The following is a 72089-nucleotide window of genomic DNA, read 5'->3' as shown; positions in this document are numbered from 1 at the left end:
CTTTGTGACCATTTTTTGCTTTTTTTTATTTGTATTATTAATCTTTTGTTTAAAAAATGTCTGTGAATATTGCTGCTTTATTGTGTACTGTTTTGCATTTGTATGATTGCTGTTTCTGTAAATGAGGGACACTTCAGAAATGTACGATTTTAAATAAAGGTTGAAATGGACAAAACAACATAGAGTTTATTAAATTAAAAACACTACAGAGAGCAATCAAACTTCTAACATGGTGGTAACGGTGCTGGACTGATCTTTGAGGGCCGTGATGGTGCTGAACTGATCTTTGAGGGTTCAGGTCAGACGATAATTTCCTATACATTATAGGTGTCTTGGTCGTGTTGAAAGCACCAGAGGAATCATTCTGCTTTGCGATGCTTATGGGCTCCAGATGGGATTGGAGACAGTTGTACCATAATATGGACCATCACAGTTGGTCAGTTGATAAACTAGTAGTGGTTAACCACTAGATGGCGCCAGAGTGCAATTACAACTACACTTTGAAAAGGTGCACCATGTCATTTTGGAAGGTCAAAAAGTGAGAAGAGATATAGTGTTGGAAGAAGTACTACATTCCCACTGCAGGAGGAAAGTGGCCCAAATTACCAAAATATTTGTTTCTTTTTGTTTTACTTATATGTGACTCAGATCTGTTTTATTTTCAGATCTGACAGTGAACAGCAAAAATCACATGGAATCTGATCTTTTCTATTCTGATTTGGGTCACTTTTATATGTGGTCCTAAATCAGATACTAAGTCCAATTTTCTTTTTATTCAACCTAAGTCTGAACAATCATGTGGGAATTCATGCAATGTCACTCTAGATTAACATTCGTAAAAATTCTGTGGTGGGAGTCACTCTAAATACATGGAAGACAGCTGTGATGGAGGTGGTCAGTGGAGGCACAGTGAGGTGTTTATAATTATTTGGGGTGATAATTCTGTACAAGTCAAACTTGGAGGGACATACTGTATCATAACCAGTCTGTGTTTGAAAGCATTATTGAAAGAAGAAATGGCTCTTTCACCTCCTCCTCGCCCCCAATATCATCTGCTTTCAGATTAGCTGGCCTCCACTGAAACTTGTAAATTAAACCATAAACTGTGACTTCAGTGTCCTCCATGTTTACATTAATCTTCGTTGTTGTTAATTTGTGCATGCGGGTCAGTTGTTTGTCAGTTTTCTGGGTAAAATTTTACCCATGTTTTACCTCATAACTAATTTATAATCCATTTTATGGTTTTCAGTCAAAGAAAATTGTAAATAAAAATCCAAATTATTACTTCTCTGGTTGAAAAGCATAACTATGATTGGTATTTGTTTATTTTTAAAGCCCTTATTGGTATACTCCCACCTTACATCACAACACTGTTGGAATAGAATCTTGGAACCTATTCTACACGTTCAAATGAATGGTTGGAATGGCTGGTTCTTAGGGTTCCTGGAGTTTGCTCTGAACTAGGAAAAACTGCTTTTTCCTTTGATGCTTCCAACATCTGGAATGCCCTCCAAGTCTTCAACTGACTCTGAAGCTGCAGGTTCTTCCTTCTCTTGCTGCATTTAAAAGTGTGATTTCTGACCACTGTGTGTCGACTTGTAACTGTCTTAGCTGATTTTTATTGTTTATTCTTATTTGTTGTGTCTCGCCGTTGTTGTAAATGAGAATGAAAATAAAGGTTTGAAATGAAAATATATAATTATTATATTCCTATAGTGAAGATAACTATGTTATCTGACTATAATAGACTAATAATAGAACACATCTAGAATGAATTGCTTGTGTTTTTCTTTCTTTTTTAATGTCACTTTACATTATTAACCAGTGACATATGTGGTGTTATGGATCAAAATTGAGACCGTAAATATATAAATAGATCTATTTAAGGAGAAAAAAGGTTTGGGCTAAAATCAAACTTTATTTTGTTCAAAGTAACACATTCTAACAGCTCAAAGTCTTTATGTCTTGGACATGTGCCACTGCAGATCTAGTGGTCCTGGGGTCATTCTGATTACGGACTGAAACAAGCCTTATTTATACTGCAGACCAATGTTGTGAGAAATCAATGTATCGCAATCCGAACCTTTTTACATGCTTTACGCCCTCTTTAAAACTTTACCCAGGATGCTGAAGTTTACAGTGCGTAGTGTGGTCGGTGAAATAGTTCTGTTTCAAATGGAACTGTTGTCTCAACATTCGCATTGCGATACATTTCACAGGAGGGCAAACTGAGACGGGCAAGAATACATCCTGAACTTCCCGTCTCTGAAAAACATGTTTATCGTTGTTTTTGCAAAGGATTTATCATTGCCCATTGACTGATATTGTAGCCCAGTGAGAGCCTGCAGGGAAATTGTAGCTAGTTCAATACTGGACCGATCAGTGAAATGATGGCAAATTATGACAGACTCTATGTGTCAGGTACATGGTAGACAGACTCTGTATGTCAGGTACATGGTAGACAGACTATGTGTCAGGTACATGGTAGACAGAATCTATGTGTCAGGTACATGGTAGACAATGTGTGTCAGGTACATGGTAGACAGACTATGTGTCAGGTACATGGTAGACAGAATCTATGCGTCAGGTACATGGTAGACAGACTATGTGTGTCAGGTACATGGTAGACAGACTCTATGTGTCAGGTACATGGTAGACAGACTCTGTGTGTCAGGTACATGGTAGACAGACTCTATGTGTCAGGTACATGGTAGACAGACTCTATGTTTCAGGTACATGGTAGACAGACTATGTGTGTCAGGTACATGGTAACTGCCAATAGGGTCTAAGGTCCAAAATAGCAAAGTTATCCTTTAAGTATCAATAGTAAAAGTATGCATTCTACATGATGTTTGTGTATGTACGCTTGGGAGCGTTCATACCTCAAACCACTAACTCTAAAGGTTATGTTATGTATGTGATGTGGTTCAGTTCTGCTGCTTTGATTAAAGGTTATGTTAACGTGGTATGTGGTCCAGTTATGCTGCTCTGATTAGCCCATTGAAACTGGGAAACACATTTGTGTGTATATGCAGTCTAAATGGGTTAAAGGTTATGTTAAAGTGGTATGTGGTCCAGTTATGCTGTTCTGATCAAAGGTTATGTTAAAGTGGTATGTGGTCCAGTTATGCTTCTCTGATTAAAGGTTATGTTAAAGTGGTATGTGGTCCAGTTATGCTGCTCTGACTAAGTCATCTTGAAGTTGACAGGCTTCAATATTTAAAGCATCTCATCTTCATCAATTTCTCTCATGTTTTCTAAGCAATATATTTTCCTTAAAAGTAACTAGTAACTTATAAGTGTTAGGGCAGCGGTGGCGGAGCCCAATAGCAGAACACAGGGAGAGAGAGAATGGAGCGTTTTAGGTCGGTTTTAATTCCTTTGGGTACCAAGCAGACAAGGCAGTAGAGAATATACAAGAATGTGCGACTTTGGACGAGTAGTGACTCTTGCTTGAGGTTCTCAGGAACGTCCGGGCAGGTGGTACGTCAGGAGACAGTGTCGGCCGAGAGTGGTGGTCCTGGGCGCGTGAACATTAAAGGCAACCAACTTGTGTTCAGCCTTTCGTTCAGCGTTTCTCTGATTGGCCACGTGACCGCGCTGCCGCTCTGTGTGTTGTTGCGCCGCCTGCGGCAGCGGCCGTCTTCCGTTGTAGAAGCCCTTTCAATGACAGAGCTCTCATATTTTGCGAATGCATAAATTATATCTTAAATTATGGCTATGTGTCTAATATGGCCGTCGCAATGACTTGTTTTGTTTACATCAGGGTGAACGCTGTTGTATTCGCAAATATGAGAGCCAGCAATACGCAGCTCCAGTTAACCTAATTTATACCGTAATGAATCATTAAAAAAATATACCGTTAACTGGAATATGTTGTTTCTTTACACATATGTTGGATTATGTAATTGGTTTGTCATGACAAAACAATAAAAATCGCTACTTTACATCAGGGTGAAGTGAACGCTGTTACGCTGCCACCACCCACTTCAATGACAGAGCTCTCATATTTGCGAATGCATAAACTATATCTTAAATTATGGCTAATATGGCTGTCGCTAAGTCATTGATAAGCGACAGCCATATTAGACACATAGCCATAATTTAAGATATAGTTTATGCATTCGCAAAATATGAGAGCTCTGTCATTGAAAGGGCTTCTACAACGGAAGACGGCCGCTGCTGCTGGACCGAGTCAAGCCGGCGGCGGCGCACGGAAGCCGGGGAGAAACCACCGCATCGCCCCGCTGGCGCTTCACAATGTGCAGTTTCTAGTTAATCAGTCAGCAGCCTCGCGAAATAACAGTATACATTATATAACGTTACAATGTACAGTTTCTAGTTAATCAGTCAGCAGCCTCCACAGCCTCCAGCCTCGCGAAATAACATTATACATTATATAACGTTACAATGTACAGTTTCTAGTTAATCAGTCAGCAGCCTCCACAGCCTCCACTGACGAGTGAAGCGTGTAGTTGTTTTGATAAATGCGTTGTGTATTCGCGCGATTCGATTCGGACAAAGATTACAGCTCCGCGCTTCATTCATTTCATTTGGGACCTCTGCCGCTCGTCTGCCGCGCTCGCGGCAAAAGGGGGCGGGGGGTCGTGGCCAATCAGAGAAAAGCTGAACACAAGTTGGTTGCCTTTAATGTTCACGCGTCCTGGGCACAGGGAGAACAGAGGTTAGGACATGGCAGGCAGTACAGACAGAGCAGGCAAGGCTGGGTACGTCCTCGTACCTATAGGTTAGATAGGATAACACTGAGACGATCAGGAGCAGGATCCGCAGGGTTGATATCCGGGCCGGTGATGAGCTGACGACTCTCAGCTGGGCTGATAATTGCCAGATCACAGCGTGGGGAAGATGGCGTCGGAAGCTGCCCATATAAGGGCGTGGAAGCAGGTAGAGAGATGGAGGCTCTCGCTGTGATTGTGACAATAAGGATAAGAAGTAAAAAAGTACAATATTTCCTTTGAAAGGTAGGGGAGTAAAAGTACAAAGTTTCTGTTACTGTTACTGTTTCACTGCTGCTGTTGTTGTCATTGTTGTTTACAAAGGCAGGGCCTGAGATTTAGTTGACAGGTTTGGTTAGGTTTTGGTTCAGTGCCTCAAAATGTATTGTGTATGTATTGTATTGGCTGTAAATATGTTTTATAAAGTACGGTAATTGCAGGCTTGGCAAATGTAAAAAAGAAAGTAATGTGACGACCCCCACTCTACCTGCAAATGGGGAGTCTTCTGACTCAGAGAGCAGGTTGGAGAGTGGGTAGGTCGTTACCCCAATTTGAATCACCTGTGCAGTGCAGAGAGCTGCCTGCACACACAGTATATATGTTTCCCTTGTCTAACCCTTCTGTCTGCTTCTCCCATCTGCTTTCCCACTTCAGACACCACAGGTTGTATCAGCCACCAAGTGAATCATCTTGGGATCCTTGTCCATTCTGTTACATACCTCTGTTGTTTAATTCGATTATTATTTGTTTAGATAGGATTAAATAAATTCTTTGTTAACTTTGTATCACGTGTGTTGACTCCCTTTATATGATAACCTCTGGTTCGTCATATATGGGGGCTCGTCCGGAGTTGCCTGTGGATGGTGTGGACATCAAACTGGGTGACAGTCTTGCCGGGGTGCGGGTGTGGGCCGAGGGGCCTCTCCCAAGTGTAGTCACACATGACTCTCCTAGTCCAGCCTCACATTACTCTCCTAGTCCAGACTCACATGACTCTCCTAGTCCAGACTCACAAGACTCTCCTAGTCCAGACTCACAAGACTCTCCTAGTCCAGACTCACAAGACTCTCCTAGTCCTATGTTTGACGATGTTGACAATGACAACATATCAGATGTTGTCATTGAGCATCCAGCCTGTGCAGTGACACAGGCAATGACAGCAACGTGTGATGCGCAGGGGGCTTCCCAGGGCGCGGATGTTGAGACGGTTCATATTAGTTTGGTTCTGCCTGACCCATTTCAGTCCATGTCGCAGACTACGTTAGTTAGGAAGCAGGACAGTGATCCGGCTTTAGACGGGCTGTTAGATACGGCCGTGCCGTTTGGAAGAAATGATAAGACAAATGTTGTTGGCAAAAATGCAATAACGTATGAACATGTGGACCTCCTAAAGCCCACCTACTTTTGCCCATCTAAAGGGGGGGGGGGGAATTATGGGGACTGCAATAATGTTTCTCTCTGTTCCACTTCTCCAGTACCCGTTCCTGAGCAGGGACTGCCATGGCTCCTACTGGCTTCCAGAGAGGTCGCCCAGGAGATCACAGGGTTTAGCCCTAATTACCTGAGGTTTGGTCAGAAAGTTGGTGGTCCCATGACTATTCAGAGTGAGATGGTTGGGAAGGAGAAAATGAAAACGGGAAAAAAGAGAAAGGAAAAGAGAATTGGAAAGAGAAAGAGAAAGAGAAAAAAAAAGATGAAATCTCGTTATGGTCATTGTGCTGAGTTAAATAAGGTGGTTGTGCCCGCAACTTTTCCCATGACTATTCAGAGTGAGATGGTTGGGAAGGAGAAAATGAAAACGGGAAAAAAGAGAAAGGAAAGGAGAATTGGAAAGAGAAAGAGAAAGAGAAAAAAAAATATGAAATCTCGTTATGGTCATTGTGCTGAGTTAAATAAGGTGGTTGTGCCCGCAACTTTTCAGCACCTGATGACATGCGTCTGGGCATGGTTGACCATTTAAGTTTAAATGGTAGATTTAAATTATAGGGTTGACTCCATTGTTTTGAAGTGCATCATCTTTTAACATTCTGTTTTTCTCGTCTCGTTTGTTCCCCCAATCTCTTCTGTCTCTTAATTTGCTTCTTATGATCCTATGTTGCAGAGAGCGGAGGCAGGAGGGTGAGGGAAAGGGTGACCGGTCAGCAGGGGTGTTGGAGATGATGTGTGCCTAAAATTGTGCTGTTTGTTTAAATTGATGTTGTTTATTTGTATATACCAGTGTTTTTACATTGTAGAGTTCTGGCTATGATGTTTTTGAACCGATGACTCTTGCTTTAATTAGCTCTGTAAAAATATATTGTTGGCAAATGTGTTGGATTGTGGACATTTGTATTGGTATGTGCTGTTATCTAATCAGAGAGCAGGTTGGAGTGGGTAGGTCGTTACCCCAATTTGAATCACCTGTGCAGTGCAGAGAGCTGCCTGCACACACAGTATATATGTTTCCCTTGTCTAACCCTTCTGTCTGCTTCTCCCATCTGCTTTCCCACTTCAGACACCACAGGTTGTATCAGCCACCAAGTGAATCATCTTGGGATCCTTGTCCATTCTGTTACATACCTCTGTTGTTTAATTCGATTATTATTTGTTTAGATAGGATTAAATAAATTCTTTGTTAACTTTGTATCACGTGTGTTGACTCCCTTTATATGATAACCTCTGGTTCGTCATAGTAACAACGCCCCACCCCCGTAACTGCATAGTGCAGCTTTAAAATATTTTAAATTAAACGTATTAAGGCAACAATGTGTCGTTTACATGTTTTTTTTTGTAAATAATGAATCAAGTTCTGGAGCGTGCATAGAGCAAATTGAGACCACCAGCGTTTCAACATGACACTCACCTTCGCTGCTTAACACTATAGGGACCGTCCACGAGTTAACTTGTGATTCGATTCCATGCGTTGTGGACCAGAGCCACGAGTTAACTTGTGGCGAGTTGTTATTGTTTTATTCCATATTTATAACGCTATTAACGTCCGCGATCGACATGCATGACCTACCCACATATTTGATTTTCGAAACATGCAATACCGGCCAGATCCGCTTAGGGGCGCCATCGCTCCAGTGCAGTATCATTGAGGGCATTTGAAAAAAAAAACTTTTCACTGTCTGTGGGCGGATCATATGAGCCTCGGTTCCAAACGAACACCCTCCATCTTTGATCACGTTACTGATCGCATATTTCAGCCTGGAATAATGGGATTTATGATTAGCCAATGGACATATCGATCTACCAGATTCCGATGACTAATGACGAAATGCTGCCGGCGATCACATGGCCTGACGGTAGGATACTATTCCCCCAAATTACAGCTGGATTGGACATTGTTTTAAAACCTAACGTGATCGAACACTGACATTGGCTACCTGAACGCACACTGTATTGCTAATCAATAATACTAATCGGCGTTCCCCGCCGCCCCCATTTCATCCATAGATGCTCTGTAATAGTCCGGATGCTACGCAGTTTGTTTTATTTCATTCGTATATATACAGCAGAAATGGCATTGATATAACGGCGCCAACGTTTAGCCTATTATCTAGCTTCCTGGAAAAAAGACGAGACGAAAAGTGCGATAAACCTTATATTCACGACGCTATAAAATGACAACCAACCGATGGATTTTTATTTTCTTTAAGCCATTATGAAGGCACGGTTTATGCACTCAAGTGACAATGAGAATGGACAGATAGCAATACTATAAATTATATATATAGCTCTTAGAAAGTACATCGGTTTGTAAACAAACCTCTGTCCTCTGAGGCATAAATCGCCGCAAGACTGTGGTCGCCAAAGTGTTAAGCCTCAGGTACTTAGTGTTGTGTCTCACCAGACCATCTTTTTAAGAAGTATTTATTTGGCATGCAGATGAACACACACATGCAAGATGGACGACACACAGGAACACACACCTGCATTGGGTCGCGTAAGAAATCCCTCTCTGCGCTTGACCCATCCCGTCGTCCTTCCCCCCAAGGGCACCCGAGAGCAGATGTGGGCTGCGGCGTGGACCGTGCTTCGGGGACCAATCCAAGTGCTCCTGTCCGTCTTCGTCAGGGACGGGACAGTGTTAGCGATCTGTTCTGCATGTTTTTCCATTGGGTTTATCTCTTTTTCTTTCTGCGAGCATGGGGAAAACATGCAAACTCCACACAGAAAGGCCCGGGAGATACCCCACCAACCCAGCAACCTGGTCCCCAAGCGTGAATCGAACCCAGGACCTTCTTGCTGTGAGGCGACAATGTTAACCACTTCACCACCGTGCCGCTGCCATCTGAGGCTAGAGCAGCGAAGGTGGTCTCAATTTGCTCTAGACGCGATTAAATATTTTGAAAATATATATATATTTTAAACACATTTCTTCCTTCATTATAAGTGTAGGGGGAATATCTACTTTCATACACAACAGCACATTATCTGCCGATCCTGATTTTGTGGTACAATGTATGCATTGTATAATGTATCAAATTATTGTGTGCAAGTTGAGGATGATCCATAATCAACAGCATTTAACCATCAGTCAAAAAGAGAAACAAAACCACTTTATAAAAATAAAACACGAAAACTGGCAAGGGAGCTGTGTATTTATTCATAGTATGTACAGTATACCATCATAAAGTTGACAAAATATATTGACAAAGTCAAAGTATGAATATTGCCCCTTGCTTAAGTTGTCTCTTGATAATCATTTTCTCAACTCACCTTACGAAGCTCTCATCTCATTGAATTAATTAATTAAAATTTCATCATTACTCTCCATGAATTATCCTTAAAATGTATCTGAGGCACACAGGGAAAAAACATGAAAAAAAAGAGTAAAAAATTAATACAACAACAGAAAAAAAAACTATTATAGACTATATTTACTTATAATATGTGTGTGTGTGTGTGTGTGTGTGTGTGTGTGTGTGTGTGTGTGTGTGTCTGTCTGTTTGTGTACGTGCGTGTGTGTGTGTGTGCGTGTACATATCTATAAAAACAGTAACTACATTATGGTGTTTTGTTTTGAACTAGAAGAAACTTAATAAAATTTTTCCTTTTGACTGTGTCATCATTGGTCCATCCTGCCTCTTCCAAAATAAGAGCATGTACATGCACATTGTGGACATTCTGTGCCCATATTTACAAAGATTCCCAGAGTCGGAGTGCTGATCTGGGGTCAGTGACCAGGAACACTTTGTCTTCATGAATTTATTCAAACAGACTGAAGCTGTCGCTAGATCAGCACTCCCACTTAGTTCGGCTTTGTGAATATGGCTAGCTACTATCCCGGTCAAGGCATTAAAGGTGGGGTAGGCAATTTTTATTAAGACCATTTTGGTCATATTTGGGCAAATTCTCTTTACATCCTGATAACTACCAATAAATCAAATGCTCTGAGAAGGAAAACATCTGGTCTCTGTGACTATCTGATCCTGTCATCAGCCACTGCAAAATATCAGGGTGCCCCAAATCTTAACAACCAATCGAATTGTTTTGGCCAGCATTGTGTTATTCCTTGTCAAAAAGTACCAACAGTGTGGGAAACCACTTGGTGATCAGAGGCTGGGAATTATTATATATTTATTTATACATTTTAGCTTGAAGCTGCCTCATCCGGGAGTCTGTGGGATGCGCACGGTGCCAGGTTTGAAAAGCTGAGCTCACTCTCTTTCTGCTGGACAGGTAAGCTCACTCTCAATCATTTCTCTGAAATTGCCCGCGCCACCTTTACCGGTAATTCTGATAATTTATCTGAAATTGCCGGCCCCACCTTTAATTCAGGATAAAGTGCATCTTTACATGCATCTTCATAACCCGATCATTAATATACCTGTATACTTGAGTAAACAGAATATTGGAAATATTACCATATATATGGAACTCACACAGACCACATAAACCCAAGCAGCAGTAAACGGGATGAGGTGTCTACATGCCTCAGTTTCCGCCCGGTAACGTCGGAAATTACGCTAGCAACCGTATTCAATGATCTCATAGTTGGAACGTGAGCTTGTCCTGGCTTGTTGTGAATGGGAAATGTCGTTTATACATGTGCCAACTAAATAAAAACAGGGTACTTGAGTATCCCGGATAATATTTAAATATTAATGTACAGGTAAACACACTCAATATCTCCCCGTCAGTAATAATTTCAATGTTAATGGTTTCACACATCTTTCCTTCCACAAGGTGTAGCTTTCGGTAACACTTTAGCAACAGGGAATATGTGCTAAGCAGGGGTGTAAAGTACTTGAGGAATTGTACTTCGTTACAATACTTAAGTACTGTTTTTGGGGATTTGTACTTTACTCTAGTATTATTAGGTTTGTATACTTGTACTTTTACTCAATTACATTTCAGAGACAATTTTAAATGCAGACCTACAAAGTACAAAGTACAAATCTCGCAGGTCCAACCATTTTAATTAGTATATTTGTTTCTCTGGCCGAACTAACTTTAACGTTATTAATCCTGCGACCGCATTTTATTTAAAAACAGCCAATCAAATACCCATCAATGGAAAATGAACCCGCCCATACCCATGCTGATTGGTCCTTGTACAAGACTAGAAAGCTGGGATCTTTGATTAAACACCTGCTATCAGAAGTTTTTACTTTAACTTTTTAGTACTTAAGTACATTTAAAAGTAGAAACTTTTGACTTTTACTCAAGTGTGTTTTTAACCAGATACTTGAGCAAGATTTTGAGACAGTACCCATACTTTCACTTAAGTATAATTTCTTGGTACTTTTTACACCCCTGGCTAAGTCACTAATGCATGGCTTATAAATATGTGGATTAGTAGTTTACAAGGTCTTTATCAGGTATTAGGTGAAGAGGTTATTTAGGGGGAAAGTCGTTAATTATAGATTATGATGCGAGAACAGAAGGGAAAGAAACCTGAATACAAACCCAGTAAGGGGTTTATAACGCTGTATAAAGATCTTATCAACTATGTATTCATAGCTATAAGCCGTAATGAATCCTTCAGATAAAGAATCATATCAGTAAATTATTTAGTTTTGTTTTCCAATGTTTTCCGTTTATCTAAAGACTGCATGTTCCATACAACTAGGAGGTTGGGTACTCAGGTGATGCATAATATTCACACTCATAATTTAGATGAATTCTTTTTAAAATAAAATAAAAGGATGCTTCTTCATCTGGAGGCTTCAATCGACCATATTCACACGGCGGCCATTTTCCTCTTATGTCGTGGCTCAGGTTGGGATTCCTTTCCACCCCTCCGGGCATGACATACTAACAAAATGGACGACTGTGTGACTACGGTCAATCAGTGCCTTATATGAGAACCTTCAAGTGTTACCGAGCTTTTTTGTATCTTTTGTTTTTTTTGGTCTTTTGTTTTTTTTGTCATTCCTTCAAATGTCACCGTCACTGAGACAAAGAAAAAGTGTAGTTTTACAGAAAATCAGTTTGAAGTGCATTTCGGACTTTTTTTTTCTTCTTTTTTATTTAATTTTTTTAGAGTAAACAAAGACAGAATATCGTCCAATCACATCCTCTCCCCTGGTTTAGCTCGAGGAGTGAGTGGTTCTCAGAAAAAAAAGTGTATGTGCGTTGTGTGCATTTGGTGTGTACATGTGTACGTGTGTGTGTGTGTGTGTGTGTGTGTGTGTGTGTGTGTGTGTGTGTGTGTGTGTGTGTGTGTGTGTGTGTGTGTGTGTGTAGGTGTGTATGTGTGAGGGAAACTATGTGTTTTGGTCTGAGTTAAAGATTGTTTTGAGTCTGTGTTTGTGTTTTTATTTGAGCAGATATAAATATTTTATTGTATATTACGGGGCACATTTTAAACTGAAGCAAATTTGACATGTGAATGGTACTGTAGCCTTGCTGTTGATTACACAAAATCAGTTGTGGGCTAGTGTGGGCATGTGTTTCAATTTGCTGCCTTTCTGCACTCAATGTGTGTGTGTGTGTCTGTGTGTGTCTGTGTGTGTGTGTGTGTGTGTGTATGTGTGTGGTGCGTGTGTGTGTGTGTGTGTGCATGCGTGTGTGTGTGTGTGTGTGTGTGTGCGTGCGTGTGTGAAAACTCATACCTAATTCTTGTTGTATATATTATGTACAGTTTCAGTTGGTATGTGTATGTGTATGTGTATATCTTACGTACAGTGTAAATACAGTGTGCAAACTGTGTCCCAAAATGTGAATTGTGCGTGCGTGCAAGTCTGTCTGTCTTGTCTGTGTGTGTGTGTGTCTGTGTGTGTTGTGTCATGTGTATTTTGCTTATATGCACGGCTCATCTGATGCGTCAGTTCCAGATCTTCAGGAAGCTGTCCCAGGACCCGGTGGACACAGCCATGCCGTCGTCTGTCACGCCTAGACAGCTCACACGATTGTCGTGACCCGCCAGCACTCCTACCAAAGTAGAGCAACACATCTCAGCATCATTATGAGGTCATTATGAGGTCATTATGAGTCATGAGTCGATTTTAAAGATCCCATGAAATTAATTCATGAAATGGGATATGAATCCATTTTTACCCCTTTTGTCTGCACCTAGTTCTCCTCTAGTTATCACTATGTCTGCACCTGGTTCTCCTCTAGTTATCACTATGTCTGCACCTGGTTCTCATCTAGTTATCACTATGTCTGTACCTGGTTCTCCTCTAGTTATCACTATGTCTGTACCTGGTTCTCATCTAGTTATCACTATGTCTGTACCTGGTTCTCATCTAGTTATCACTATGTCTGTACCTGGTTCTCCTCTAGTTATCACTATGTCTGCACCTGGTTCTCATCTAGTTATCACTATGTCTGTACCTGGTTCTCCTCTAGTTATCACTATGTCTGTACCTGGTTCTCCTCTAGTTATCACTATGTCTGTACCTGGTTCTCATCTAGTTATCACTATGTCTGTACCTGGTTCTCCTCTAGTTATCACTATGTCTGCACCTGGTTCTCATCTAGTTATCACTATGTCTGCACCTGGTTCTCATCTAGTTATCACTATGTCTGCACCTGGTTCTCCTCTAGTTATCACTATGTCTGCACCTGGTTCTCATCTAGTTATCACTATGTCTGCACCTGGTTCTCATCTAGTTACGTATCACTATGTCTGCACCTGGTTCTAAGAGATAAGATAAGATATTCCTTTATTGATCCCCTTGGGGAAATTCAGGCATCCAGGAATTTCAGGAAATTCTCATCTAGTTATTACTATGTCTAAACCTGGTTCTCATCTAGTTATTACTATGTCTAAACCTGGTTCTCATCTAGTTATCACTCATCTGCACCTTTGTTTACATTGTTATTATTATTATTATAAAAAAATCTTTTTTTACACAAAAGCACTCAAATCTGAATAGGGTGGCCTTAAACCTTCAGATTGGAGATATTTAATAAATAGGAGTAGCTAACATGGAGCTCTCTGGCTGCTCGATAGCACCACCTTGTAGATTTTCTTAGGAAATGCAGACAATTAATGGAAACAGAGGAAATGGCACCGACACTTAACCATGTGACTCCAGTGTTTCAGTGAGACGTCTCCAACACTTTGGCTCAGTACAGAAACCTAATAAGAGCTTCAACTGAAAGATATGTATCAGATATAATCCCTGATTCCTGAACTCAGTGTCAGGGTCAGGAGATGATCATGGACTACAGGAGGAAGAAGACCGACATACAGCCCCTGTACATCGACGGGGGATGCGTGGAGAGAGTCTCAGTCATCAAATTCCTGGGCGTCCACCTGGAGGATGACCTGACCTGGAGAACCAACACCAAGGCGATCGTGAAGAAGGCACAACAGAGACTCTACTTCCTGAGAATACTCAGGAAATACCACCTCAGACAAGACCTGCTTGTGTCCTTTTACTGCTGCTCTGTGGAAAGCATCCTCACCTGCATCAATGTGTGGTTCCTCAGCTGAACAGCCGCAGAGAGGAAGGCGCTCCAGAGGGTCGTCAACTCGGCCCAAAAAATCATTGGATGCCCTCTCCCCTCACTGGAAGAACTATATAACTCCCGCTGTCATTCGGGGCCATCCACGTAATATTACGTGTTTGCCCGACAACCGTTGGGTGCCAGCCACGTAATATTACGTTTTTGGTTTGTTTTTCTTTTTTTTCTGATATTAATATCCTATTCACTGTCACAGAGCTGTATTTTGGTTGGAAAAGGCATATTGGGAGTCCGAAGGTGCAGTACTGGCCAGATCCTGGTAGTGGCGCTGTCTCGAGAATGCAGTAACCCCTGTTGCAGACCAGGTGTCAAATCTCGAAATCTCTCCGGGCGGACTTTTTTGTTAGTCTGAAGCGAGGGCTTCACTCGATCGCATGGAATACTCTTTGGGATGCCGAATTCATTATGCAGTAAAGGATTATGGAATGGGCCAATGGACATATGATCTACCAGATGGCGATCAAATAATTGGAAAATTATTTTTGGAATCCAACCGGCCAAAGGTAAGAGCAATTTGACGTCAATTTCAGCTTGATCGTGCAAGGATTTAATAGCCATCCCCCAGATCAGCCTATGTTGTGGTAATAATGAATGGCGTTATTGGCAATCAATTAATCAGAAACTACTTCCCCGCCCCCCCACCCCCTTTTATGCATTCATGATGGAACATAGTACGGATCATATGCATTTGGATTTTTAACTGTGTCGTGTGTAGGGACGAAACGCCAATGGATTTAACGTTATTAGCTTAGCGCCTTATAAATAGCCTTGCAGGAATTATTCCAGATCATTCCGATATAACACTCATATTCACCACGGTATAAAACGGGAACGTATTGATGAAAAAAAAAATTATTTTATGCATCTTGAACGGAAGGTTCTTACTGTCAATTGACAATGATATATATAAAATATAGGTTCAGCTCTACAAACAACGTGACGCACAGTGAAAAGTTGTAATGGAAAGCTGGCCTAACTACAGCGGGCCCAGTCTAATAGCTGGCACTGATTGAGTTAAGAAAGCAGTGAAAATACTTAAGGACCCACACCACCCTGGCAACAAACACCTCATACAGCTGCGCTCGGGCAGGCGTTTCAGCGTCATGCCCACCCGGACTAACAGACTTAAGTTCAGTTTTTATCCCCGGGCCATAAGTGCACTAAACTCAGCAAAAACTTTAAACAACAATCTCCCTACCCCCCCCCCCCCCACGCACATGCACACACACACAACACCAAGGGAATAGTGCAATTTTCTTTTATACCCCCCGTTATGTCTATTATGTCTCACACTATATATTTTTTTTTAATATCTAGGATTGTGCGATTGTTAGCATCTAGGGCTGCATTTTAAATTTCATTGTACCATTGTGACAATGACAATAAAGATTATTCATTCATTCATAATCTTTTTTTTTTATTTATTTTTAATTTTTTATGTATATCCGAAAACAGGAAAAGACAAAAAAAAACTGATTTCATAGTAGTTAAGGTGAGTTAATAAATTCACTCTGAAAATCTGCTCCGCTCTGATAAACTGACTCTTCGGTCAGAGCATCCAGTGTGCACTCTGAGCCCTCAGAATTTCCGAACAACTTGAGTGCGCTTGCTCTGACACTGGTTGTAAATAGTTTAGTGTTGTATGTGCCTCCCTGTATTGTAAATAGTTCATGTGTGTTGTCACTACTGTATGTACAATTGTAAATAAGTAAATGTATGTGTTGTATATATTTTTCATATTTATTTACCTAATTTATGTGCAATCGTTTAATTTCAGCTCAGTGTAGAGAAATGCACGGATAATAACAACCGCCTTACTGCGCGCGTCTATGACGACACTGTTGACACCACGTATCGACGACACATGCACCCCGTGACAACACTAGTAGTTTCGGGGGGCCTACCACCCCCCTGAAAAAAATCCTAGGGGAAACACTGGAACGTGTTGCTGTTGCTGATGGTATCAAATCAAGCTCTCCCACAAGGTGTCCCACAAGGGTCCCTTTTTTATTTACATACATATACTATATAAATAATATGGTATTCTCTTCTCTGCATTGTGATGTACATTTTTATGCAGATGATACAATATTGTATGGCTCCACTTTAAACTGGCCACTACAAACGTCTGCTTTTGATGCCTTTCAGATACCTCTCATTAATCACAAGCGTATCTTATTCCGATAAAACAAAGTGTATTTTATTTTCAAGGTGTGATCAATACTCATAATATTAGCATTCATACACGTCAGGGATCTCAAATTTAAATCATAGAATCTTATAAATATTTAGATATTTGGTTTGATAACAGGCTCTGTTTTAAAGGATAACTCCACTATTTTGGGAAATTAGCTTATTTAACATCTTCCCTGGAGTTAGACAAGAAGATGCATACCTTTTTTGTCTCTGTGCGTGCATTTTAGCTTTGGGAATAGATGCTCCGTTAGCATAGCTTAGCTTCATCACTGGAAGTGAGGCAGGACAGTAGCCTTACAGTGCCTTACAGTGTATTGCAAGGTCTGACATTGAACAGACTTGATATGCATGACCTTGGTGGGCTCTAGGTCAACTCCTGAAAAGGGGGTCAATGTCAGACTTTGCAATCAAAAGTTAGGGGGCTAATAACCCTTGCCATAATTTCAGTGCGCCCCTAACTTTTGATTGCAAGGTCTGACATTGACCCCCTTTTCAGGAGTTGACCTAGAGCCCACCAAGGTCATGCATATCAAGTTTGGTCAATGTCAGACCTTGCAATACACTGTAAGGCACTGTAAGGCTACTGTCCTGCCTCACTTCCAGTGATGAAGCTAAGCTATGCTAACGGAGCATCTATTCCCAAAGCTAAAATGCACGCACAGAGACAAAAAAGGTATGCATCTTCTTGTCTAACTCCAGGGAAGATGTTAAATAAGCTAATTTCCCAAAATAGTGGAGTTATCCTTTAACACCCATGTGGAACACCTATTAGATTAGATTTAGATTTTTGTATAGAAACAAATCATGTTTTTTTACTGCCAGTAGAAAGACCATACAATCACCAATTATGTCTGTATTTGATTATGGTGACAGTCTGTACATGCATGCCTCTCCCTCCACCTCAAAACCCCTAGAGCTGCTATGTATCATAGCACACTGTGTTTTATCACTAGAGATACATTTCTCATTCACCATTGTGTTTTATATGAAAAAGTGGAATTATTTAACTAAGAGAAGGGACTTGCATTGTATTTTATTCATCCATAAAGCTCCGCTTATGAAATATCCCTATTGTCTCTCCTCTTTGATTTCTAATCTACGTGTTTGTCTGTTGTTCAACTACTGTATGGTAATCTCTGTCTGAACTGTACTTGTTTGTCCAATGTGGTTGTATAATGTCTATTGTATGTATACAGGTCTCAATGAGACAACCTGTTCAAATAAAATACCAAAAAACAAAAGATCAGAGAGATTGTGCATTTTTGGGTCTTGCCAAGCGCACACACACCACTGACCTGCTCGGTCTCCCTTCATGGCATCCCAGATGTTGCAGTTGAAGTCGTCGTAGCCGGCCAGCAGCAGGCGTCCGGAGCTGGAGAACGCCACGGAGGTGATGCCACAGATGATGTTGTCATGAGAGTAGAGGCTGAGCTCCTGGTCGGCACGCAGGTCAAACAGCCTGCAGGTGGCGTCGTCTGAGCCTGTGGCGAAAGCGCTGCCGTTGGGGAAGAACTGTGGAGCAAGAAGGAGAGAGAGAGGGGGGGGGGGGGGGTTGGTAAGCACGCTATTCTCCTCCCACCAGTCAAGACAGCCGAAACCCACCCAATTTTCTGCCGTCGACTAAAAACACACTTCTTCAATCAAAAATCTAAAATAAACGACTAACCTAAGAAATCTACTGTGCCTATACTACTACCTACTATGCTAATATGTCTATACTACTATGCACTCAGAGTGTAACAGTCAAGTTCGAACTTGTTTGATGAATAATGTCACTTAATAATAATAATAATAATAATAATAATAATAATAATAATAATAATAATAATAATAATAATAATACCACAGTTAGCCACCACAGTTAACAACCACTTCCTGCTGACTTGTGGTACAGAACTTGTAAGTTGCTTTGGATAAAAGCATCAGCTAAATTATTAAATGTAAATGTCTAGATCCCATTGTCCAGAAGGACGTTGGTTGTGATGTGGAAGTCTTGGGCCCCGTTCCCCGTACCTGGTTCAACTAAGTCGATCAAGATGTCATTATCCAGATTCAGTTAACCCGATGTTTGAAGCCGGGATTTTCCTGTTCCTCGAAGGTGGATTCAGTCTCGTTAACTCGATTCAGACTTGAGACCCAGGATAAATGCGCTTCAGTTGAAAAGCCAGCACGTATCGATGGCAGAGATCCTGATTCTCTAACGGCATTGATTGATTAATTGATTTAAAACTTTATTGACAGATTGCAATACGGCTCAATCGCCTCGCCGACAAGTTAAATGCGTTATCTAGGCTAACTTTAAGTCCCTCATTACCTCAATCAATCAGATTATATTTCTTTAAACTTGCCTGCTGGATTGAATAATCAAATGAGATCTTGCTAGCAAAAATAATTAGTTAAACTGTTTTTTTACGATACGGCTCTCTTACCCATTGATTGATGTGTGGTCGATCTTTTACTTATCTCCACTGTGGTCTAACGGGTTGTTCTTTTGACTTTCACGCAGACGACCGGGGTTCGAAACCCTAGTCTTTTCCTTCTTTTTGCAATATAGGAATAATTCAATTTGGTGCACGTTGAGAGCTATATAAAGAATGACATCCTCAATGCATGTAGATTTATAATATTTTAACTTAAAACCAGGCTACTTTGGCGTATAATCATTAATATTATATTCAAAAAAATTATATTGGAAACACGGGGTTTCGAACACCGGTCGCTGGGTTGGCAGGGTTGAGCACTACCGCTGCGCCACTGTGCCAGATGGGATAAATTCATTGTTTATACATTAATGAACGAGAGACCCGTGTTTAGAATATTCTTTATTTTGAATGAAGTTTTATTTCTTTATCCTCATTCATTAATGTGACGTCAACGGCTCATTCAATTTCTCAAATCCGTCAAACAGCGCATCTCATCAGACATCTTAATCCCAGTTACAATTAAAATAACCACAAAGTCATAATGTGTACATCGCACCGAGCGAGCGCCACGGTATATATAACGTGCATTATTTAGGACAAAGTGAATTTAGTATCAGCATTTTGGGTCTATTTTACATTTCAAAAGCCCCCTCTGGAAGAATGGAGCACAAAAACGTAATTCAGAATGGTATAATGCAGATCGTAGACTGTGGGAATAATTTCAGGAAACGGGCTGTCACTTCTTTGCGGGGGCGTGGCGATGGTTGATCCGGCTAACTTGAACTTAAACCCTGCTTTCGACCAGGCTCAAACTTTTGGATCTGTTGTCATGGTGATTTGGACAATCCAGGTACGGGGAGCCGGAAAGTCCGGCTTAAGTCAGACTTCACCGAAGGTTATCCGGCTAACTCAGTTATCCAGGTACGGGGAACGGGGCCTTGGTCTCTGATGGGCCTAATAACTCAAACTCTGAAACAAGACAAGCCAGTCAGATTTTGCACCCAAACGTGTATTCAGAAACGGTGCCTTTAAACGACTCGTTTGGAATTCCGTCTTTATGTGATGTCAAATGAAAAAGCTCATTGCAATGCGCTTCCTTGAAACGTTCTCTTTTCCATCTAAAGTTGAACCTAAAATATGTTTCTGACAACATTTTGAATGATATTGCTGGATCTTGAATCATATTTTATCTGCAACGCCTAATTTGACAGTTGGATCTGAATTTTGTTCGACAGTACAGGCTTGAACAGCATTGGTAGATGTACGATAATTATAATTTTTGTACAATCAGGGAGGCTCGCTTCTTACAGACATAGAAACAGCCTGTTGAGAACAGGACTGAAATCTTTGATCACTATCCCCCTGCATATCAACAGAATCAAACCATTTCAGATAACCAATCTGCTTTTCTGAAGAGATTGCCTAATCTACTCTGGTAACCCTGATTGGCCCATTAGTCAGTTTTAGTAGTACGGTATATCAGCTAGTTAGTCCAGTTAATCTTAGTGGCTCAAAAACATCCACTGCAACTGTGAGGTATGGGGTAACACATACAAAACAACCATAAATACATGGCTATCCTACAAAAAAGAGCAATAAGAGTAATAAACAATGAAGGGTATCAAGACCACACACACTGTTTCTACAATCACACATTTTGAAGTTCATTGATATGGTAAACTTTAAAACTCTGCAAGTTATGTACAAAGCAAAAAATAATCAATTACCGGTAAATGTAAGAAGCAAATTTCTGGATAAAGAGGGGGGATACAACCTCAGAGGACCATTGAACTTCAAAAAACCTGTGATGAAAACCAACCTGAAAATAATGTGTATCTCCTCTTACGGACTGTGGAATGGGCTAGACAGAGGATGAACTAAAATATTGTGAAAACATAAATCAATTCAAATCTAGACTAAAAAAATCTATTTTCGATAGGTACAGAAGGGAAGAAGAGCTTTAATTGCATATTAATAAAAAATATATACATATGATACTGTATTGTACGTTATATCATATTACATTATATAATCATATTATAATTAATTTGTATATTATATTAAACTATATTTACTCTACATACTATTATATTATGGTGCTATATTATATTGTATATATCATGTACTATATATCTCATATCACATTATGTGTTGTATACACTATTATGTACTATATACTATTATATATACCAGTGGTTCTCAACCTGTGGTATGCGTACCACCGGTGGTACTTGGGCCCCCTGCTGGTGGTACAAAAAAAGGGTTATTATAATTATATATATTTTTTTTTAATAATTTTGTTTTTGTCTGCAGTCATGCCACTGAACTTAGAAGCAGGCCTGGTCAGTGTTTCTAGTTGCGGCGGCGTGATAGTTAGATAGATAACCTAAGTGGGGAACAATCAGGAGATCACTGTGACATAGAGTAATGCAGTCTAAACAGTCATAAATCTTTTATTCAACTTCAGCCCCTGATTTCTATTTTTTTTGTAATATCAGGTAAAAAAAATATCTGAAAAAAGTAGTTGTTAAATCTGACATTACAAAAAACTAAAAATCCATCAAAATCAGTGTTGTTGCTAATCATTGACACATGCTAGCCTGTAATAACCCCCCCCCCCCAGAAAAATCTACTTTGCATTTGATATATTGAAAATATTTCACTTTTTGTGTGTGTTTTTTTCTTTTACAATAATTTGTGATGCCCATCACAAACACTCGCATTTAAAGGGACCCCCAGACCCCCTGCTTAAAAAGGGGGCCTGACTGGGGCTATATTTCACACTATATTTCCCAGCCTGAATTATTTCCCCAGTCCGGCCCTGCTTATGTGAGTTGTCAATGGACAACAACATGCTGTGTGTGTGAGAGAGAGTGTGAGAGTGATAGAGAGTGTGAGAGTGAGAGTGAGAGAGAGAGAGAGAGAGAGAGAGAGAGAGAAAGAGAGAGAGAGAGAGAGAGAGAGAGAGAGAGAGAATGAAGTACAAATGCTTGCTGTGTGTGAGAGAGAGAGAGAGTTTGGATGAAATACTGTACAGTTGTTCTGTATCGTATAGCTCTCGCTCGGCGTCACTCTCTGCACTGTCCTCGCACACGTGCACGCGCACTGAATAAAGACCACAATGTACCTTTAATCCCAATATTTGTCTGACCACACCCCTATCAGCTTAACCCATATAAGCAGGGGTGGGGCCACCCACTCGCCTCCTTCTCGCTTTCACCACAAGGAAGTGCCTCGGTAGATCCCCACTTGAAGTGATGTGATGGTAGGAGAAGAGTTGGAAAACAAGGATACGTTGACATCATATCTTTATTTTCTCTCTCACTATTTTCGAGAAAATACGGCGATATTGTCTTCGTACTGGAGTGTCTGGAAGATGATGATCATTCTAAAAATCCTCCACCGGTTTTCGTATTGGGAGTTCGCGCCGCTACATGCCTTTCCAACTGCAGTCCTTGCTGTGTGCTGGTTGCGGTAAAGACACAGCTGGGCTGTAGGACGCGCCGCTGAGAAGCGGTGGGTTCCAGGTTTGGTAAGTTATGTTTTGCTGGCAAGCTCCACTTGTCTGTTAGTGCTATGGGGGCTAGTTGAGAATGTTTATGAAAACCGGCCCCAGACTAGGGTCCTTTGTTCAGCCTCCTAGGCGACAGAAGACCTTGGTCTGAAGCCCATTATAGTTTAACTAGTGGGCCACAACCATTAACACTGATGATCCCTGTGTTTTCTGGACGAGTGGATGTCTCTCTGTCACCGTGTTAGGCCCCATCTTTCATATCCAAATGAGAGTATTCCCTCACGAGGAGATATGGGCATAGATGTTCGTTAGCGGAAGATCTGTGTTCAAAGTCAGCTACACAGGCCAGTTGGGTATTGTGCTGGCTCCGTCGGGTGTTGGTAAAATCACTGTTGTAAAACTGTGTTGACATCTTGTTTCTCTTTTCTCTTAAAAAGTGAGGAGGGTTTCAGAACGGCGGCCTGTTTGGGTGAGTGTTATATCATTGTGTACAAGTTCTGGTGATAGCTGCTTAGCTTGCATGCTAGTGGTGGCCTACTGTTAGCCAGTCAGCTGTTAGCTGCGGCGCTAGCTTGCTGTGATCACTGGGTGGCCTACCTGGCTAGGCTAGGAAGCGTTGGCTTCCTGCTGTCGCTGCTTAGCTTACGTGCTAGTGGTGGCCTACTGTTAGCCAGTCAGCTGTTAGCTGCGGCGCTAGCCTGCTGTGATCACTAGGTGGCCTACCTGGCTAGGCTAGGAAACGTTAGCTTGCTGCTATCGGCCGAGGCCCAGCGCGGGGTGGCTCCGGCCCCTCGCGCGCCGCCGCGGTTTCCAACTCCCCTCTCCCTCACGGGGAGAGGCTGGGGGGGATTCGAAGCTCCCCTCTGGTCGCGTGCGCCGTTCGCTCGGCGTCTCGTGGGCAGGGGCGGTAGCGACCGACGGTTGGAGCGGCCGTTAGCTTAATGCTACTCTGTTGAACGTGCTTTGATTATAACATGTTTTAAACACTCTTGACTACGACGTCATCTTTGACAGAGGATGTTCGTCGACCCTGCCCTGAGCCAGGACGGCAATGATGCGTCAACAAAGGGGACCGTAGCGACGGGTTGGAGCGGCGACGCTGGCCGGGTCGGCAACACAGAACGGCTGTGTTTACTACGGTGCCTTGAGACTGCACTTTGTTGATCTACGCTCCGGGTAGGCAAGGTTTGACCAGACCTTATACACTTCTTCTGGCTTTCCCTTCTAAATGTTTTGTAAATAACGATGTTTTCCAAAACGAGTGTTGCTGCACTACATTTAGGATACGACGCAAGTTATGTGTGAATTGTCTTGTCACTGGTATTTAGCTTCTCCATGCAAATCGGGTTGTTGTTACAGATGTGAAAATGATCTGGTTTGTTGTGTTGAGAAACATCATGTGTGTTTATATGTACTGTGTACTCACAACTAAGGGGGTTAACTAACCTATAAAGCTATGCTTAGTGACAAATGAGTAAATAATGATTCTTTTCTCAGCCTGTAATGACAATGAACAGTGTGTTCACATATTAACAGGTTTTCCTGTTTTAACTGGCCGTATTAAGGGTAAAGTAGGAGGATTGTGTTTCCCCCCGGTTCCCTGGGGACTTCTTCATCCTCCTTTCAGACATGTTGTTGCACTACATTGTGTCACTGTGTGGTAGGGATACGATGTAACCCTTAGCTTGATTGCTGAGGTTGTGCTAAAACTGCTGGAGAAACTTTATTTTCCTAAAAGAAAAAATTGTTTGGTCGCTTTCGTGTGTGCTTAGCAAGGCCTGTGGCCGATACTAATCGAGAATTATGTATTCTCTCATTATGAAAAACGGCGTTCCTCTGTAGAGTGTTTTTGCCATTTTTTGTAGGTGATGATGGGTTGTGTGTGTCATGTGACCTACAACTGGGTTGGACTGGCCACAGAAGCACATGTGTAAGTTTGGACCGGGGCTCTTGGAGAGCCCTCTCTATTCTGTGTTTTTTCCTTAGTAAAAATCAGATAGCAGGTTGGCTCATGCGCTGTGTGAAGCTGTCAGACGTTTCATAGAGCTGACTATGACTGTGTCATACTCTCTTTTTGTCATTACATCGTATCATGGGTGTGGGGTCGTAAAGGGGTGAACTAGTAACCTTTCCTCCCCCTTTTTTCTGTTGGTCAGGGGTAAACCCACCTGTCCTTCAAGGTTCCTGTCACGTTGCGGTTTGGCACGTTACAGGGTGAGGGGGGGGAGGGAGTTTCCTGGTCCCACGGCCTGGAATATTGGGCGTGTGCACCGCAGAAATTCCCCCGCCATAGAGTACGTCACCGTGCGCGTCTCTGTTGGTAGGACTTCCGTGTGCTGTTCAGGTCCATGTGATGGATCTGTTTCGGGGGGTGGTCAGGGCTTCTCCTCACCAAGCTCTTATTTGGGCCTTCTGTGAGTTGGGACTCCTCTTTCCATGTGAGGGAGCCTCCTTCAGAGTACAGAGCCTCCTCCTCAGATTGTCAAGGTGAGTGGACCCTCAAGAAGGAGTCCTACTCTATTGTGTATGTATTCGATTCAATTCGATTATTGAGTGTGTATGGGTTGAGTGCCTCCCCCCCGGAGAGCCCTAAAACCAATTTTTTACATGGCTCAAGGTGCAATATATTCTTTTCAATCTGTACAGCTCGCGTGGGAAGTCTCTCTGGGGATTCCCGTCTCCTTCCTATGGGAGGGTGGTGGGATGTAAAAATGTGAAAAATGTTTACCCCCAGCTGTGTAGACTGGGATACATACTGCTGGTGCTTCCTGCTTTTCTATTAAAAAGAGTTGGAGTTAGGAAGTGTCACACCCCTCTTGTCGTTCCCCTGGGTGCCTTGGGGATTCAATGACAGGTCTAAATAGCCTGTTCATTGATGTGGGTGTGTCCCGACGCACGTATAGTGCTAGCTCGGGGTGTTCTGTACACAGGCGACTGATTGGCACACCTTGGTTGCTTGAGGTTAAAATGGCGTTTTTATAAAGCAACTGGGATGGAGGTTTTTCCTCTTCCGACGACCAAATCCGACGACCTGGTTTGGTTATCGACGGATTCTCGTTCATATCTGGGGGATGATGACGGAATGGATCTGAACATATGTAGAGGGGTCTCACACCCTGGGGGTGGGCCACCGGGCGCGGTTCGCCCGAACGTCTGGGTGGCGCCTTCTTTTCATGTTTAAGATCAACACGCATATCTGCCCCTTCTCCTGGAGTAGGCATGTCGGCGTGGTTAGGGCACGGGACTTGTTCTGGTCACGCTGGTCCGGATCAGTTGAACCCGTTGTCCGCCGGGGATGCAGATCTGCTGTTCTGGTACCCTGAGGGACTTGGGCTTTTTTCAGTGGGAAAAATGCCAGGTCGGTCCGGGTGTCACAGGGTTAAGCGCTATGGAGACCCTGGTTGGGTACATTTTTTACTCAGCACTGTCGTAATGGCTTACGGCCAATGCCAACCTGTACACGCTCAATCTCGTCAGATCTCGGCCGCTACACAGGTTGGTCCTGGTTAGTACTTGGTTGGGAGACCGCCTGGGAATACCAAGTACGGTGTGCTTGGGGCTGGTTCTCCATTCTTTTTCGCTCCTCTCTCACGCATGGCGAAGAGGGGCCTGTTGGGGTGGTCTTTGACCTCAAGTTTCAAGTTTCTTTAATAGTTGTCATACAGAAGTACAGAATACTTTCATACAAAATGCTTCTTACTGTTACGCTCCAGAGACTGTGCTAGACAAGATAGTATCAAATAACATAGTATAGCATGTAATTTAGAAGTAGAAAATGAGGTCACAGTGTTCAGTATAGACATATGTACAATGTTCGATGCAGAATAGACGTAACTGAGTTACCATATAATATACAATACTATGCAGTGTACTAATGTACAGTACTATATAGTGCAAAGCAGAAATGGGATGAGGTACAATTTAGGTACAATTTACAGTAAGGTGTACGAGTTGTAGTGCAATCCTTCATCAATAAATATAAAGTGTGGGGAGTGGGTGCTACAGTGTGTTTGTTTAAAGTGAGTGTGTGCTGTAAAGTGTGTGGAGTGGGTGCTACAGTGTGTTTGTTTAAAGTGAGTGTGTGCCTCCTCTGGTGACCCTGTGCTTCCCGTATCGCCGGGCCCGGTCCGAAGTCATGTTTCGTCGACCCGTAGGCCTGGGTTAACCCTTTTTTGAAAACTGAAACACTTGTACTGCGGTATAGCCGGTGGAGTTTTTTCTTGAGGGGTTATAGGAACAACCACCGCATTGGGTAACACCAAGGTGGTTGATTCCCTGGTGTGTTGGAGCAGTGTCAACTCCCGGGTTACCCGGTTGAGGGTGCCCCTGCACGTTCATGACGTCTGCCAATCGTGTCAGCCTTCTCTGCCTCAACCCCTCTGGGTGGGGGTTTTTAAATGGAGGCTTGGTCATGCAACAACGCCAGCATACGCCCCTTCCGCCGGGGCGGCTGTGTTCAGCTGTCCCCTCTGGCGCCTGTCTCGTCCGCAGTCTCCAGGCTAGGGTTAACAGCCTGTTGCCTGGTTTTTCCCCGGTGCGCTGCCTGCTTCCGTTGGTTAACCTTTTTTGTGTGCTTACGGCCATGCTGACTGCCTGTTCTGCAGGGTCAGTGTGCCAGGCGGTGTACTATTGGGGGGACAGGGCCCGCTTGGCTGAGGGGCCTTTGTCCGAATACGCTGGCGATGTGGGGGGCGGGGTCACTAAGTGCCCACCTGGTGGGGTCTTGATGCTGGCATCATGGACTTCTCCGGGCCCCCGTTCCAGGGGGTCCAGTCCCTTTGGTGGGTCTGGGTCTTCCTTCGCGCTCCGCTGCTACGGCCTTGCCACAGGGTTGGGTTTGCCCTTGACCCCGTGATTCTGGGGGCAGTAACGAGGTTGTTCCCTCCGTTCGTTCCCGGGTGGCATGCGGGTTGTGCGTGTGTGTAGTCGTGGGGTCAAGCCACGGTCTGCTCACCCTGTGCGTTGAGTTGCTTGAGTGCCTCTTCGCACGGTCGGGTCCGTCGCCCTCCCGTGAAGCCCCCAATAGGGGGGGTGCCCTCCATTAGGGGGGGTCGGGGGGGCTCGGCCCTCCCTGTTCTGATGGTTGTGGGGGGCTTTCAGCGGGGTGTATTTGTCGGCCGATGGCTCTCGCTCGGCCTCCCTTGTGCAGAGAGTGATGCCGAGCGAGAGCTATACGATACAGAACGTTAGGTTATGACTATAACCAAGTTCTGTTAGTATAGCGACGCTCGGCGTCCGACGCCGCTGCAGCCCTTGATCTCGCCTTGTGGTGAAAGCTTGGGAAGGAGGCGAGTGGGTGGCCCCACCCCTGCTTATATGGGTAAGCTGATAGGGGTGTGGTCAGACAAATATTGGGATTAAAGGTACATTGTGGTCTTTATTCAGTGAGCGTGCACGTGTGCGAGGACAGTGCAGAGAGTGACGCCGAGCGTCGCTATACTAACAGAACTTGGTTATAGTCATAACCTAACGTTATTTTGTTCATAATGGTCTCATTTGCTGTGTGATAATGATGGTTATTATTCTGTTATTAATGTTCTCACTGTGTGTGTGTCACTTACTGTGTGTGTGAGAGAGAGTGTGTATGTGTGAGAGAGAGAGTATGTTTGAATTAAGTACATTTGCTGAAATACAGTTGTTCTTAATTATCTCACTTGCTATGTGAGAATGTTAGTTATTATGTTCTCAATGCCCCTTGCATTGTATGAGAATTCTGTGGAAGAGTTTGCTAGTTCTAGTGCTACCCCTTTGTACATTGTGGCTGTGTCTGACAAAAGTTAACAATAAATAATGTTATTAGGAATACATGCTTCTCCCTAGCCCTTTTCGGACAATTGGACAATGCTGCAATAGCAGCTGGTAAAACTTTGGCGATTTATGGAATGACCATTGTTATGTGGCCAAAAACCCGAAATAAAAAACAACTGAACTGAACTGAACTGCATGTGTATCCCCTGCTGGCAGTTAGCTAATGGTAATCTCCCATAGCAACTGCTCTTAATTAATCTGATTGTCTGATGTTTTTTTTTAACACACTTTGACATAAATGTAACATCTTGACGACACTGTAAATGAGTTTAACTACTCAGCTAAATTAGTTTATCTACCACCAAAACCTGCACATATGAAGTATATCATGCCAGTTAGGGTACCTTGTGTATACTGCACCTTGTGCATACTGTTTACTTTTACTCTTACTCATAGTATATATTCAGATAAAAAAAATGTATTGCCTATATATTTATTGTAACATATTATAACTGGTAGGGCATACAGACCCTCATTTATCTTAATCCTTTCACTACCACAATACCAAAGGGTAAACCCTTTCACTGCGACAATACAGAAGGTTAACCCTTTCACTGCCACATGACAAATGGTTAACCCTTTCACTACCACACTAGAGAAGGTTAACCCTTTCACTACCACACTACAGATTACCGTCTGTAGTATGGTAGTGAAAGGGTTAACCTTCTCTAGTGTGGTAGTGAAAGGGGTAATAAAATAAATTAAAAGGGCACGGTTTCACCCCAGTGACCAGGTGAACCAGTCCATGTCGATGTCACTCACGCAGACGGCGTTGATGTCCGACTCGTGTCCTGTGAAGGTCTGCCGGCACATGCTGTCCCTGATGTCCCACAGCTTGATGGACGCATCGCAGGCTCCGGACACGAAGGTGCGGAAGTCAGGGGACAGGGACAGGCTCATGACGTCTCCACTGTGGCCCGAGAACACGGTGGTCTGCTGACTCGTCTCTATGTCCCACAGTGCACTGGGGTGGAGAGGATCACAGTTAGACAGAGGTCGGCTCAGAGGTCAAATGTTTATATTTTCTTGGCGCTATTATAATATTACCAAAAATAAATGCACTACATACATAAATATTCAAATATAAACAAGGTCAAATGTTTACTTCTTCTACAGGTATATATGGAGAGGAGAGGCTATAGTTGAGAAGAAAGCACTCCCAGACTCTGTATTCCCCTTCAGCCAGCAGACTTAAGCTGAATATTTTGTGTTTTTAATGGCTGTGGTGGTGTTAAGTGTTATCGACTTGTGGTCCAGTGCAGCTCAGTGGGCAGAGTGCCTAGTAGGGGTGGACGGTATAAACGGTATGAATTTGCTCTACGGTATGGATTTTGACTATACCTTGTAACCGGTAGAGCAGCTCTAAAATAGCAATGACGTCATGTAACCACAGCGCGACTATTTCACTCGCATTTGCCCCTAAAAATAGATAGGATTTGTCATAGATAATAGATATGTGCAAACTGGAAAAAGTTATTTAGGAGGCTTCGCGCAGTGGGCGTGTCAACACGCAATTGTCATTTCATAATAAACACATATCACCGCGGCGCACAGCAAGTTTCAATTTCAGTTCCTGGCATTTTTAACCAGTGGAGAAAGGTAAGAGATTTCCCTATCGTTTTTCTTATATGAATTATTCTACGTTAATAAAACATACCTGGTGATCAACTACAGTTTGCTCTGAACATTATGATATGTGTGTAGTGTTCTGATAACGACGGCTGGGCAGCGGGAGCTGGATGCTGGATTTTGCGAGAAGCATGCAGCTGCAGAGCCGCAGAGCTGGACAGCTGTGCCTGCACAGTGCAATACTCCAATTCAGCCATTGGCAATTCAGCCGTTGGGTGGGGGGCGCTGTTGAGCGGGCCTGTGACCGGACCTGAAAGCGCCCCTGCTCTTTGGCTCTGCAGTTGCATACTATTGGGATTCGTTGGGAGCAGCACGGAGTCTCGACTCGGGACTTATTTTATTTGGAATATAATGACTGTATACGCAAAAGTAGCCTAGTTTTAAGTTAAAATATTATAAATCTACATGCCTTGAGGATGTCATTCTTTATATAGCCTGCCTATCAGGCAAAAAAAATTCTAACGGAAACACTGATACCGTGATATATACCGTTACCGTCTATGCTTCAAATTATACCGTGATATAAATTTTAGACCATACCGTCCACCCCGCTAGTGCTCTGAGCATGGCACTAATAGTGCCAGGGTTAGGGGTTTGATTCCCACTGGGATCATCCATGCTGAAACGTGTATGCAGTCGTTCTGTTGTAAATTGTGCCTCTACAGTACTTGAAAGGCTCTACGGAAATGCAGTTGTTAATTCATTAATGTGTCGCTGTTAACATAATTGCCCGTCACCCTTGTCCACAGGATAGTACAATGAACAAGTCCTACCTTTATGATGTCATAGAAGAAAGACAGTTAACAACACTGCCATGTTACAGGTAGCTGTACCCGTCGAGTAGCCTACATTATAGATGTGTTGTGTCTCTCTCTACTGTAACAGTATACTGTACACTTCAAGTTTAGTTAGTTAAGTTAAGTTAGTTATAAACCAACACTATATAAAGCTGATATTTGCATTTCAAAATGGTATTTCAGATCCCAATACATTGTCTATGGAGGGGATTTTACATCCCAGTTTCATCACAGATTAGCAAGGTTCTCCCACTGATTTCTAGCTTTAGGAGAGAGTAGTGTGTGTTCACAAATACTGACTGAACTGTTTGGGGGCACAGGAAGAACATATATACAGTATATGTAAATTATTGAAATGGGTGGCATTCCCCTTAGCTAACAAGCTAACCGCTAGCAAATGTCAGCTGTGGATGTTGTTGTTGTCCCCCCCCCCGTCCCCTTGTCATTCCTTTTTGGTTTTGTTGTATCTGCTGGAGGCGACCCCCCACTACCCCCATCCCCTGATGGCCACAGAGACAGACTATAAGGATCTCAATATCTACATTTAATTTCTATATTTTATTAATACATTTAGACAAATCAGTCTTTGTGCATTGTTAATGAGTAAGGTTTCACCACATGGCCATCTTGCCAATGCTAAGGTAGCATCATATCAAGACAACTTGAAACACTGCAGTGGCACCAGTTGTACATAGGCCTACAGTATGACAATAGACTGAAATGCAAATCTGAACTATCTATAGTGTTAGTTTAGAACCCGGAAGCAGTGCGGAACAAATGTTGTGGCCGGAAAGGGATTTTTTGCACCACGCCGTTTCCAACGTCACTCACCAGGTAGTGTCTCCTGAACTGGTGATGATTTGATTGTCATCAATAAAACGGCAACAGGACAAGTAACCTGGAAGATCAAAGACAAACTCTCTTAGATCTCTTTTGATGTCATGTGTGCAGCATGAGATCTCTCTTGACGTCATGTGCGCAGCATAAGATCTCTCTTGACGTCATGTGGGCAGCATAAGATCTCTCTTGAAGTCATGTGCGCAGCATAAGATCTCTCTTGACATCATGTGGGCAGCATAAGATCTCTCTTGACGTCATGTGCGCAGCATAAGATCTCTCTTAATGTAAAGTTAGCATAAAATAGCAGTCATATTTAAAACGATGATGAGATGATTCAGTTGACTCCCTGTTCTTGATCACTACTCCATCAAAGTCAATAAAATATATTTCTAAAAGATATATATATTATATATATATATATCCTTATAAATAAAATGTTTAGCCGCTGAACAAATTGGTGATTTTCACATTTTCACTCATGCAATTAGGTGTAAACCAACAATATTTCACAGTTGCTGGAGTGATAAATAAGGATGACGAGGGACACGACGACGGCACGGCCGACACATGATCCCTGAGGTCACAACGCTAACAGCTGTCGGCACGAGCCAGACCCTTGTGTCTCCGCTCAGCCATAATGTTATGAAGAGCTTATGTTGAAAACCGCACACATTCAGGTTAACACATACTGTACAAAACACAGACATAATACAGAGTGACTATGCAGAGTTGTTTTACACACACCTGCAACTGTCACCCAGCCTTTTAACTGTCATTTGTCTGTTCTGCTTCATGTATTTACATACCTTGTAATTGTATTTAGTTGTTTGTTTGATGTGTGTTTTAATTATCTCTGTGGTGTATGAATTGTCTGTCTGTCTCTTTTCTATTTTATTTATAACCTGTATATAACCTATAACATGCCTGGTTAAATTAAGGTTAAATACAAATAAAAATATATAAAACAGTGTAAAACGGTGCCTAGGCAGTGTGGTACAGAACCCTCAGTGTGGTACAGAACCCTCAGTGTGCTACAGAACCCTCAGTGTGGTACAGAACCCTCAGTGTGCTACAGAACCCTCAGTGTGCTACAGAACCCTCAGTGTGCTACAGAACCCTCAGTGTGGTACAGAACCCTCAGGGTGGTACAGAACCCTCAGTGTACAGAACCCTCAGTGTGGTACAGAACCATCAGTGTGGTACAGAACCATCAGTGTGGTACAGAACCCTCAGTGTGCTACAGAACCCTCAGTGTGGTACAGAACTCTCAGTGTGCTACAGAACCCTCAGTGTGCCACATAACTCTCAGTGTGGTACAGAACCATCAGTGTGGTACAGAACCATCAGTGTGGTACAGAACCCTCAGTGTGCTACAGAACCCTCAGTGTGGTACAGAACCCTCAGTGTGCTACAGAACCCTCAGTGTGGTACAGAACCCTCAGTGTGCTACAGAACCCTCAGTGTGGTACAGAACCCTCAGTGTGGTACAGAACCCTCAGTGTGCTACAGAACCCTCAGTGTGCCACAGAACTCTCAGTGTGGTACAGAACCCTCAGTGTGGTACAGAACCCTCAGTGTGGTACTGAGGGTTGGTACAGAACCCTCAGTGTGGTACAGAACCCTCAGTGTGCTACAGAACCCTCAGTGTGGTACAGAACCCTCAGTGTGCTACAGAACCCTCAGTGTGGTACAGAACCCTCAGTGTGCTACAGAACCCTCAGTGCTCAGCTCTATACCTGTGTGACCAGGTAACTCCCTGCTGACCCTGACGTTTCCCTCCCGGGTCTTTAAACAGTAGATGGAGCAGATGTTGTCCAGGCCTCCGCACGCCACGTAGTTCCCGGAGGGAGCGTACGCACAGGTCATCACCCAGGAGGAGCGCAGGGGGATGGCGTGCATCTGAGAGACGGGACATGATGTCAACACACTCGTCACTCCACACAACCACTTACCAAGACGGGAGGAAGCAATACCATAGTAACAATAATAACACTGAGTAATGAGTGCTATTACTCTGAGTACTCTGTTGCCTACTCAATTTATACCTCAATACTCGATTTATACCTGCCTACTGCTTTCTACAACTGCCTTACATAATAATCATGGTAATCTTAACTACCTACCTCAAACTATAGTCTTCTAGCAATACAACTCTGTATGCTAGCATGTACAATAGTGCTGTATACTGTATATACATTTATATATTTATACTTACTGCATATATATATATATATTCATATCTGTCTGAATATACCTGCATATAATCCTTCTATATACCTACTATACACCGGCATATAACCCATAACTCTGTATGATAGCATATACAATAATGCTGTATATACCTATTATCATATATTAGCATATATATTTATTCTTACCGTATATTTATCCACATTTGTCTGTACATACCTGCATATAATCCTTGTTACATATCTGTAGATACTACAGATCTATATACTATCTCTATCTGTACATATCCCTTACCTACTCTTACTAGTTACGCTGATGGCTAGTATGACTTACTACCATAGTGTCTTTATACCTGTATCACTGTACATACACAGTAAATTTCGCTGAGTACATTTTACTCAATTGGGCTCAAATGGACTCAGTTTGAGTAAAATTTACTCTGCGAAATTTACTGTGTAATAATACTACAAGTCTGTACATACATCTGATTTGCACTATTACTCAGTAGTACAAATCTATATATTTGATATCCAGTTTAATCACCTGTACATTGTATATTGCTATTGCATTTTACTGTTACATTTGCACTCTGGTTAGATGCCAAATCTTTTTTCGTTGTACTGTACTTACTGTGCTGTATAATATAATACATTTTAATCTAATCTATTCTAATCGAATCGAATAAAATCTATAGTAATGACACTAATAGTGGCGTTCTGTGGTTGACAGAGAGGTCGAGCCTGGGTCCACTCTCTTCCCCCAGTCATACATTCCCAGTGTTTTTAGATCATCTTTGAATGGTGTATTCTTGTTTGGTCTCCACCGTCAACCGACTATAAAATAGTTAGACTTAGCCGACTTAACCCATAGAACCCTAAATCCACTCTCTTTTATTATTATAATTTATTTAAGTATGTATTCATTCATTTCGGCTATACATTAGTAAATATAATTTTGGCTTATCTTAATACATGTTTTATTGTATTTGTACTAGATGTTATTACTTTGATGTCATTACCTTGTTAGTTGTATAGCTGTCCCAGATGATCATGTTATTACATGACTTTGATGTCATTACCTTGTTAGTTGTATAGCTGTCCTAGATGATCATGTTATTACATGACTTTGATGTCATTACCTTGTTAGTTGTATAGCTGTCCCAGATGATCATGTTATTACATTACTTTGATGTCATTACCTTGTTAGTTGTATAGCTGTCCCAGATGATCATGTTATTACATGACTTTGATGTCATTACCTTGTTAGTTGTATAGCTGTCCCAGATGATCATGTTATTACATGACTTTGATGTCATTACCTTGTTAGTTTGTATAGCTGTCCCAGATGATCATGTTATTACATGACTTTGATGTCATTACCTTGTTAGTTGTATAGCTGTCCCAGATGATCATGTTATTACATGACTTTGATGTCATTACCTTGTTAGTTGTATAGCTGTCCCAGATGATCATGTTATTACATTACTTTGATGTCATTACCTTGTTAGTTGTATAGCTGTCCCAGATGATCATGTTATTACATGACTTTGATGTCATTACCTTGTTAGTTGTATAGCTGTCCCAGATGATCATGTTATTACATTACTTTGATGTCATTACCTTGTTAGTTGTATAGCTGTCCCAGATGATCATGTTATTACATGACTTTGATGTCATTACCTTGTTAGTTGTATAGCTGTCCCAGATGATCATGTTATTACATGACTTTGATGTCATTACCTTGTTAGTTGTATAGCTGTCCCAGATGATCATGTTATTACATGACTTTGATGTCATTACCTTGTTAGTTTGTATAGCTGTCCCAGATGATCATGTTATTACATGACTTTGATGTCATTACCTTGTTAGTTGTATAGCTGTCCCAGATGATCATGTTATTACATTACTTTGATGTCATTACCTTGTTAGTTGTATAGCTGTCCCAGATGATCATGTTATTACATGACTTTGATGTCATTACCTTGTTAGTTTGTATAGCTGTCCCAGATGATCATGTTATTACATGACTTTGATGTCATTACCTTGTTAGTTGTACAGTATAGCTGTCCCAGATGATCATGTTATTACATGACTTTGATGTCATTACCTTGTTAGTTGTATAGCTGTCCCAGATGATCATGTTATTACATGACTTTGATGTCATTACCTTGTTAGTTTGTATAGCTGTCCCAGATGATCATGTTATTACATGACTTTGATGTCATTACCTTGTTAGTTGTATAGCTGTCCCAGATGATCATGTTATTACATTACTTTGATGTCATTACCTTGTTAGTTGTATAGCTGTCCCAGATGATCATGTTATTACATGACTTTGATGTCATTACCTTGTTAGTTTGTATAGCTGTCCCAGATGATCATGTTATTACATGACTTTGATGTCATTACCTTGTTAGTTGTATAGCTGTCCCAGATGATCATGTTATTACATGACTTTGATGTCATTACCTTGTTAGTTGTATAGCTGTCCCAGATGATCATGTTATTACATGACTTTGATGTCATTACCTTGTTAGTTTGTATAGCTGTCCCAGATGATCATGTTATTACATGACTTTGATGTCATTACCTTGTTAGTTGTATAGCTGTCCCAGATGATCATGTTATTACATGACTTTGATGTCATTACCTTGTTAGTTGTATAGCTGTCCCAGATGATCATGTTATTACATTACTTTGATGTCATTACCTTGTTAGTTGTATAGCTGTCCCAGATGATCATGTTATTACATGACTTTGATGTCATTACCTTGTTAGTTGTATAGCTGTCCCAGATGATCATGTTATTACATGACTTTGATGTCATTACCTTGTTAGTTGTATAGCTGTCCCAGATGATCATGTTATTACATTACTTTGATGTCATTACCTTGTTAGTTGTATAGCTGTCCCAGATGATCATGTTATTACATTACTTTGATGTCATTACCTTGTTAGTTGTATAGCTGTCCCAGATGATCATGTTATTACATTACTTTGATGTCATTACCTTGTTAGTTTGTATAGCTGTCCCAGATGATCATGTTATTACATGACTTTGATGTCATTACCTTGTTAGTTGTATAGCTGTCCCAGATGATCAGTTTTCCATCCTGGGAGGCGCTGACCAGGAGCCTGAGAGAGACATGTTTGTTCAGTATTTTCATACATCAACCTGCTGGACATACAGTATATCAAGTAAATCTTCTGTCTAAGTACACACCAGCACACCTTGTTTATACACCTATGTGTTCCATAGTGACTGGTCTGACAGGCAAACGGGCAGGCTCTACAGATGATCGCAGACAAAATCGCCGGTCTGTGCCGTGGTTTTCCTACAGGGATGGCGGTGGCGCCCGACTAGGCAGCAGCGTGACCTTCGGCATGGTGCACCACAGTCAGTCAAACTACACCTCAAGTGAGAAATAGTTCCTTTACTAATGATTTGAAAATGTAAAAAGTCCCCTTTGGCTCAGAAAAATACATTACACAAAATAATATTGCTGTATAGTTTGTTTATACTTTAGACTAGGGGTGTAACGGTACACAAAAACCACGGTACGGTACGTACCTCGGTTTTGAAGTCAAGGTTCGGTACGGGTTTTCGGTACATTGGGGGAAAGTTTGGCTTTTCATGTTCCACTCAGGGGTGATGTAGTGTGCAGTAACTAATTGTACTTGTAGGGCTGTCAACGAATATTCTATATTGAAATTAATAATCGACTTGTAAACACATTTAAAAATTATAATAATTATATTAGATTGTGAAAAAAAACATCCCCCGGTGGGCGGTGGGCGTTAGTGGTTAACATACTGTTTAACTGTTGTATTCGTTCAGTACACTACACAGCCGTTCGGTACGGTACACACTGAAACGGTTCGGTTCGGTACGGATACGTGTACCTTTACACCCCTATACTTTAGACGTATTATATTTAGACGTGGTCCTCAAAGTGAATGGTAGTGAAAGGAGCCTGACACCTGGGAGGAATGGTGGTGTTGACAGCAGACAACAGGGGCAGCAGTGGTCACTAGTTTACTAGTAGATGACTTTAGATAAGACGTAAGACTGCTGATTTTTGACAAGTTCTACTAAAGTGAAATATCCTCTTCACCCAACGGGTCCTGTGTCAACCTGAAACACAGTGAACTCTGTGTCGACCAGAAACACAGTGAACTCCAGCAGTAGTTCGCCAGCAATTACCTTGTTTGATGTTTTGACCCCATAGTCTTATTACTCTGAATGTAAAAAAAAAGTCATTACTGTACGGTTCATGGGTAGATTTAATGGAACACTCCACCATCACAGCCTTAATGTTTTTGTGTTTAATTTTTTTATAATTTTTTAAACAAACATATAGACAAACATGACAACACACGATAAGATATACAAGCATTATTAACAGTGCACATCCAATGAAATCACCTTATAGTTAAATGTCTTATACAGGATATACCCCCAATACCTGCTATCTAATACCCTACACACATATGCTCTAGCTCGTACCCCCCCCCCTCCCGGACCCCCCATTGGCCTTAATGTTTTTATCATTTCACTGAGCTGTATTTAATACTCTCTGGGATATATGACATCACACATTCCAACTCCTTTAACTAAATAACTCTTAAAGTGCAGCTGAAGCAGCATGTTGTCTCGCTTCCATATTGAGACATATTTCATGAAGGCAGGACATAGCGTTAGGAGGAATTATCTATAGCAACTTTAAGTTCAGGTCCTACTTTAATTATACAAACACTGCACAAACCACATTTCAGTGGCATACAACTAAAATGTTTTAAATAGGTCATACTACTATTAGTAAGATTTGATTATAGCTTCTATCCCCAGGCCATCAGGATGCTCAATGACAATGACACTATGTAACAACCCATCATCTACACTCACTGCACACACATCCACATGTACACACTCACTTTAAACAAACACTCACCTTACCACTCACTTTAGACACTTTAACACTTTATATTTATCTATTAGATTTGCACTACATTCATACCTCATTTGCACCCTACCCTAAGTTTTGTATCTCATCTCATTTCTGCATTGTACCTCACTGTTACTTATTTTACTCTGTATTGTATATTGTATATAATGTATATTGACTGAACATTCATTTACTTACTTCTTAATAACTTATTTTTGTACTTACTTTTTTTTACTGTATGTAGCACACTCTCAGGGGCTCATACAGAAACAAGCATTTCATCATAAAGTATTGTGTATTTTATTATGACAAAAAATAAACAAACTTGAAACTTGAACTAAGCCTGAACAGGGGTTGTCAGATACCCACCTGGAGTCTGTGCCCCAGTGCATGGCATAGATCTTAGCCAGGTGACCGCGGAGGGTTCGCCTTGTTCTCATCTGAATCCGCCCCACAGGATCCAGGCCTGCAGTTATCTAGTTCATACAAAGAAAGAACAAGATTAAGACGACATTCATTGTTTATTGTTTAAAATGATCCCCATTAGCTGCCACCTAAGTGGCGAGCTAGTCTTCCTGGGGTCCACACAGAAAGACAACAGAAAACACAAAACATAACAACATGAGATCACAATTAACAATCACAATTAACAATGATAATCTAAAAACAGTAAAACATTGTAGACATCATTATCAACATCAGAATATTTTGCTCACATATTTAAGTAGTGCATTCTCAGGTGGTATTTGAAAGACACTTTGCTATTCAATTTACTTATGTTCAGTACTGGGCAGTTATTCCAATGATTGATGGCACGATAAACAACAGTCATTCATTCCACTGGATGTCATTCTTTGTATCATAACATAACATGCATGGCAGACCGTCCTAAATTCCTGACCATGGACCCCAAGTCTAAAATGGGATAGCTAATGTAACAACTTCGTTTTTCCACAAACAAGGGTCATAGCACTGTTTGAGTAATATAGAATATTATATTTGAGAATTGCCTATACTGGTCAAATAAAGATGTTTTGTTTGAGTTATTTAAAAATATTTTGTAAACCCTTTCAGCTCAACTTAACACCAGGCCAAGCCAGAGGATCTTCCATATCCAAAGGTTTGTGGTTTCTACCTGTATGATGAAGGGTAGTTGTGTGATGAAGAGCAGTTGTAGTTGTGTGACGAAGGGTATTATTAGGTAGCTAATAAAACAAGGGATCTGACGTTGTGTAGCTAAACTCTCACCCAGTCTCTTCTAACTGCTGTATATAGTAATGATACAACATTGTGATCCAGAAGAAGCTGGGAGTATAAATCCTCAGGGTTATTTACCATGTATGCACCTCATGTCAAGTACTGTAGGCCTTGTTTGGCTTTGAAAGTCACAGAGATGATTTAATACATAATACTCTTCCCCCAAAATTATCTGCAATAGCCTCTATCCTGGCTCTTTAACTCTAGAATGCATGAATAAAAAATAAAAATAAACGTAAAAGACACATATCATAGTTCAAAGTGACACATCTGTTAAATTACATATGGAAAAACAATCAAGATTGTTAAAAAAAAAACGAATAAAAAAAGACTGGGACATATCTCTGAGAAGTCACTCAACATGCAGCACATAGGTGGCGCTACAGGTTCCAAACATGTCATAATCGTGTAATCATCATCTGGAGGGTTTCGTTCACCATATAACCTGTTAAGCTGTAGCCCTATTTTCAGAAATGTCGCCTAAGTAAGGGTACATGCCTAAGTAAATGGAAGATTGCTCCACTTCTACGAGGTCAATTTGCATGTTCATGGTATCTAGGAACATCTAGGGATCTGGGGGTATGTATTTCCAGTGTCAGAAATATTGTGTCTGTTACTAGGCTTGAGTAAATTGTAATGAAAAAAAGGAGAATATAAATTATGATTTATTTTTGCATCTGTGCCGGTGAATTGCATGGAAACATTGAGGTTAATTTGATTTCGCTCACTGAGCTCATTCACCACCTTCTTGAGATCAAGTGTAAAAAAAATCTAAGCAAATTAATAAAGGGAAGATGATTAAACAGAAGGATTTGTAGATACAGTAATAAATGATAATCCATTTTAATTATAAATTCATATTTGACCTTGAACTTGACCTTGACCTTATTATGGCCAAATCATACATCTATGGATAGGGAAAGGGATCATCTTTCCAATGGCAGGGTTACATCTGGATTTAGTCATTTCCTCATGGTTTTACGATAAAAGAGATATAATTAGAATTTTTTTGATAAATTCTTATTTTCGGTAAATCTTATAAAACATCGGTAAAAATTAAAATATACACTTTGACTGTTGTTTTGATAGGGTTATGGTCTTTAATCATTTTTTTTAAACATTAAAACCTCTTAACCCTTTAATCGCCAAGGACAACTTTAGACGTCATTCCTCGCCATGCGTAATCTGCCAATGACGTCGTACATCGTCTTTGAGATCAATATTTAAAAAATCTGTCATGGCAATCATATTTCACCCACGGAGACTTGAGATCTCCTGTAGATCTCCTCTCAACTCTCCAACGGTTCAAGACCGCCATCTGGTGGCCGATCGGCGAATCGCCAAAACCGGAAGTGAGTGGCCGGAAGTGGTGCTCACCCATATTTCGTCCGGACTCCAGCTTGATACACTGGATAGTGATCCGTTGCCAATAACTCGATAAACAACGTTATTTGGACGTATATAGTATTATACAACCTGGAAATAGATCGTATATATCAACATCCCATAATAGCGATCTTTCTGCTCCACGCTGATCACCCAACGGTCAGAGGAAGCTGCGGTGAGTTTCAGCGTGTTTGATTATTATTATCCATATAAACTGCTCTGATCTATATATCGCCCATACTACATAAATGATTTAACGTCGGCCACGGACTTATAAACCCCCCCCTCCGGTCACCAGCAGATGATGAGGCATGACGTTTAGGACCTTGTACAATTGAAATTTGTAATCTGACGTCAATCGGTATCAAACTACATTTGATGATCTAATATATGTATTTATGGCTATAACTCACGTTCTGCAGAATGCTGCAGAAAACTATAAAAACATATTTATACGTATTTTAGTATGAATATGTGAATGAAAAAGTAGAACGTTGCTACATCCTAAACGATAGATACATGACGTTGAATGGGCCATAGTAATGTCAATTTAGCAATACAATTTAAAAAGTTATAGCCCTGCAAAGAAGGGGAACATCTCCATAGACTTACAGTGGTGGCAGAGAGGTGATTAAGATCAGAATAATCCCTGGCAGATAAAGGGTTAACATCCAAGGGCCCACATGTGGGCCCACATGTGGGCCCTCATGAGGACGATTCGCGACGTGCCACTTTGCCGACCTCTAGCGGCTCGGGTGTGCATTTCTTTTAATACAATATATTATCCTATATATAATATAGAATTAAAGCCCTATTTGTTGCCTGTCAATTGTCCTTTCAGGTGACAAAATCCGTTCAGCGGTTCTCGAGTTACATGCCGATATGTGAGGTGTGCGCCAAAGTACACATTACCACCCCCGACCTCCGGGGGCTCTAGCTCCGTCAATCATTTGGCGATCTCGAAAATCTTTGGACAGGGTTGTAGCCAATGAGTGTGGCCAGGGACCGAAACTAGAGAGTTTTTACGTTTGGCGCCTCCCACTTAGAGGACTGACCGCCGTGTGGCGGCCAATCAAATGGTCATGTGAAAACCGAAAATCATGATCCAATTCTGAGCGGAGTTCTCACTCGCTGTCTGAGCACAGACACGCAGCGGCGGCGCATTGCTGCTCCTAAACCTCCCCTACCTGTTTCTGTATGCTGCATGTAAACACACAGTCACCGTGACTGATGTTAGTCTAGTCAGAGAGACCTCCGTGAGCTGATGTTAGCTACTGTTACAAAATGACCCAGTCAACTATTCACTTTTAGTTTAATACATGAGGCATTGTGTAACGTTATCCAGCTGGCTAGCTTCTGATAGCTCCCGACATAAACAACTGCAAGTGTCCAGTTACATCGCATGAGGGCTGCAGCGCTGCTGACTAGGGTCCAGGTGCAGGGCAGGTGAATCCTTTCATGCTGAATGTAAGAGTTTAGGGTCCAGCTGTAGTGCCGGAGAATCCTTGCTGGAGCTGGAGGCCACTAGAGTATACACACAGACAGTGGAGCTGTTTGCAGACAGCGAGGTGGCGATATCTCGCAGATAATACAACTACAAGTATGATTATATAATATATATATTTTATTAAAAAAAAATTATATAAAATAAGTGTGGCTTTCCAGTGATACCCCATGATATGATAATTGGGGATCTAATACGGTCTCTATTGATCGATTTATGACAAAGAAAACCTTACAGCTTAAGAGGAAGAATATGCTTTCTCAGGTTTCTAAATCTTCAGACAAAGGTTATATTATGGTCCATAGGTGGAAATACAGCTGCTTCTAAAGTGTCTGCCTGTTATCATCCTGTAGGGGTTTTTGTTCTGGCAGTGTGTCGTAGTGTCCTTGAGCAAAGACACTTAACCCCTAACTGCTCCCGATGAGCAGATTGGCACCTTGGATGTTTGCCTCTGCCGTCGGTGCGTGAATGTGTGAGTGAATGGGTGAATGTGAGGCTGAAGTTGTAAAGCTCTTTGGATAAGAGCACTATATAAATGCAGTCCATTTACCATTGTTCAGTGTACAAAAAATATGCAAGTGTGCCCATTTTCATGTCTCCAAAGTTTCAACTAACTATTGTAAGGTGGACATACTATACATGTGGCCTATGGGTGGCGCTAGAGGCTCCAACATATTTTAGAGGTATCGTGTTGAGATATGTTCAGCACGTGAAACAATGTAAGTGTGTCTATTTTTAGGTTTCTACTGAAAAGTCATCTACTATACGTTTGCTGTAAGAATAGGTTCTGCTCAAATTCCCAAAGCGAATGAATGTGGGTCATTTTGAGCCATCTTACGGAAACCTGAGGTAACTATGCAACATCATCACTTTATTTGAGAGATAGATTTAGAGCTCTGCGGTAACTCCGCCTCTTCCCCTGATTGGTCTTGGTGTAGGTACAGGATATAGTCGGTTGCAGATCAAGATTCGGGGTCCTAGTAGACTGAGGCGCCGGTTACACTAATGGCCAGTTTTCGTTTTGTTGTCAGGGTCAGTTTCGCTTTCCAGAACGCAACGTAATGGCAGGCAAGTTAGACACTGGTTTTGCCTCCTGAGCACAGTGATGTAGTACAATGCCAAAGCAGTAGGTGGCGAACATAAAGGCAATTTTCAACCAATCAGAAGTTGAATGTGCCAATACACTTCCTGCAAAAAAAACAACAAACCACCACCTTTAAATGCCTCGCGTGAGCCATTTAGCCGACGTAGCATTTATTTTTCAGCAAAGAAAGTGCAATAAAAGTGCAATAAACAAAACGGATACATTCACTGTGTGTTATGCCTCATTTGTTGATGAAACAAAACTAACATCAACACAATTGACCACCAAGAGCGGATAGTTTAGTCTCACAAAAAGATCTCCGATGGGCGGCTAGGTGGTGCAGTTGGCAAGGCGCTCACCACCAATGCAGGAGACGCTGGGTTCGATCCCAGCTCTCCGCATTGCTATCAGCTTGGCTAGTCGTTCATACTAATACAATTGGCAGTATTAGGGGGTGGGAAGCTGATGGGTGGGGATCGGACGTTGTGGACAGCGACTCCTACAGGTCGGTTGGTGCGCCTGCGCAGCAGAATCAGGAAGCGACGAGGGTGGCGTGCCCTCCAAATGCAGACCCCCGACGCTGAGAGATCGCGCTGTGCAGGTGAAAAGATGCGACTGCTGCTTCCTCGAGTACCGGAGGGGACACGTGATGTAAGGCTTAGTCCACATTGCAGCCGGCTTGTGGGAGGCATGGCGAACAACGTTCGAGACAGGGAAGGGTAGAATTGGACGATACGAAATTGGGATGGGAGAAAAATAGAAAATGGGAGAAAAAAGTAGATAAAAAAAAAAAAGGTCTCCGATGTTGTTAGCTACATGCTAACGTGATGCCAGTACAACAGTATAGCATTGTGGCTAGCAGCTTGGTAACGTTAATGCTAGCAGAATGAATGGATGTAAACTTTATTTAACAGATTGCAGAATGGGTACAATACAATACGGCTAAATACACACAATTGTTAAGGGTAGGCAGACTGTTGTAGCTTGGACTGGGCTCCTTATAACAACTAACAGGGTTTGGAAGTAACGTTAGCTAGGTAGCTAACGTTAGCTCACGTTAGCCAGCCAGCACCAAACTGATGATATCAGGAGCTATCAGTAGCTAGATAACATTAGACAACGCCTCATGTATTAAACAAAAGTTGTAGCTTGGACTGGGCTCCTTATAACAATAACTTGACAACACGGTAGCCGCAGCTAACAGGGTCTGGAATTAACGTTAGCTAGGTAGCTAACGTTAGCTCACAAGCGACGAGCCAGCCAAACTGATGATATCAGACATTGTTATCAGAGCTATCAGTAGCTAGATAACATTAGACAACGCCTCATGTATTAAACAAAAGTGAATAGATGACTGGGCCATTTTCTTTAATGCTTGTTAAGATTGAAAGAGGAGCTCTGAGCTAACAGGGTCTGGTAGCTAGATAGCTACGGTAGGTAGCTAACGTTAGCTCACGTTAGCCAGCTGCTCATGCAATCGTTAATGCTAGCAGAATGAATGGATGTAAACTTTATTTAACACATTGCAGAATGGGTACAATACAATACGGCTCAATACAAAAAAAATTATTTATTTTTTTTATCTACTTTTTTCTCCCATTTTCTATTTTTCTCCCATCCCAATTTCGTATCGTCCAATTCTACCCTCCCCTGTCTCGAACGCTGTTAGGCCATGCCTCCCACAAGCCGGCTGCAATGTGGACGAAGCCTTACATCACGTGTCCCCTCCGGTACTCGAGGAAGCAGCCGTCGCATCTTTTCACCTGCACAGCGTGATCTCTCAGCGGCGGGGGTCTGCGTGGGAGGGACACGCCGCCCCCGTCGCTTCCTGATTCTGCTGCGCAGGCGCACCAACCGACCTGTAGGAGTCGCTGTCCACAACGTCCGATCCCCACCCATCAACTTTCCCACCCCTAACACTGCCAATTGTGTTAGTATGAACGACCAGCCAAGCTGATAGCAATGCGGAAAGCTGGGCTCGAACCCAGCGTCTCCTGCATTGGTGGCGAGCGCCTTGCGCACTACACCACCTAGCCGCCCAATACAAATTATTGTTAAGGGAATGCAGACTGTTGTAGCTTGGACTGGGCTCCTTATAACAATAACTTGACAACACATGGTAGCCGCAGCTACTCGGGACAGCTCTGCTGTAAACACTGGAAATAACCGTGCGGGTCTCTACTGCGCATGGGCGTTGAGCAACAACGGCTCCGTATCCGGCTCACGCAGATTACATGGCAGCATTGTCTGCGAGTTTTGGCGAGTATCCAAAACGGAAACACAATTTCAGCGTTACACCATTGAATACAGGAATGTTTTTGTTGCTGAATGATTACGTTTGCTGTCCTAGTTAAAAAGAAACGCCGTTTTGGCAGGATAACGTTGTCTAATGAGGCGTTGTCTAATGTTATCCAACTACTGATAGCTCCTGATATCATCAGTTTGGTGCTGGCTGGCTAACGTGAGCTAACGTTAGCTACCTAGCTAACGTTACTTCCAAACCCTGTTAGTTGTTATAAGGAGCCCAGTCCAAGCTACAACAGTCTGCATACCCTTAACAATTGTGTGTATTTAGCCGTATTGTATTGTACCCATTCTGCAATCTGTTAAATAAAGTTTACATCCATTCATTCTGCTAGCATTAACGTTACCAAGCTGCTAGCCACAATGCTATACTGTTGTACTGGCATATTCCATTCACGTTAGCATGTAGCTAACAACATCGGAGATCTTTTTGTGAGACTAAACTAAACTGGTGGTCAATTGTGTTGATGTTAGTTTTGTTTCATCAACAAATGAGGCAGAACACACAGTGAATGTATCCGTTTTGTTTATTGCACTTTCTTTGCTGAAAAATAAATGCTACGTTGGCTAAATGGCGAGGCATTTAAAGATGGTGTTTTTTTTTTTTTTGCAGGAAGTGTATTGGCACATTCAACTTCTGATTGGTTGAAAATTGCCTTCATGTTCGCCACCTACTGCCACCTACTGCTTTGGAATTGTACTACATCACTGTGCTCAGGAGGTAAAACCAATGTCTTTCCTGCCATTACGTTGCGTTCTGGAAAGCGAAACTGACCCCGAAAAATAAACGAAAATAGCCCTGTGTGTAACCGCAGCCTGAGTATGTGTGATTTGAATGGATGGATCCTCCGGGACAGCCAAGTAACCCATAATGCATTTCGCCCCAACAGGCAGATATGCTGACTATTTACAGAGGCCGAACACTGTTATAACTAGGGATGTCTCGATCCGATCACGTGATCGGGATCGGGGCCGATCGCGTGATTTTCCGAAGATCGGGATCGAAAAATTTATCGGATCGAACCATTATACAGTTTAATATTTTTTCAGGTGAGAATGTAACAATTTAGATTACCAATATGTGGTCAGTTTGTCCAAATAACGCATGTTTGGAAATTTGCTCCAACATTTTCGGAGATTGAGTGGCTGCGACAGGACTGGGGTTTGACGCATGCGTAGTTTAACTGAATTTTCATTCAACATGAGGTTTAACTATCATAACCGATCATGCTGCTATATTCCTTTATCTGTAATTTATCAGTCTCCCCAGTTAATAGCTAGATTAATAAACATAGTGGAAGTAGCAATAATCAAATAATCTGGTTAAATCATTGCTTTATTTGTCTGATTCAGATGATGCTAACTGACATTTGAGCCTCTCTTGGTCCATATATGGGCATACAGTATGTGTGTGCGTGATGCGAGGACTTCCCTGATCTGTGGCAATTTTGGCACCAAAAGGATTCCTCCTTTTAACTGGGCATGCGTCAGCCTCAGTCTCCTCCATAGACCAGACCGTCTCATTTAACAACGCTCGGTTCGACCTTCGCTGTCCACAAAGGACACGCCTTTTTAGACTGCGTCCTTTGAAGGATACGGCCCTTGAATTGAGATACAGTGCTAGTTGGGCCATTTTGACTCATGTCATGCCTTCTAGGGTTAAATGCTACAATCTCCTGTCATTGGAATCTGACCATGTTTTCCATAATGTACAAATGTTATAGTGAGTTTAAATATGAATAATGTCTACCAAATGGAGAACTAACAGCTATTAAGAATGTCTGACCACTAAGTGTGTCTGTCTCTTAACCACCAAAACCTGCACAGACCCTAACCTGCACCTTGTGTACAGTTTATTATTCTCATATTTTTATATTCAGAGTTAATTATATAGTTTACTTTACACTGTTTATTCTTCTCATATTTTTATATTCAGAGTTAATTATATAGTTTACTTTACACTGTTTATTCTTCTCATATTTTTATATTCAGAGTTAATTATATAGTTTACTTTACACTGTTTATTCTTCTCATATCTTTATATTAAGATTAAATTGTATTGCCCTATTTATGTCTTTCTTCTATTGCCCTGCCCAAACCTGTACCTCCCCGCTCCCCCCTCCCCCATGCTGCTATGACACCTGAATGTCCCTAAGGGGATCAATAAAGGAATATCTTATCTTATCTTAATTATTAGCCTGGTGAACACCTGGTCCTGTGTTCTTACTTGTGTACTTGTGTAAGTAAGGGCACCACAATGGAAATGAAACTCAAGTACAGTAGGCTAATGGCCCCCCTCAAGTAAGATGACATCTATAATAATATACTGTATAACACATCCATATCATGCAACACAAACATGTATGCTAAAAGACTCAACAACACCTCTAAGCATTAACCCTTTCACTACCACACTACAGAAGGTTAACCCTTTCACTACCACACTACAGACGGTTAACCATCTGTAGTGTGGTAGTGAAAGTGTTAAATTTTTTTAATGTGGTAGTGAAAGGGTTAACCCTTTGCCGTGTGGCAGTGAAATGGTTAACCTTCTGTATTGTCGCAGTGAAAAGGGTTAACCCTTTGGTAGTGTGGTAGTGAAAGGGTTAAGAGACACGTACCTGTGTTAGCGTTGAATCCCCACATGCTTTCCTGGCATCCTAGCAGAGAAATGACACAAAGTGTGAATCTCTTTTTTTCCTCAGGTTGAAGCCGCATCTTTCTTCTGTTCAGTGTTTGTCTCCACTCACATCACCGGAGAGAGGGTCTGAGGATTGTATTCTCACGTCTCGTCAGAGAAAAAGAAAGAGAGGGGTCTATACTGCTGTAGTAACTACGCAAACATTGAAACTGAGAAAAATGGCTTTAAAGTTCTTTGGCTATCCAGTGATTTTGTAGTTACTGTAATTCTTTATACCCATTTTCTCTACTAAAACAGAGCAAAATTTAACAGATATTGAGAAGTAAAATTTCACTTATAACTCAATTTAGAAAATAATCTAGTTACTGCAGTTAGCAGGCTAGTTAACTTCTGCAGATCAGTATAGTGTAGATGTTACCCCTTGAGATGGAGAGCCATATCCAATAAGGCCCTTTGGGCAGCTCTTGTATGTGTGGTGGTTAAATTAATCCAAATTACTTGGATTTGGAGTGTGAATGTGGTACACCTGAAAGTACTCAACCTCTAGGTTAGGGCAGGGATTCCAAATAGGCGGCCTACAGGGCAAATCAGGACAGGCATTTTAATTTGGCCCGGCAAAGTTCTATTAATCACACGCAAATTATTTTTTATAAATATTATATACATTTCTCCTATGACAATAGCGGATGCTTTTATTATAAAATTCGTAGTGCAGAGAACCTTTATTATGAAACAGGATACGAATGAACATCTCCACCAGTGCCTCCGCCTCGCCACAACATCATATCAGAACGAATTTGAGCGGAGATGCCACTTTTCGCATTGACACGCTCTGATTTCCATCCCATTTCTCATTGATCCGAATATTATTATTTTCTTTTTAAAAGAACATTTTGGTTGTTAGACTTGTTTTGACGTTTTCGTAGGTGTTTGAAGTATGCTAATTGTTAGGTTTGAAGCGGTCCTGCATATCTAGTTTCCATTCGGTTAATAGCCTGTTTTTATTTGTGTTAAACAAACAAGTGTTGCGCTTCTCTGCCATGGACAATTAAATGTTTTATTTCATGAAAGTCTAGGCCTACGTTAAAGTGTTTCCAGCAGTAGGCTATAATTGTGCAAATGTGATGCTCCTTCATATAACCAAAAAACTAAAATGGTTATTGAATGTTACATTTGGACTTGCATTTCATGCAACTGAAAGGAATTTCATGCAACTGAAATGACAAGCTGTTGAAAATAAACTCTGTTCTTCTCACGTAGCCTATGTCTGCATTTTGAATGAGGGAGGGGTGAGGGGTGAGGGGTTGGCCCGCCAAATAATTTGAATCCTAGAAAGTGGACTGGGCAGAAAATATATTGGGAACCCCTGGGTTAGGGTATTTAGGGTAGTTAACATTAGGGTAGTTAATGTTAGGGTAGTTTAGGTTAGGGTAGTTATGTTTAGGATAGTTAAGGTTAGGGTAGTTAAGGTTAAAGTAGTTAAGTTTAAAGGTAGTTAAGGTTAGGCTAGTAAGGTAGTTAAGGTTAAGGTAGTTAAGGTTAGGCTAGTAAGGTAGTTAAGGTTAAGGTAGTTAGGGTTAAGGTAGTTAAGGTTAGGCTAGTATGGTAGTTAAGGTAGTTAGGGTTAAGGTAGTTAAGGTTAGGGTAGTTATGGTTAAGGTAGTTAAGGTTAAGGTAGTTAGGACTAAGGTAGTTAAGGTTAGGGTAGTTATGGTTAAGGTAGTTAAGGTTAGGGTAGTTAGGGCTAAGGTAGTTAAGGTTAGGGTAGTTATGGTTAAGGTAGTTAAGGTTAGGGTAGTTAAGGTTAAGGTAGTTAAGGTTAGGCTAGTAAGGTAGTTAAGGTTAAGGTAGTTAGGGTTAAGGTAGTTAAGATTAGGGTAGTTAAGGTTAAGGTAGTTAAGGTTAAGATTAGGGTAGTTAAGGTTAAGGTAGTTAAGGTTAAGGTAGTTAGTCTTACTCTTATTTGGTTCCTAAGTTGCTCGGCCTCCTGACGCAGCTGCTCCAACTCACTCATCGTGGATCTCCTGCTGTCACCTGCTGAGAGAGGGGGAGGGGATATCTTCAGTATGATGTCATAATGATGTCATAATACCACAGTTTTATATCAACAGCACCAACTTGAATCAGGCTCAGGCCGACGGCACAAAGCTACCCACAGCATGTTAACTAGTCTGATGTTAGCCGTCATTAATACTACCGGTATGTATGTGGATAATGGGATGTATCTGATCAATATGGTGATGATATCATTAACACAGGCTTCTGCCCTATATGGACCATGAATTTTAATAATTGTAATACTTCAGAGACTACTTCAATACTTCAATAAGGTTTTTGGTTTGGTATTTTGGTACTTGGCTAATATTTTATGCAACCCTATATCTTAAGACATCAAACTAATTTGCAAACACTTAAATGGTGCTGCTTCCAACCGATAGATGTACAAACACTGTATATACTTTATTACATACACTGTATGTAAAAACAAACCAACAAAAGTCCTATTTGGAGTAACATAGAATTACGTTTGATTGAATGAATGAGCACATGGGTTCACACACACAAAAATGTCAATTAAAGAATTTATCATTTAAAACCTTTTTGCTGGTCCAAAATTAATATTGTTGTTGTTGTTTACATGCATGCATGTATCCCCTCCCTACTTCCCGTTTCTTCACGTGGAATGCACCTGATTGGAAAAATGACATGCTGGTGCTCTAGTGGGACATCTATTGGCTGAATGTTATCTATAGCACCTTTAAAGTGCCCACAACATGGCATTAAGAATTATGCTTCACATGATTTGACATGTTCCTGAAAGAAACTATTGAACATGAACCAAACATAATGGTGAAATGGAGACTGACAGTGATGTCGGCCTTTCACTCCACCGCCAAGGACCAATAGGAAGAAGGTTTACTCTGAGGTGGAAAGAAATGACAATTAAATGCTGTGCATTTGTACACAGCTGTGCTGTTTAGATTGGGACATCGTGTTAACAAGATGAAAATGTAAATTGTTTTATGTTTTGTTTCAGTTTTAAATGTTTTATGATTAAATGTAGCCACTAGGTCAGCAACCTTTTTGACATGGAGTGCCTGTTGTAACTAGTGTGCCTCAACAATATTCCATGCATCGTAATTTTTTTTCTCATAATCAGGTATTTTTTATGATCATTTTTACATTATTACATCATTATTGTTATTGTTATTATATATTGTATCAACCCTAAATCTGAGTTGGGGGGGGGGGGGATGCAATGCAGAAAAAAAGCTGCATACAGTGCGGCCATTTCACTCACATTTGCCCATTCATTTTTGGACACATCACACACCATCGGTGTGTGTACTGTACGTGTGCTGTCATAGCTCCACCTACAGGCCTAATGGAGAACACCAGGATGTGAATGGATGGTGAATGTGAGGTATATCGTGTAAATACGTTTTGATTGATCGCAAGACTACACTGAAAAAAAAAAAAAAGTTACCAGAACTTAAAAAGATTGAGTTCAGTTACTGTGCATTAAGGTTTTCAGTTTTCAATCCATAATAAGTTAACAGAAAAATAAGTACACAACCACATTATTTCAACCTAATAAAACTATGTTTATTGTCATTGTTTTAAGAACACAAGTTGACTTGGTAATACTCACATTTTGAGTAAAAAAAATGGCTTTTAACATGTGCAATGTTCAATGAAATAGACAAATAAATAATACAATTTGTTGATTAATCCCACTGGTCACAATGGTGACCATAATAATGTTTTTGTTATAAGGCTCTGCAAATGTTACTGAATGTATTTCAGCTAAATTGAAATAATAAACAAATAAAGGGTCTCAATTAAATATGTGGTAGTAAAAAGAACCTGTGGGAGGATTTCAACAAGATAAATGCGACAACAGTGCAAAATATTTCACTATAATATTTCAAAGCAAAAAAAATAATAAAAAAAAAATATATATAATTTTTTTTTTTTACTGCTGCCCCCTGTGCCTAGGGTTGCCTACCCCTGCGACTAGCCAATAGTCATTGTGACATCTTCATTCAAATGTTCAGTTCTGAAAATTCTAATCTCATATGGGAGATTGTACACATGAGAGGGTTAATCTATGGGTTTATGGAATCCGTGAAAGGCAGAATAATCTGTTTACAACTGTGTTTAATAAATCCTGTTGGGTTTAAGTAAAAGGACTACGCTAGTGCCATCAAGCATCCGGCTTCATCGCCGTCGGGAACAAGCTGTCGAATTAACACACACATCCTCCTTTAAAGTCAACCCAACCAAGTCCCTGTTTCCTAGCCGAGTGTGCATCAGGTCAAATGTCACGCTAACGCTGCTAAATTCTCTGTGTAGCTTCCCAGTAATCTGCTGTAATCTGAGCGAGGGAACTGTGGTTTATAATCGGCTCGTCTCAATAAACCACTTACTGTATGGAAAGAGGGGATTACATTTATCACTTATTATTACACTTTGACATTCCTCTGCATGTGAGTGTGCGTGTGTGTGTGTGTGTGTGTGTGTGTGTGTGTGTGTGTGACGTGTGTGTGTGTGTGTGTGTGTGTGTGTGTGTGTGTGTGTGTGTGTGTGTGTGTGTGTGTGTGTGTGTGTGTGTGTGTGTGTGTGTGTCTGTGTCATTATATTAGTCAAATGAGCTATGAGACTTGGCATTGTTGGTGACCATAATCACTGATATTAAACAATAACATTTCCAATGGAATTTTGACTTGGGACTCAACTTGCTCCCAATATTTCAGTGTGTGTGTGTGTGTGTGTGTGTGTGCATGCATTAGGGCTGGGCGATTAATTGAGTTTCAATTTCAATTACAATTTTGTCTTCCCACGATCATGAAAACAAGATAATTGAGATAAAACTATTATTGTGCTGCATGCCGTGTTGCTCTCATTTTGTCTTGTGTTGTAAATGCAGCACATCCTTCCTTCACAGCGGTGCGCTCCACCACCCCCCCCCCCCCCCCCCCCCCCCCGTTTTGGAAACATTTGAATCTCGCAGGGTTTCTTTTAACACTTTGAGTGCCGGGACCCGTCTTTAGACGTCTTTGCTGGCCATGCTAAAGTTGCCGGAGGACGCGTTACGTCGTCCTTATATCAATATTTCAAAAATCTGCGATCGGATTCATATGTCCCCTCCGCTGGCCTGAGATCCACCAGCAGGACCCACTGAGCTCTCTGGCGGTTCAGGAGCGCCATCTGGTGGCCGATCGGCGCAATCGCCAAACAGGATGTTGAATAGAGGTTGTCATGACGACCGTAGTACTTCCGGGCGCTCGCTATAGTTCATGGGACTCTGGCTCGTCACGCTACACGGTGATCGATTGGCAATAACTCGATAAACAACATGATTTGGACGTATATACCATTATACAAGCTGGAGATGGACCGGGTAAAAATATATCCCATAATGATAAGATTTCTACTCGACGATGATCGCCCAACGGCGCGCGGAGACTGGGGTGAGTTTCAGCGTGTAACGTTACCGTCTTCGATACTAACTGCTATTATCAACATTTGACCCACATTAGATGATTGGTATAACGCTGCCCACGGAATTATAAACGCCCCCTCGCCCATCCGGTCAACATCAGATGACGTGTAGTAACTTCTAGAAGTACGTCTAGTTGGAATTTTTTATATCGCGCTGATTGCCATCAAACTGTATTTCATCATCAATATAATGCATTTGGGGCTATATATCACGTTCTGGAGAAAGCTGCAGAAAGAGATGAAAACATACTTATACATTAGACCATACTTTACTATGAATATGTGAATGAAAAAGTTTAACGTTGCTACACAATGAACAATACATATAGGACTTTGAATGGGCCCTAATAATGGCAATGTAGCAATAGAATTAAAAAAGTTATAGCCCTGCAAAGAAGGGGACTTTCTCCATAGACAAATAGCGCTGGCAATCTATGGTATATCATGAATTTAACCTTAGGCAGCCAAAGTGTTAAGACATATTTATTTCCAAGCCATGTCTGCCTTATTGGACAGAATGACAGGAATCACAGAGGAGAGAGTAGGGGATGACATGGTGGATTCGGAGCCGGGACGGTGCATGGTATGTGCCTTTAGCCACCGGGACACCCCAGTCTTGCAAGGTTTTGCCAACGATCCTGTTACTGCACACGTTAGCCAGATATGAAAACCACAGATCGCTCCTTGTTCATAAACGCAGCCATAGTAACGCTGTCAACAAGGCAGGCATGAACTGAAGGTTACAGTAATGATTTAACGGTACATCTAAAATTAACTAAACCCACTGCTGGTTTATTCTCTCAGAGACACGTTTGGACTGGTTCTCCTGCAGTAAGGTGTGCACTGTGTCTGCCTACAAGACTTCACGACGTGATGGAGGAGAGGACAAGGTTTTGACAGCTGGTCACTGTACCTGAGTGTCCACAGATAAAACCCTTGTTTCAACCATTTTCCAAAGCCTAGTAGTGACTAGGTGGTCGATGAAAGAATAATGTGGATTTGATTAGTTGTTGTTGTTGTTGTTGTTGTTGAAAAAACTAAATTAAATAAAAGAAACATTTCAAAGTGTGAACACAACCACCCTCTCTCAGCCGTGAATAATTTACGACAGTATTTCCATGGTAAAAGTTATGTCCCACTTTTGTACTTAAATAATACCTAGTGCCTTGTCTCCATTAGCTATGTTCAGCCTGGCTGGGGTTAGCCATGGTCTAGCATGGTATGGTATGGTTGGGTTCGTTTGTGTCTCCATTGCGTTTATTGTAAATGTAAACTCTCCGGTTGCTAGGCAACCTTTCAAAATTAACACCAACAACTGTGGTACACAAGATAAAACATGATGTACAACAGTCCCAGCCGGCTTTGGCCACGTTGTGAAAGGTGTCTGTCTCAGCCGGGGTCCAGCCAGGTCTGGCCAGGTTCTAAAGACAATGGAGACGCTCACTGTGTGCCAGACAGGCCACATCACAGCTAAACCCTGGCTAGTGGAGACGAGGCAATGCAATTTAAACCATGATGCCAATCATGGTATTTCCTTACTTTTGCTGGTCATTGCCATCACCATGGTGACCAAAAAAAAGTTTATTTTTTAAATACCATGATATTTTTTGTAAGGGGTGGTGCAGTCTAGACGTGTGGAAGTCTCATCACGGTCAGGAGTGAGTGATAATCGGTGGTTCTGGGACACCTCCCAGAGGAGCCACAGGCCTACTGTAATTCAACTTGATGTCTGTCAAGGGAGGTGCCAATTTAATAATCCCAATGACATATATGTCCAGTAATATCCAGTGTTTTACCTACTCTAAGAGAAACTACACAAATATTCTGTGCATTCCTTATAAGAAGCTTTTATTGTCATTATACTGCTGTGCGAGACAAACAACTACATTACAACGGCACTCCCTGATATAAAAACAATAACAAAGAAAGACTAAATTAGAGCAGTACTCAAAGTGTTATCCAGAGATGAATTTCCCTCGGGATAAATAAAGTATTTCTATTCTATTCTATTCTATTCTATTCTATAGTCGAAAATAAATAAACAATTAGCAGCATAATTATGATCTAGCAGCATGTCAAAATGCAAACAAGTATCAATAAACAAGCACAACACATGGGACAGATCGCACAGTCGAGAGCTCAGCTCATCCAAACTAGCTTCTTGATCTAAACTAGGTTCATAGGTTCCAACTTTATGGCACGTATCTTGTGTACGGGTGAATTATTTTTTTCCACTATCACCATGGACACAATTCAAATGTCTACTTTATCAACCTTTATTAATGCCAGATGTGAACGAATCCATACACATTGCATTGTATGTGATCCTCACTCTCTCATCGGGAAGCAGCCCTCCTTGCTCCTCACGCTCTCATCGAGAAGCAACCCTCTCCTTGCTCCACACAGAACACCAAAACATTTGCACGTTCAAACTGTAGCCCAGTTTGGGCACTCAGTCATATTTGCATTTATGAAGCTATTCAAATTCATGTGATTAGACTACACGGTGAACACAACAGATTTACATTAATGTCCTTGTTTTACCACTCCCTCTCTCTCTCTGCCTCTCTCTCTGTCTCTGTGTGTCTCTCACTGTGTCTTTCTCTCTCTGTCTGTCTGTCTGCGTGTGTGTGTGTGTGTGTGTGTGTGTGTGTGTGTGTGTGTGTGTGTGTGTGTGTGTGTGTGTGTGTGTGTGTGTGTGTGTGTGTGTGTGTGTGTGTGTGTGTGTGTGTGTGTGTGTGTGTGTGTGTGTGTGTGTGTGTGTGTGTGTGTGTGTGTGTGTGTGTGTGTCTGTCTGTCTGTCTGTCTGTCTGTCTGTCTCTCTCTCTCTCTCTCTTTATCTACATCAGTATAATAACATGGAAGGTTTTGGAGAAACAGAAAGGTTATTACAGTCAAATAGTTCTAATAATAATAATAATAATAATAATAATAATAATAATAATAATAATAATAATAATAATAATAATAATAATAATAATAATATAGAGGACAACACTGTTTCTCCAAGTCAGGCTCTGGGACCAGTGGTTCTTGTTTCAGTTGTTATGTTGAGTAACTGGTATAGAAACAGGCTACCCCTAGTATTCAATTACATCCTCCCAACATACTTGTGCATAGGGCTGGGCGATATGGAAAAAAAGCATATCGCGATAACGATATGATAATTTTATTTTATTTCTCGATATCGATAATTATCGAATTGTTATAAGTATAAAAAAAATTAAAAAAAAAAAAAAAACATATATTTTTTTTTAACAACAGATGTATGTTTATTTTGCAGCAATTCTTTGTCATTGCCGCCATCTTTAGTGTTACATCCCCTCACACTCCAGTTCTCAGGCTGCAGCTGGTTTAAAAGCTAAAGTAAACCGGCTTCTCTGCTGGCTGTGGCTCCAGAGGAGTGTTGAACAGTTCTGGCTCTGCTAGTTTATTTTCGATCTTTTGGTGCTTTTTTGGTGGACAAACCACCGCACATGTGCACTGTGACTCGTGACTGGAGTCTAGTTCTGCTAGCACACATACTGTAGCCTACTGTGTACAGACGGTTTCAAAATGTATTTTAAATTAGAAAGCAAACAAAATAAATGGACAAGAGAAAAATAAATCTGAATTTGGTCAGTATTGTCATTTGGACAAGCAAAGCCATTACTTTAAGTTGCAGGCAAGAAAGACAAGTCTGTCCACTGTCTCTGGTTTTAAAACTGCCCTGTTGATTTTTTTTTAAATTTCGATATTCGATATCGATTATTAAAATATATCGCGATATTTATCGTTATCGTTATATCGCCCAGCCCTACTTGTGCATCATGGTATGCAAATAACAGGGTGACTATAATAGACAACCACAGCTTCACTATGTCACTGTGTCATTTCGTAAGGACACGTCATGAGAACACTATGAATTCTCTACGATGAGTTTGAACGTGATCTGGTGACAGGGTCCCTGGGGGTCTGGCTACACCATTGCGTGGCGGTCCCTATAGGACAAAAGGACAACCGTTTGGCGTAGCCGGGAACCATAGACGAGTGAGAATGCTATGTTTCACAGCACAGCGAGCGCTTTCACGCGCACAATAAAAGCAGGAATATGCATACAGTGTACCGGGACAAGGGAGAGCTATTAGCTAGGTCATGGCTCCCTGAGGGAGCCTGCAGCCAGATGGATCACACGGCTCTAATGGAAGCCAACAGAGTCCCAGTCTCCTGCCACTGCTGCTCATTTGGCCAGTAAGGCCGCGATGCGTCATGGATCAGGGTTGGTTGGTTGGTGCAGGACGGCTCCCCGCGGCTTCTGCTGATGCAGGACACAGAGAGGCTCCATAGGAGAGGGCAAGCAGACGATTTGGAAGATTTCTCAATAGCCACTTGTTTTTATTTATTTATCTATTTTTAGATAAGAAGCATATCGTAGACCGGCGGTCTGTCAGTCAGTCACAGTTAGCCACTCTGCCCCTACTCTAACCCTAACCCTAACCATAACCATAATAACCATAACCATAACCATATGTAACTAACTATGTACCATTACATATGTTTGTGTCCATTAGCTATGTTCAGCCTGGCTGTGGCTAGTCATGGTCTAGCATGGTATGGTATGGTATGGTTGGGTTTGTGTCTCTATTGCGTTTCTTGTAAACTCTCCGGTTGCTAGGCAACCTTTCAAAATTAACACCAGCAACGATGGTAGTAGCTAAACCTTGATGATACAACAGTCTCAGCTGACCTTGGCCAGGGTCCAGCCAGGTTTGGCCAGGTTCTACAGACAATGGAGACGCTCACTGTGTGCCAGACAGGCCACAGCACGGCTAAACCCTGGCTAGTAGAGACAAGTCACCAGTTATACACCCACCAACGCCCACACCTTGTGTAAAACCTGCGTGACACGAAAGCGTGATGAATCGTCTCACTTTATGGAAAGTAATTTAAGCTTCACATTATTACACCAAAGTACAAGAGGGTATTGACCATATTCATAAAGCAGCCATGTTGCTCTCATGTCATGGGTTGGGATTCCTTTCCACCCAGTACCCTGATCAATTGTAAGCACTATTGTCTGTGAAACAGCGATAACTTTTGTATTTATTTTCCGATATATCTCAGCGATGAGTCAAAATGTATCAAAGATAGATACAGCAAATCAAGGTAAAGATTTTAGCCATTGTTGTACAGTATATAGTAATGACCAAGATGGCAACCAGCGTGATTTCTGACTGATGTCAGTCTACACACAAGGGATGGGCATAGATTTTCTAATATTCTAATAGTCGTGAAATTATTGAATCTTTTATGCATTATCATTTTGTCTCAGAAAATTATATTTGCCCTTATATTTACCGGCAACTACACTGTGTCGTGTATTTAGAGGGGACACTACAGGGCTCTACAGTGCGACCATATTGCTTGCATATGCCCCTAAAAATATGTGCGTGCGAACATGCAAAATCAAGTACTCACACGGCGTGCGAGTGGGGCCAGCGAGTGCAGAGTACAGCCTCTCATTCGTCCTTTTTTTTCTCCGCTGCGAGAATCGTTAAAAAACTACAAGTCCCACAGTTCACAGCCGCATAAACGTTCCAATCACAGTAGTTTCCTGTGGTCACGCGACTGGAAACCGAAAGTAATGATCAGCGGCTGCGTCACTGTCTGAGTCAAACAATAATACAGCCATGTCGAAGCCCATTCATTTTTATTTTGCGCGAAAGATACCGGAGAATGAGAAGTCAGGCGAGGCAGCTCATGTTACAGAGGTGATGGTTAACGTTAACGTTAACCAAGATACTGACGCTAGCCAGCATGCTAGCGAAGTTGGCCAAGCTAGCGAGGCTACACCCACTGTAGCACCCAATGTAGCCACTGTAGCTAGCGAAGCTACACCCACTGGAGCCGGAGGGAAGACATACAAATTTAACGTGAATTGGCTAAACATTTCCCCATGGCTAGAGTTCGAAAACAATGTCATGTTTTGTAAATATTGCAAAGTAGGATCGATGCATTGCGATGCATTGTTACACCCCTACAACTGGCCCACTGTGTATGTGTGTACAGCTAACTTGGCTAGCGTTATCAACCGCAGAGGTGGGCAATGGGTCCAGCTGTAGCGCCGGACGGCTAGAGTGCAAGCGGTGTGGCAATAGGGTCCAGCTGCAGCGCCGGACGGCCAGAGTGCAACGGTGTGACGACGTAATTGGCATAATCGACTGTCAATCAATGGTCTACCTGACACGCAAACTACTGTACTGGAGGTGTACAGTATTTCAATAGGCAACCCTGAAAGGATTATTTTTCTAAAAGAGCAACACTAGCTCCCCCCTTTACTGATGGCCCTGGTTGTAAAGCCAGTGTCTCCTTTTTGTTCAATATCACTGCCTTTCTTATTAGGCCTAGTTGTTGGCTACAACTTTGCCATAGTAGGCATTAATCACTTAATTAATAGTTCAAATGTCTGTCCCATTCCCGTTTGCACACGCAGTTGATACACACACACGCACACAGTGGGCCAGTGACTTTGGTGGTATGTGCTATTGCACAGATGTGTCCCGTTTGCACATGCACACACAGTACAAATATACATTTATTTTTGAAAAAAAAAAAAAAACTGTTACTTGACATATTTTCACTGTGCTCCTAAATATTTTTGGGTGCTCCTAAATGTCTTTGTGTGCTCCTAAATTTTTTCATTTAGGAGCACCTGTGCCCCTAGTGAAAAAGGTTAGCGTAGAGCCCTGCACTATTAACTGTTACACCACTGAACGTCATGCTGCATACAGCTCGCTAGCCAGGTAGCATAACAGTCTGTTAACAGCTGGGAGAACAGAAAATAAAGATGAAGAAAGAGAGACCGACCGGAGATGTTACATGGTAGTTTCACTAAGCTCACACATTTCAAGCATCAGTGATGTAACTTTCGCCCCTACTGGCGGGTCACAGGCATGCCACTTTGTGTGAGACCAATATGGTTGGGTTTGTGTCTCCATTACGTTTCTTGTAAACTCTGTGAAAGGTGTCTGTCTCAGCCAGGGTCCAGCCAGGTTTGGCCAGGTTCTAAATACAATGGAGACGCTCAGCGTGTGCCAGACAGGCCACAGCATGGCTAATAAACCCTGACTAGTGGAGACAAGGCATTAGTGTCATGCTCCACCCATTGAGCTATGTACCACAGCGAGTGCGTGTGTGTGTGTGTGTGTGTGTGTGTGTGTGTGTGTGTGTGTGTGTGTGTGTGTGTGTGTGTGTGTGTGTGTGTGTGTGTGTGTGTGTGTGTTACAGCTGGGCGATTAATCGAGACCAATCCATGCAAGCAATGGCTGCGCCAAACATGTTTCATGATTTACTACCACAAAGTGACCAAGTGAAGTCATGAGTGTTGAGGATAAATCTATGCATGGGGGGAAAACCAACAGGACTGTTTGTGCTGGTGAAACAGGTTTGTGTTTATAGGTAAGTATTGATACCTATTTACATTCAAATGCCTCAAACACTCCAGGATTCCATTGCACCAGGCTGTTCTAAAGTGAATTATGCTTACCTACCATACGCATGTCCAACAGTTTCATATTACGGCCTCATCGACCTGGTTTAGCCTAGGTTATCATGAAGAAGTAGAGGTATGCCTCTTAAAGATCCCCTCCAGATGTACTGTATTTTAAAACCTTTACACGTTTTCTATACTATGTTGGAATGGAATCTTATTCTACACATTCAAATGATGTGTAGGGTTCCTGGAGTTTGCTCTGAACTAGGAAAAACAGCTTTTTCCTTTGATGCTTCCAACACCTTGAATGTCATACAACTGACTCTGAAGCTGAAGGTTCTTCCTTCTTTTGCTGCATTTAAAAGTATGCTCTTCGACCAATGTGTCGACTTGTAAGTGTCTTAGCTGATTTCTTGTATTGTTTATTCTTATTTGTTGTGCCTATGTGTATGAAATTGCTGTTTTGTACATGTTTTGTACGCTTGTCGATGTCGCTGTAAATGAGGGTAACCTCAGTGTCTTGAAATACGTGAAATAAATGAAATACTAAATAACACATTTGAGTTGAGTTAACATACAGTTTTTCCACTGAATTGTTCAATAAACTACTGAAAATGGCTTACCAGCATCTCTACACCTTTACCCTCATTGAGAATGCAAGGATTATTAATATGCAACCATTAATATTAACCAGGAATTTCCAAGTCGGCAGCTTATATTCTTTCAAGACATGCTAATGCCTACTCAGCTTTCTGTGGATGCTGAAACAGTGTCAAGTTACCATATACTGGAGCATGATAGGTGACATCTATTAGTGACATCACATTTGCAACTCTGATTTCAGGGAAATGCAGAAAAGCTCTCCCTCTCCAGGGGAAAAATGTGAAAAAGGCTCTCTGGTGACAAGTTCTGCACAAAGAACAAGCTGTACAGTCAAAGGCATGCCTCCAAGAGTAGTTACCCATTAAAAAACAAATATGTTTTTGTGTGGAGGAGATCTTTAAAGTCACGATGAATCAGATCTATGACATTTTGTGTCATTGTTAGATGTGAAGCACCTTTATGACCGGCAATGTCACTAATTCACTCATTCAATAGAATTCACTCACATACCACTTTGTCCCTAATGGCGGCTCACAGGCATGGTACTTTGTGTAAGATCAGTTCAATATACTGTATGTGAGAATGATTCGCATCTGTGACATCACCACGTGTCCTTGTTATAGTATAGAATGTAACTTCCTTAAAATCTACCATGGTGGGATTCTGAGAAATCCTTGTCTTTCTTGAAATCATTTGACATGTCGTCAGGTTCTCTGGCTAAAGGCTACTGTAGGATATCATCCTTACTAACAAACTGCACCTGCTTATCATTGATTACATTAAATTATTTAGATTCAAATGTATTGTTATTATACAGCACAAGTGCAGTACAATGAAAGTGTGCAAATGTAACAGTAAAGTGCAATAGTAATATACAATGTACAAGTGATTAAACTGGGTATAAAATATATAGAGTACTAGTGCTAATCAGATGTATGTATTGTACAGTGTTATAGTATTATCATATACAGTGATAATGGTATAAAGACACTATAATACTGGCCAGTGGTATAGCCAGTATGTAAGGGATATGTACAGATATAGATATAGTATCTAGTCTACTGTTACAGCCACAGCCAGAGCCTTTCTCCCCCCTGTCTGTCAGCAGGTTCCCACAACCTTATATGGGTCTCTCCCTGTTCCCGCCACACCATCAGCCTGCCTACCTGGGCCGGCCTACACACCTGAGAACTATCATCTCATCACAGAGCCAGGATAAGAGGTCTGCACCCCTGCCACTCCTGGTCCGGGTGTTGTTTTCACCTCCCTTGGTAGTAGGACTCTTCTATGGACCTCTAGTAACCTGATACACAATTACTGTGTTACTCCTAGTGTTATCTGTGTACTCAGTACTCCGCGTCGTATTGACCCTTATTCTCCTGTGTGTAGGATCTCACCCCTCCGGCCTGCACCCCCACCTACGGACCTCACCAGCCTGCACCTTCCCGGGACCACATGGACACACGTCGCCTGCTTGTCTCCTCTCACTCCCAGCAATTCATTACCTGCCTTCCTTGTCATTTCCTGGGTTTTCCATTAAATAACCTAACCGCCTCATTCTCATGTGCCTTGTGTTCTGCTCTTAGGTTCTCCCGACACCCCCCATAACATCTACAGATATGTAAAAAGGATTATGCAGATAGATATATATGGATAGATATATTAGGGTAAGAATAAATATATATATATATACGGTAAATACAGCATTATTGTACATGCTATCATACAGAGTTATTTGCATGTGTATAAGTAGGTATGTAGAAGGTAAACTGAACTGCGTTTGATACTTCTATAAATTAAGTGCAAAGCGAACAAGGCAAAACAGCTCTAAGTGGCAAGGCATTTAACAAATGGATTACAAGAAGAACTCTAGCTAAATTAGCTTTCTTATCATTGGGTGGGGGGGGGGGGGGCTTCCCCTATTGCAGGACCCAAGCGCCACTTATGATTCTGACCGGTCCTATTCTATAGAACCACTATAGGCCACAACCACATGCACCATTCACAACCAAATTTCCAAATTATTTGGCTAACACTTGGCATGTCTATTCTACTTATTTTATTACTATTTACTATTATTACTATTGTATTCTTGCACAATCGTAGCGGGCATGGCCAACCGCATTTCACTGTATGCCCTGGTATGTATGTGATAAATAAACTCTTGAATCTTGAAATCTTGAAATCTTGGCAAATGAGCATTTGTACCAAATGTCATGACTATTGGTCAACTTAGATTCATGACTATTGGTCAACTAAATCCAGATATATAGATTGTTGGCGGTTGTGGTGGTGGCCCCTATTTGTTGATTTGAAAATACATTATGGAAATGGTTCCCAATGTCTAGTCAATATTTGTGCTAAATTTCCAGAGAACTGGAAAGAATATGTTTGAGTTATGGCCAATTTGTTATAGGCCATGGCTATTTGCAGGTTTCATGGTGAATAGCAGCAGTTAGGCCTGGCTGTTTATGTTGCATTTGTGTATCTAGGCTTGCCTTAACTGTTTGAAATGTTGACTGTACAAAAATGTAAGAAGAAAAACTAAATGTTCACAGGAAATCCATCATGGCAGACTATGGTGGTCCTAATAGCAATTGTGTAGAGAAAGGACAGCTCCATATATGGATGAAGTTTCATGTAATTATTTTACGATGAGGGGATTATAGTATAACTTGTCCTTTAATTATATTGCCCCCACAAGGCCAACTTGGGTAAAAATTTTGTGATACTGACACACACTAGCTTTTTGTGAATTTTTTTTGCTTTGTTTTTTGTACACGTCTCTTTGGTGAAGGAAGGGAACCGATTGGACCCAAGTTGACTTCCTGTCTGCTGATTACCAAGCACTGCAACAGGAAATAAACCTTGTCCATTTAGTTTATGTTGTCAAGTTGAAACCGTCTATACTTAAAAAAAGTAAATCCTCCCATTACATCTTTGATGAATTACCATAAGTCATGTACAGTAGGGCCACTTAACAAATAAATTCCCATTAGTTCAATCGGCAAAGTACAGCAGCAGCGACTTTGTCCTAGATCTGATCAGGAGTCAGTAACATGACCGCCATGACACTATAGTAACATTAGCTTTCATTCATGTTTCTAATAAGGGGAGCTATTCAAGCTCAGTGTCTCAGGTTGGCTTCAAGACGTGCAACACAGCATTCATTAAAGTTGGACAGACTTAAAGAGGAACACCATTTAAGAATGTATGTATTCCCTATGATCTAAGATGGTCCCGATCCCGATGAATATAAGTGGAAAAACTGGAGCACTAAATCTCAAACTTGTGATGTCATCAGGTATAATGGCTGCTCCAGACAGGAGAGGTGGTACAGGTGAAACTGAGAGCGCCCAGGTGCATGTTATGTGCACATGAGTACATTAAAGCACACGGTTAAAGATCATTCGAGCATAAAAACTCAAACACAAATCCACAAAATCACACTCCCATTCATTGTCAATGGAGCAGCTCCACAATTTATACATTATGACATCACATGTTTCAGTCTTACCTCTGGTTTCTGGCTTTGGGAGAGAGTAGCTCATGTTCACACATATGGAAATTACATTTATGAAATCTTAATTTGGGTGGCGTTCCCTGCTAATTAGGCCAAATAAAGATTAAGCTGTTTCAAGATCAGGTAATATGCCTATCAAATGATTGGAGGCCAGTAAGTCAGATCATACCACTATCGTGGTACTTTGATGGTCATTTCAGTTTTACCATGGTACCAGCCATTAGATGATTTAATAGTACTATTATGGTAAACGTCATGAATTGCCATGGCACCACTTTTGTACCATGATAGGCTATATTCCAACTTAAACCATGATACTGATGGTATTGGGTAAAACAAAATGGAAATACTTTTATGGAAATACAATGACCTTTTTTATGACATAGTAGGCCTTTTAATTTGGAGAGTATGTAGCATGTTTACTATATTGTAATGCAGTAATTAAAATAATCTGGAACAATGCTCACACAAATCTATCATCAAAATGAATCGTTAGGCTAGTCGTGGCCCTATGCTACCCCAATGATTTATGTAAGACAAGAAAATCAAACAGGCTATAGCAGATTATCTAACGTCCAGTAGGCTATAAAACCAACTTCAGAGCAGCAGGGCCAGAATCACCCTGATCACCAGCTAAACCCTTGATATCTTAGCAACCTCTAGCCAACAATCTCTCCCCGGGCACCGCCGTGCAAAGGAAGGGGCTCAACCCCCCATCAGAAGATCACAAATGCCTACTATCGCATATAGAAGGCTGGATTGTGACGACACAATGTACAGCAACCCACGTGCTCAACGCCTCAACTATGTAGGCTAATTTATCCGCGGACGCCTTTGAACAATTCGGTACAGTCTCCTCGATATTAGGTGACACAGGATGTCGGCTATTCAGAGAGGAAAATGATGCAAAATGTCACTGTGACTGGCCCCACCCCTTCAATGCACACAGCGTAGGGTGATAGAGTTGACATAGTACCCTACTGATAGCTGCCAAAGCCTTTATCTGTCAAGTGCATAGTCTACATTTATTGCGTGTTTGTGCAAATTAATACAGCCGACCTACTGTTCAGCACTGGGTTGAAGCGAGGCAGATCTCTCACTACTAAACAGATACTGCTCACTAACAGCTTGGTTCGGCCTCGCCGCACGGCTACTCCCTACCCACTAAAACACCAGCCGCAGTGGAGCAGCTGTATGTGGGCCTGGCTGGAGAGTTCGGCTCATTCTATTAGGTTATTATTTAGCCGACGACAGAATCTATGGTGAAATGGCACCAGGGGCCCTGGAAGCTGTGGATATTTTGTTTCATACGCATAAAAAAAAACAAGATAGGCTTCGTGCATGTACATGTAGGCAACAGCATATCGATCTGCAAGACGGGCTGATAGGCCTTAACCACAGCTGCCTCAGATAGTAAAGCCCGAAAGCGCAGATAGAAAATCCGCTTAATCGAAAATATGAGCCTAGTTATGAATAAGGCCCCATCACTGCTTGGCACATCATCACCCAGCCATCTTCCTACAACCCAATATAGGCTCTATCTACGATTGTCACAGGGTTTGATAATGGGTACCTGTTAATGCTTCCGATGGTTTTTGCTGTGTTTTCTCGAGTTAATATCTGGAAACAATGTTTCAGAAAGCCCGTGGAGGATCAGGCTTAATGTCCTTTATATTCATTGGGAAAAAACTGCAGATGTATTTTTGGATTTTCCCCACTTTTGCTCGTGATCACACACTCGTTCTGTCGATCTTCAGTGTCGCCAAAAAGCCGAACATATTATTTCACCGACGCGCTACAGAAAATACATATCTCCGTGTTTTAATGGACCTCTTGAAAAAAAGATGAGATCTTCTGTTGTGTTGCCGTTTCCTCTTCGCAGTGGGTCGGTTGGACCTTTTTTTCCTCTCTCCGCCCGACAACTTCACAAAAACATCTCTGAGCAAAATGAACCAGATGTAACCCAACACCTAGTCCACACCACAAACAATATACATTGAAACACAGCGGAATGGATGTATTTCTATGCGTTTCACTAAAGATTCTGTTTTTCGTGACGTGATCCTCGTTTCCTTCCTCTCTTAGTTCGCCGAGCTCTTCCTCCTCCCTCTCACTGACACTTCATAATGACTGTCCTCCCCGTCAAAAAAAAAGAAAAAAGAATTAGGCTACCGAACAAATTGCACCTCAGAGAAAAAAATATAAACAAAAACGACTATAAGAACAGGAAACCAACCTATTAGCATGCATATAGGCGTCATATATATATACATATATTTATATATATACTATAACAATAATATAAATAAATAATAAAGACGTGCAATGAGTAGACATATGTCAGCTATTCACAATCCTTTCGCAGAGTAATATTTCTTATAAACATCACATTCTAAACACAATGCAGCCAGGAACATGTGGGGATGAGAAATGTGCGGCTTTTTCTTCGTCTCTCGTGAGCGTGGTACACTGGTACAGCCACACCCATCTCTGGAGGGACCGAATCTCCTACTGCAGTTTTGGGATCACTTCATCCTGGCAGGACACCTTGGCCAGGGGTTCCTCGACCTTTCCACGTTAAGATAATAAAATAGATTGCCCCCATTTGATGCGAGATCTTGTTCCCAGGGATCTTATCTTAGAACGTTATATTCTGGGTAGATGTGATTTGATACAGAATTGCATGTTTCTATGTGGTGATGCAGGAGGGAGTATTTTGACCTATGATCAAAATAGTAATTATTTTAACATTCTCATTGAGGTAAATTATAGGGAATCTTTTCTTTTCGTACTATACGCTATAGGCCCCTCAAACTCCTGCAAGGGACCCTTGACAGTGAAACCCTTCTTTAGGTGTGGACTTTACTGACCACTAAGTGTGTCTGACTGTACAATAATGCTTTATATACTGTATATATATATATATATACATATCTGTCTGAAGATACCTGCATATATATTATATATACCTACATACACCTGCATATAACCAATATCAGATTAGCATTATTACTCAGTAGTACTCATTTATATATATATTCCAGTTTAATCACTTGTACATTCTTTATTACTACTGAACTTTACTGTTACCTTTGCACTCTGGTCAGATGCCAACTTATTTTCATTGTACTGTACTTGTGCTCTATGATGACAATAAATGTGAATCTAATATTTAAAAACATGATTCAGAATGAAGAACAACAATAGGATGTGGGATATGTCAGCACCTTTGGGCCTCCGTTGCTTTATCATGCTTTGATTAAACTACTTTGAGTAAAAACATGTCATAGTAATTACTGTGAGGCACAGTGGTTATCCCTAGACATGCAGACCCAAGGGTTCACGCTTAATAAGCGCTGTGTAATAAGTGGAGCTGTGGTCAGTTCTATCAGCACCATAACCTTAACCTTAAGGATCTTAATAAATATGCTGGAATGGAATGAAGTGGTGGTAGTGGTAGTAGTAGTAGTAGTAGTAGTAGTAGTAGTAGTAGTAGTAGTAGTAGTAGTAGTAGTAGTAGTAGTAGTAGTAGTAGTAGTAGTTTCAAGTTTCAAGTTTCTTTAATAGTTGTCATACAGAAGTACAGAATACTTTCATACAAAATGCTTCTTACTGTTACGCTCCAGAGACTGTGCTAGACAAGATAGTATCAAATAACATGTAATTTAGAAGAAGAAAATGAGGTCACAGTGTTCGGTATAGACATATGTACAATGTTCTGAGTTACCATATAATATACAACACTATGCAGTGTACTAATGTACAGTACTATCTAGTGCAAAGCAGAAATGGGATGAGGTACAATTTAGGTACAATTTACAGTAAGGTGTACGAGTTGTAGTGCAATCCTTCATCAATAAATATAAAGTGTGGGGAGTGGGTGCTACAGTGTGTTTGTTTAAAGTGGGTGTGTGCTATAAAGTGTGTGGAGTGGGTGCTACAGTGTGTTTGTTTAAAGTGAGTGTGTGCGTGTGGATGTGTGTGCTATGTGCGTTTGGTGGTTGTTGTTGTGTAGTGTTCATTCATTGTTCGTTTAGCAGCCTGATGGCCTGGGGATAGAAGCTTCTTCTGAGTCTTTCTGTGCTCGCCTTGAGACTCCGGTATCGCTTGCCTGACCGCAGCAGTTCAAAGAGGCAGTTGTTCGGGTGACTAGAGTCTTTAATGATTCTCTTAGCCTTGCCCTTGCAACGCTTGTTGTAAATGTTCTGGAGGGTGGGGAGCCCCCCTCCAATTGTGCGTTCGGCTGAACGTGTCACTCTTTGTAGTCTGCTTCGGTCTTGTGCAGTGCTATTCCCAAACCAGGAGGTGATGTTGCCGGTCAAGATGCTCTCTATTGTACATGAGTAGAAGTTCTTAAGGATCTTCTGACTGACTTGGAACTTCCTTAGTAGTAGTAGTATTAGTAGTAGTAGTAGTAGTAGTAGTAGTAGTAGTAGTAGTAGTAGTAGTAGTAGTAGTAGTAGTAGTAGTAGTAGTATTTTACCCTATATGACCATGGAATGTTACTACTACTACTACTACTACTACTACTACTACTACTACTACTACTACTACTACTACTACTACTACTACTACTACTACTACTACTACTACCACCACCACCACCACTACTACTACTACTACTACTACTACTACTACTACTACTACTACTACTACTACTACTACTACTACTACTACTACTACTACTACTACTACTACTACTACTACTATTACTACTACCACCACTTACCACTACTACTACCACCACTTACCACTACTACTACCACCACACCACTACTACTACTATGGCAAGCCGTTTTAACATTTATTATTTTCTAGCTATGCTTGCCATACTACTACTACTACTACTACTACTACTACTACTACTACTACTACTACTACTACTACTACTACTACTACTACTACTACTACTACTACTACTACTACTACTACTACTACTATTACTACTACCACCACCACCACTACTACTACTACTACTACTACTACTACTACTACTACTACTACTACTACTACTACTACTACTACTACTACTACTACTACTAATAATAATAATAATACACAATTTTACATTTAGTCTAATATGAATTATATAATTCCCCCTCTGGACCAATCAATGACAGAAAATATCCATTATATGTGAGACAAAAGTCTATATTTTGGGGGAAATATAATGAGATTAGTTTACACACACACACACACACACACACACACACACATACACACACACACACACACACACACACACACACACACACACACACACACACACACACACACACACACACACACACACACACACACACACACACACACACACACACACACACACACACACACACACACACACACACTCACACACACATTCTGTTGAGGTCAGTGTACTTTTGTAAATATGCAGGATCTCAATCTCAATCTCATTGTGTATCATTCACCGACATTTCATCCAAATTGGGTCAGTAGTTTCCAAGATGGTCATGTGTGAGTAATGAATGCACAAACACACAAAGCACAGACAGAATCTGATCTAACTTCCTCTGGCTTGGGGCGGAATACACATGCTGCATGGCAGCAATAAGCCAGGTTCTACTGCATGATATGACAGCAATAAAGTGGATTATACTGAATGATATAGCAGCAACAAACCAGGATTCTACTGCATGATATGACAGCAATAAGCTGGGTTCTACTGCATGATATGACAGTAATAAGCTGGGTTCTACTATATGATATGACAGCAATAAGCTGGGTTCTACTATATGATATGACAGCAATAAGCTGGGTTCTACTATATGATATAAATCAAGCAATAAAGTGGGTTCTACTA

The 72089-nt window shown here is 41.4% G+C and overlaps 1 protein-coding gene across 3 annotated transcripts; it reads right to left on the bottom strand.

Annotated features, from left to right (window-relative positions):
- Positions 1-12331: 12331 nt before the first annotated feature.
- Positions 12332-68366, bottom strand: gnb2 (guanine nucleotide binding protein (G protein), beta polypeptide 2). 3 transcript variants are annotated; one of them, XM_084319764.1, is made up of 10 exons: positions 67839-68366; positions 51121-51200; positions 49144-49182; positions 39357-39463; positions 37113-37176; positions 33589-33751; positions 31844-31910; positions 29349-29550; positions 18137-18353; positions 12332-13100 (listed from the first exon to the last, which is right to left on the bottom strand). In XM_084319764.1, the coding sequence occupies exons 2-10, from the start codon at positions 51175-51177 to the stop codon at positions 12994-12996; spliced, it is 1023 nt and encodes a 340-aa protein (XP_084175890.1). In that variant the 5' UTR covers positions 51178-51200; positions 67839-68366; the 3' UTR covers positions 12332-12993. The 3 variants fall into 3 exon arrangements, with proteins under 3 accessions (XP_084175890.1, XP_084175891.1, XP_084175892.1); XM_084319765.1 differs by having other exon boundaries at positions 51121-51197; XM_084319766.1 differs by lacking the exons at positions 37113-37176; positions 39357-39463; positions 49144-49182; positions 51121-51200; positions 67839-68366 and adding an exon at positions 35061-35086.
- Positions 68367-72089: the final 3723 nt, after the last annotated feature.

This window comes from Notolepis coatsorum (assembly GCF_963971535.1).
Source record: "Notolepis coatsorum genome assembly, chromosome: 8".
Lineage (NCBI taxonomy): Eukaryota > Metazoa > Chordata > Actinopteri > Aulopiformes > Paralepididae > Notolepis > Notolepis coatsorum.
The sequence above is the reverse complement of the archived record's forward strand: the minus strand, read 5'-3'. Positions and strand labels throughout refer to the sequence as shown.

What these genes read in the sequence shown, in the direction of transcription:
- gnb2 (XM_084319764.1), bottom strand. Translation starts at nt 51,177, where the DNA reads ATGAGTGAGTTGGAGCAGCTGCGTCAGGAGGCCGAGCAACTTAGGAAC. An exon ending in AGTTCAGGAGACACTACCTG is followed by an intron (nt 29,551 to 31,843) that starts GTGAGTGACGTT and finishes TCTCCACCCCAG; the next exon opens with TGCACTGTGGGACATAGAGA. An exon ending in CATGAAGGGAGACCGAGCAG is followed by an intron (nt 13,101 to 18,136) that starts GTCAGTGGTGTG and finishes CTACTTTGGTAG; the next exon opens with GAGTGCTGGCGGGTCACGAC.